Raw genomic sequence first — 72,089 nt, 5'->3', positions numbered from 1 at the left:
GGCGAGAAGGGACCATCTATGTCAAATCCTTGCACTCGAAGGCCTCATTTGGGCGATCCAAGGCCGCCCTGCTGCTCCATGCTCATCGACACTCCAAGATTTTCATCGAAGGGCTTCACTTGACATCAAAGATAAGTTTTTCTTTCCTTTCTTTAGGGTTCTTGAAATTCTTATGTATTTAAGCTCTTGGATTGTAGATCTTCTAATTATAGAGTAGATTTCCATTATTCTAGGATGTAGGAAGTAATTGTAATGTGTGGATGTTGTAAATTCTATTGAATTGCCAATTTTCTTATTTGATGATGCTTGTATGGCACTTGGCCTGTTTGATGAAATGCTAGCAAGTAGGCTTCCCTTATGATCATGAATTTATTTATCTAGATTGAATTTCTATATGCATAGATCTCAATTTTGAGTTAGATACATTGTTGTGTGTCTATATCTGGGACTGAGTATGAACCTGAATTTTCATTGGATAGATGCATAAATTATTATCTCTTTTGAGTGTACGCTTCGATATAGCTCGGCATGACCTTAGGATACTTGTTTAACATTGAGTATCTAAGGTAACTATCCTTCTATATGGAATGTAATCTCCTAAGGGAGAATAATTCTATGTATGAATAAGTCTATCACTTAACTTAATAGACTTTCCCTAATCATATGCTATGCAAATGACCTATGTAATCTAGAGACATACACCCAGGGAGGCCTTGTGACAAGAGGTACTTTACTAAAAACTCGGGCTCTCTAAGTTACTTCTTCACTTGATAGCATACTTAGTTACTGGCAGAGGAAGTATTTCGATACACCACTACAGGGTGGTGTTCGGTAGTAGTTTAGACTGTCCTACAATCATACAAATGAAGAATTAAGAAAAGGTGCATTCATAGCGCAACATTCACCATTACAATGAAACCCTCGGCCGAAAACATTTTTTGAACTAAGGACTTCCTCAGTTATCTTTCTTTTATGTTTTCACATCTTAGTTTAAAAACCAAAGCAACAGTTATTGATTGCTGTCTAGCTAAATTTGAAGTGTAAAACCAATTAGTATTTAACCCTCAGTCCTCGTGTGATTGACTTTTATAAATTTTATTACTTGACGATAATCATACGCTTGCAATCACACATCAACTTACTTTTGCTGTGATATTTGGGATCCTTGGAAAAAGCTATAATAGCTTGACTGTCACAGTATGTTGTAACAGGACTCCCATTGTCCTCAATAATTCTTAGATGCTTCAGGAACCTTCTCAACCAAACAGCTTCTTGTATAGCCGTTACACAAGCCACATACTCAATTTCCATTATCGACAATGCTACACAAGCCTACTTTTTGTCGTTTCATGATATGGCGCCACCATTCAGTAAGAAGGTATAGCCATATGTAGATTTTTTATCATCAAGGTATCTTGCCCAATTTGTATTTGTATAGTCCTTTAGGCTCATATTTGATCCTTGAAAATATAGATAATAATCCGCTATCCCTTTGAGTTATCTGAATATTTTCTTCACTACTTCTAGTGTCTCGATCCTAGGTAGACTGGAAATGACCAACTAAGCTAAAAACATAGCTTATATCAGGACGAGTATATAACGTAGTGTACATCAAACTACCAATGACATTGGCATATGATTTTTTTCTTTATTTCGGCTATTTCTTTAGGAATCTTAGGATACATAATTTTTCTTAGAACAATACCTCTTGCTATAGGTGTTTACTCAATGTTGCAATCTGACATATTGAAGTGTTATAATATCTTAGTGATATAAGCCTCTTGAGACGAATACAAAAGTCTTTTCGATCGATCTTTAATAATCTTTACTCCTAAGATGTACTCAGTTTCTCTCATATCTATTATGTCAAATTGTGATGAAAGTCATGATTTGACTTCTATGATAAACTTCATATCATTTCCAACTATTAGCATATCATCAAAATATAATGATAAGATGACCAACTTTTTTTTCTCCTTTCTTAGGTAAACACAATGATCCTTATTGATCATTTTGAAACCATAAGATAAAATAACTTGATTAAATTTTATGTTTAATTATTTTGACACTTGCTTTAGCCCATATATAGACTTTTTAAGTCTACATACTTTATTTTCTTGACCTTCAGCAATATAACCTTCTGGTTGTACCATATAGATTTCCTCATCAAGATTACTATTAAAGAAAGTCATTTTTACATCCATTTGATGTAATTCCAGGTCATAATGTGCTACTATAGCTAAGATGGCACATATTGACATAAATTTCACAACAGGAGAAAATGTCTCCTTAAAATTAATACCCTCCATTTGGGTATACCATTTTACAACTAGTCGAGGTTTGTATCGATTAATTATCCATCTGCTTTCCTCTTATTTTGAGAATCTACTTATTCTCAATAGCCCTTTGGCTTAGAGGAAGATCAACTAAATACCAAATTTGATTCTTTCTCATAGACTTCATTTATTCATCCATTGTAATTTTTCATTTTTTTCTAACTGAGCATCTCAATTCTTCCTCAACTATTTGAGATTCCTCATCGTCAATTGGGAGAATCATTAATACCTCATTCTCAATGTTAAACCTTCTCCGAGGAATAATCCAACGACTACTTATTCATAGATTTAACTATTGAGAAACTAATTTATTCATCGGTAAATCATTCCCACTAGGTTGACTAGATTCAGACATCTCTTATGATACATGATTTATTAATAAAGGAACATTATCCTCTTCCTCTATTATAAATAAAGGAATTGTCTTATCAACTTCACCTCTTGTTGGAAACTCAATTTCGAGAAAAGTAGCATTTCTTGAATTTATTTCAGAGATGGTTTCATCTTGTTACTCACCAATAAAGATATAACTATTAGAAATATCAAAATACCTTATAAAGATACACTTCTTACATCTGGATCACAATTTTTCATATTTGTGAGTCTTATCATGAACGTAAGCAGCTGACCCAAAGGTCTTAGATTACTCAAATATGATTTTCTATTTGTCCAACATTCATATGGAATAGATGGAATAGATTTAGAAGATACTCGGTTAAGTATATAGGTTGTAGCTAATTGTTGAAGCAATCTTGCCTCAAGATGGTCCGGGGTGACCATGGGTTTTAATGGTTTGGGTAAAGGGTTTAATTAGGTTTACCCTTGTATTTGATATGTGTATGTGAGTGTGCAGGTTTGTAGGATACACATATGACTCGGCTTGATGGCTTCAGATCCAGTGAAGGATGGAGCATCCGAGGGACCATGGACAAAGTAAGAAGGATAAGAGCAGAGGGAAGCGACTTCGAGGCATACGCAAAGGATGATATTGGGACAAGCCGCAGGCTTGAATGCATCAAAGGGATGAGAGCCAAAGGAGATAGGTTTGAAGGCAAGATATCAAGGCTGTGAGGAAGAGTCAAGTGAGTTGTAAGGGTGAGAGTCCAAGTGCTGAGAGACAATACTCAGGTACCAGTCGACTGGGCAGTTGAACAGAATACTTCTATTCATTCGACCAGTGTGGAGCAGTCGATTGGTACTTTCACCAGTCGACTGGTATCAAGCCATTGAGATGTAACAGTCGAATTTCTATAAAGGGCAGTCGATTGGAACATTCACCAGTCGACTAGTAGGCGATGTTTTCCAACCCATGACCTATATAAACAAGGCTTGGGAGCTTGGTTAAGGTTGACAAAATTAGTGGTGGTTAACCCTAATTAATAGTCAACAAATTCTCAAGTGTTCTTTGTGTTCTAAGAGGTCTTGGTTGATGTTATGGTGAGGTTTCTCCACCCACAAGAAGACTTAAGGTAGCCGGAGTTTATCGGGGGCTAATCCACCGCAGGATAGGGATCATCCACCTTACGGACAACCATGAAATAGGAGCAAGTTATCTCCGAACCATGTAAATGAGCGTGTTAGCGGTTTATCTTTCCTTTAGTGTTTAGATTGTTTGTTTTGTATTATTCCGTTGTGTAACTAACAAGTGTAGGGAGAACCACAAATTGGGGGTGTCATTTATTCAACCCCCCTTCTAACTGACCATCTGATCTCCAACAAGTGGTATCAAAGCAGGGTCGCACTTCGTTGGACTAAACACCGAGAAGAGCAATGTTCAAGGATGGCCGACTTGATAGTGTAGGACCGTTAGATTCGATAGAGGGGGGGTGAATATCGATTCGAAAATATAGAGTATAAACGCAGCGGAAAAGTAAAGTAGACACAAGGTTTTTTTTACTTCGTTTGGAGCCTGTGACGACTCCTACTCGAAGGCCCGTACTCCTTGAGTACTTTCGTTGGGCAATTCACTAGCAATTCGGATAATTACAATTTAAGTACAAAAAGATGCTAATGAAAAGAAAAACAAAGCTGTACCGACAGACAAGGTATTTAAAAGAGCGGGATCGTGTCGTCAGAGCTTTGTGAGCGTCGTTGGAGCGCAGAGCAGCAGAGCGAGTAATCTCAAAGTTCTCATATGTGAAAGGTTGATCTGAAGCTCCTGCCTGGGGCTTCTTTTATATGTTGCTCCGGGCGCCTGGATTCCTTCCGGGCGCCTGGAATGTGACGTAGCTGCTCAAACCGAGATGCTCCAGGTGGCGACGCGCGAGTTTGGATGAAGTTTGCCTCCCGGGCGTCCGGATCCCTTCTTCCCGCAGAATCCGTCCTGCAAGACAAACGTTAGTCCGGAGGCAAATTTACCCTGCAACACAGATTGTTAGCAAAAGCAAAGTGAGTATGAATTAGCAAAAAGGAGTATGACTTAGATTCCATCTTTCCGAGATCGGAATCTAGTCACGATCTCGACTTAGACATCCGAAATGGATCTAAGCCGGATCGACGCCTAATGTTCCCTTCCCGGGAACGCGTCCTCGCAGTCACTCCCCTCCAGTGACTTACCTTACTTACCTGCCAGACGTCCGGTCAGCTCTTCGACCCGTCTGGACTTCTTGCCAGCTATCCGGTCAGCCCGTCGACCTAGCTGGACTTCTTGCCAAGCGTCTGGTCAGCCCGTCGACTCGCTTGGACTTCTCGCCAGCTATCCGGTCAGCCCGTCGACCTAGCTGGACTTCGTGCCAGACATCCGGTCAGCCTGTCGACCTGTCTGGACTTCTCCTGCACACTCGATCAAAGTGTTAGACAATAACAAAATTAACTTAACCTATTTGTCATTCATCAAAACCTGGGTTAAATCGTTAGTGCTAACCGCACCAACAATCTCCCCCTTTTTGATGGAATGACAATGTAAAATACCAGAAAATAGGCGAATATTAATAAGGGAATTTTCTGGAATTTTAGGACATTTTTCGGAGCTCGTATGGACGAGTTAACGGGGACAAGAACGGGGCCCGGGAAAGTCTGTTTAGGCTACCCCATTTAGGCGAGGAAAAGTTATTTATTTTCTTTTCCTTTTTATTTGTTTTTCTTTTCTCTTTTATTCCTCTCCCCGACGCCGTTCCCTTCTTCTCCCCCGACGCCGAGCCGCACCCTCTCCTTGCCCTAACCGCCGGCGTGCCCTAACCGCTGGCCACTCGGCGGTTCTTCTCCTTCCTCTTCTCCTCTTCCTTTGCCAGCACAAACCACTCGTGGAGCATCTCAACGCTGCCGACTTCTGCCGAGCCTCTTCTCTCTCGGGTCTTTGTCGAGCCGCCTTCTCTACCCGACAGCGACGCCGCCGCACGGGACAGCGCCGGCGACTCTCGAGCCAACGCAGCCGAGGACCCGACTCTAGCCTCTGCCCCGACTCCAGCGATGCTGTCCTTGTGCCCTAGTTCACCACCGCCGGCCTTCTCCTAGCCTCCAGCCGCTGTGTCTAGCATTTGTTTGACATCAGTTCTTCCCGTTGTGCCCTAACCGAACTCCTTCCACTTCTGCCGACTCCTCCCTCTTCCTCATCTGATCCTTCAGATACTTTCACATCATCAGTTGCCGGAAGAGAGGATATCGAGTAGGTAAGCCTTATTGGGCATTTGGGATTTGATTACTTTGGTTTTTGCCTAATTTGGGAGTTTGGTATCAGAATTCTAATTTTTGTTAATGGGAAGTTCTGGACTTAGGTTAATGTTGGCTGTGGATTCAAGCATCACCATTTGTAGGGCGTTAATTGGGTTTCCAGCAGTTACTCGGTTCTGATAGCCTCTCCATTCAGTGGCTATTGGTTCCTACGACGACTGTGAATCTAGGTAAGGTGTAGGGCATTTTATATATGCTTTATAATATGGTTTTGATTCGATTGTTTAGATGGATGAATATGAGTAGGTTTGGGTTGTGTATATTGATTAGGGTTTTACCCTAATCTTAGGGTTAGGGAGTTGAAATTTAACCCTAATTAACCGTTGGATTTAATTTAGGTAGATTGAGATTGATGGGTTAGAGTTTATCTCTAAATTTATATTTAGGATTTATTTAGCTATTTATTGTATTCTAGCTAAATAAAAGTAAATGTATTTGTTTACACAGGGCTCTGATTCGAGACGAGTATCTCGGAGTTGGATTGGATCTTTCTATTTTCGGAGGCGGGTACTTTGACTTATGTCTTTTGATATGCATGATAATATGTTTAACATATAACAGTAATTGTGTTACCTGTTTATTTCGGTTGGTCACTACATGATTAGTACATGTTGTTTGTTTATTTATTCTGCACTACATATTATCTACCTGATCACATATGCCTTAGGTAGTGACCTAACCACATGCTCTGTTATATTCTGGATCTAGGGTTTATTTGATACCCTCTTCGATTTGTGTGCCTTCTATTTGATACGTCTTCTTGTGGTACACACTTTGTATCTATTTATATGGATCATGCCATGTTATTCATGAGATTGCCATGTTCAGTATCATGCATCATGATTGCATGCTGTGCGATTGTCGGCTCTACTTTGGTTGAGCTCATCGCCAGTTACATGTACTGCACACATCACCCATGGATTTGTATATCTGGCTGGTGTGTGGCGGTTCTGCTGTTTGGCTCCATTGGTCAGGCGACTCAGCGTGGTAGCCGGCAGTCAGTTCCGCTCTGTTTGGCTCCGTTGGCATTTAGGGTAGCAGCATGGTAGCCGGCAGATGGTGGACTTTGTTTGGCTCCGTTGGTCAGGAGACTCAGCGTGGTAGCCGGCAGAGATATCCTCCCCGTCATCGTGTACCGGGAGATGAGAGCATTGAGCTCCCCCATTTATGATTTGGGGTCACAGGACAGGAGTACTCCGACAGCATCCCGTTTACTCTGTCATTGCACAGGAGCATTGATTTCAGAGTATGGGGTTGACATATGCATTTATTGCATTTTTATTTACTTGTGATTGCTGCACTTATATGCTGCATTTGTTTGGATGCATTGATTGACATGCATACAGGATTATGACTCACTCGGTCTGACGACCTGTTACCTTTATACTTTGATCCGGTCAGTACAGTTATCTTCTGATTTCATTTCAGTTGCATTTACCCTCCTCATATTCAGGAGACTGTACGCATGATTAGTGTTGTCTGTTATTTGTTTTATTATGCATATCAGTTGTACCTGCTGAGTGTTGGACTCACCCCGCCTCCATTGTTGATATTTTCAGGTTGAGGCTGTCCGGAGCAGTTCCAGTCGCTGGCCCCCCATCTGCACGTAGAGCTAGTTCTCTACTAGGTTGTTATTTGCTTTATTTTGATTTTTCTTCCATCAGACTATGTTTTAGTTTTGTTTTGGATTTTATTTATGGATATTGTACGGATTGTTACCGTTTGATGGTCTTTTGGATGGTTTGGTTTTTATTCTACTATATGCCTGCCTGGACGGCAGAAGAGGTGAGTTCGTTGGATTTGAGCTTTACGAGTGTAGTGGAGTAGGGTGGATTTCGAGTCAGAGTCCTACTATTATTGATTACTATTATTAACTGCGTGGTTGTGACAGCCAGAGGCTGAATATCTTTATAAACTGCGTGGTGTTTGTTTTTATTTTTGTTATCATTCCAGCCGCCTGTGGTTGAAGTATATGTGATATGTAGAAAGTTTCATATTGTCCGCCGTACAGGGGAGATGCTGCCGAAATTTCTTCGGACAGAGACTCCTCTGGGGCGTGACAGACAACCTGGTTAAGTTAGTGAAAACATATGCAAGAAACAACATGCATTTATGTGGTTTTAAAGTTAGTTTGTATTTTCAAATTGGTTTAGCTAACTTAACCACCTAACCCTTCCCCTTTGGCATTCATAAAAAATAAGCAAGGGTAAACAATCATAGTGTAGAGTTACTGTAAAAAGTAATCAAATTTTGAAACATATCTAAGTTGGTTCAAAATTGAAAGATAAAAGTACAATTTTTAACACCAAGTTAAAAAATAGTCAAGTTGACTTGGGGGAGACAAGTTGAATTTTAAAAAGTATAAATTTAAAGTTAATTAAGTTTAACTTTTCAAGCGTGTAAACATTTTCAAATCAGGTTTTTCAAATTTACTTTTCAAGTTTAAGTGACATTTACTTTTCAAAAAGGTAAATTTTCAACTTCGATTTTTCAAAACAAAGCAAAAAATTAAACAAGTAAGAATAATTTTTCAAGAAGTAAAATTTTGCCAAAATAAATTTTTAAGGCTAATTTGATAAAAGCTAAGTTTGGAAAGTTTAAGTTTCAAGCATATGTTACAAAACTGAATAAGTTTAGATTTTGTAATAATTTTCAACTTTAAAATCAAGTTTAAAGATTAGGTGGGATTTTTAAACTTCCAATTTTTCAAACACTCAGTTAAATTTTAACCTTTTTGAAGACTGGTGTTCAAAAATAAGTTAGTTTTAAAATAGATGTATAAAAACATACAAAATTTTAATTAATTTCTCCCCCTGAACTTGACACTTAAAATTACACAACTGTCTAACCAATTAGGTACTAACTAACTATCAGAAGATAGTAGCTTTCACTTGGTTAGTCAGATTAAGTTGATTATAAGCAGTCAGTGTTTGACTTGACTGATGAACTTAATCTGATTAATGTCTGATTTATATTTAACGTCCAGACTTATGTTGATGCACTGAAATAAGCATCTTAAGTCCAGACAGTTGGCCTATGCATCTCACCCCTTTCTATGTTTGTCAAACACAAGCAAGGTAAACCTAAGGTGTTGGTGAGATGCTCAAACACTAGTCCTATGGGTACATGCTTTCTAAGGATTCAAAAACTAGTCTAAGGCCAAAACTATTTTTGAAAATCTAAAAATGGAAAGTTTTGAAAACAAACAGGTTTAACTTATAATTTGAAAACAATTTTTGAAAATATTTTTGAAAAATCCTAGTCTATCAAGCACATCCCTAATTTTCGACGTAAGTTGCTAAATTCACTTTCAGGGAGTGGTTTTGTGAAAATATCAGCTAAATTTGATTTGGACTCAATGTACTTGAGTTCAATATCACCTTTAGTAACATGATCCCTGATAAAGTGGTGCCTAATTTCAATATGTTTGGTTCTTGAATGATGCACAGGGTTCTTGGTTAAGTTAATTGAACTTATATTGTCAATTAATACTTTTACATTTGTGATGTTTAAGTTGAAATCTTTTAGAGTATGCATCATCCATAATAATTGTGCAACGTATTCACCTATAGCTATGTATTCTGACTCAGTTGTAGATAGAGCAACACAATGTTGCTTTCTACTAAACCAGCTGACAAGTGATGAACCTAATAATTGGCATCCACCACTTGTGCTTTTGCGGTCTAATTTACATCCAGCATAATCTGAGTCAGAATACCCTATTAGTTCAAAATTATTTGTCCTAGGATACCAAATTCCTACATTTATTGTTCCCTTAATATATCTAAAAATTCTTTTAACTTGTGTCAAATGGGACTCCTTAGCACAAGTTTGGTATCTAGCACACATACTAACTGCAAATAAAATATCAGGTCGGCTTGCAGTTAAGTACAGTAGGCTTCCTATTGCACTCCTATAATATTTTAAGTCAACTGGTTTTCCACTTGGGTCATTGTCTAGGATTGTGTTTACTGCCATAGGTGTTTTTATTTCTTTTGTATTTTCCATTCCGAATTTTTTAAGTAAGTCTTTAGTGTATTTATGTTGATAAATATAATTTCCTTCATTTGTTTGTTTGATTTGTAATCCTAAGAAATAAGTTAATTTTCCTACTAAGCTCATTTCAAATTCTTTTTCCATTAGATTAATAAATTCTTCTAAAAATTCTGAATTTGTTGAACCAAATATTATATCATCTACGTATATTTGTGCAATAAATATGTCTGTATTTAATGATTTAACAAACAAGGTTGGGTCAATTTGACCTTGGTTGAATCCTTTAGATGTTAAGTACGATGTTAGACTTTCATACCATGCCCTGGGTGCTTGTTTAAGTCCATATAATGCTTTCTTTAACTTAAAAACATAATCAGGGTGTTCTAGACTTTCAAACCCAGGAGGCTGACCTACATAAACTTCTTCTTTAATTAGTCCATTAAGAAAAGCAGACTTAACATCCATTTGGTATAGTTTAAATCCCTTGTGGGCTGCATAACTTAGTAACATTCTAATGGATTCTAATCTGGCTACTGGGGCATAGGTTTCATCATAGTCAAGTCCTTCAACCTGACTAAACCCTTTGGCAACTAGCCTAGCTTTATTTCTAGTGATTTCCCCAGTTTCACTTAACTTGTTTCTGAATACCCATTTTGTTTCTATTATTTTCTTATTCTTAGGTGGTGGTACTAGGTCCCAAACTTCATTATGCTCAAATTGGGCTAGTTCTTCTTGCATAGCTATAATCCAGTCTGGGTCTAGTAGGGATTCATCCACAGTTTTGGGTTCAATTTTTGAAATTAGAGAAATTTGACTTAGGTTTCTAAAGGATGATCTGGTTTGAACTCTCAAGTCTGGGTCACCAATTATTTGATCAGTTGGATGGTTAGGATTTACTCTTATAGTTCTAGGGGGTTCATTTTCTTGAGTGTGTTCATCTTCTTCATAGTCTAGGGATTGATTGGTTTCTTCAGAATTATTAATTTCAGTAGGTTGAAGTTGAGTTTGTCCTTGGGTTTCTTCAAATTTTACATTTGTGGTTTCCTCGATTTTTAGCGTTATTTTATTATATATTCTGTAACCCCTACTGTTTAGAGAATATCCTACAAAAATTCCATTTTCTACTTTAGAGGTGAATTTTCCTAAGTGTTCTCTAGTATTTAGGATGAATGCTGGACACCCAAATACTTTAAAATATTTTATGTTAGGTTGTTTGTTATAAAATATTTCAAAGAAGGTTTTATTATGTCTTTTATTTAATGTTGTTCTATTTTGCACATAGCAGGCTGTGCTAACAGCTTCTGCCCAGAAATATTTAGGTAGGTTATATTCATTTAACATGGTTCTAGAGGCTTCTAGTAAGGTTCTATTTTTTCTTTCTACAATTCCATTTTGTTGGGGGGTTTTAGGACATGAAAATTCGTGATGGTAGCCATTTTCAAGACAGAATTTGTTAAAATTATGATTTTTAAATTCTCCCCCATTGTCACTCCTAATTCTTTTAATTTTAATATCTTTTTCGTTTTCAATTTGTTTGCAGAAATTTATAAAGATTTCAAAAGTTTCATCTTTATGTTTTAAGAATTTTACCCAAGTAAATCTAGAATAATCATCTATAATTACTAAACAATATAAGTTTCCATTTATAGATTTGACTCCATGGGAGTCAAAAAGGTCTAAATGTAGAAGTTCTAATATTGAGTTAGTTTGTGGCTGATTTGTTTGTTTGTGAGTGGATTTAGTTTGTTTACCTTGTTGACAAGCATTACATATGGTTGAATCTAAGTTAGGTAATTTTGGTAAGCCTCTCACAAGTCCATTTAGTTTACTTATATTTCTAAAGTTGGTGTGAGACATCCTTCTATGCCATAACCAAGTTTCTTCTTTTTGTGTTAAATAGCACTTAATGGGAGAAGTGGTTAAGTTGATGGCATAGATGTTGTCTTTTCTAAAACCTTTTAGGCTTATGGTAGGATTGTCTAGATGTTTGATTAAACACTCTGTGGATAGAAATTTAACCTTATACCTAGTATCACACAATTGACTTATACTTAGAAGATTATATTTAAAATTTTCAACAAGTAAAACATTTGTAATTATAAAGTCTATTTTTAACTCAATATTACCTATACCAATTACCTTGAGTTTGCCGTTGTTTTCAAAGGCAACTGTTCCTAAGCTTTTGTAAGTGAGTTGAGTGAACTTGGTGTGATCTCCAGTCATATGTTTGGAGCAACCACTGTCCAAAATCCACTTGGTTTCCTACAGTAAGTGGGATTTAACGTTAGTCTTTTTATTTTTGAGCAGACACTATTTAAGTTTAAGTTTTAAAATTAAAGTTTTAAGTTTAAAATTTTGAAATTAATTTTTAAGTTTAAAGTTAAAATTTTGAAATTAATTTTTAAGTTTAAAATTAAAATTTTGAAATTAATTTAAAGTTTAAAATTAAAATTTTGAAATTAATTTTTAAGTTTAAAATTAAAGTTTTGAAATTAATTTTTAAGTTTAAAATTTAAAATTTTGAAATTAATTTAAAGTTTAAAATTAAAATTTTGAAATTAATTTTTAAGTTTAAAATTAAAGTTTTAGCCTTATTCATCTCACCCGATCTATATTATCAATTAGGGAATCCTATGATTTTGCGAGATGAAATTGGATTTTTAATTATGGAGTTTTGGTTTAACTTGTGTTAGATTTAGATTTAGCTTTGGTCTCCATAAATAGGCATTCTTCGGATAAACTTCTAAGCTTGGTGAGTCACATGGACGTCATTAGTAGTAACCAACCTTTCGAGGTTTTCAGAATAGTCCTATCCACGGAGCTTAGTACTAAATCTTGGTCTAACTGGTTAGGATTCATTTAAGGGTAGCTTCGGTCAGTTCCACTTGGCCAAATGCACCAGATCGAAACCATATCTTTCTAGACATGCGATGCCCAAGCTTCCCTAACGTACTATCATCCAAAAACTTTACCAGTACCATGATTCAAGTTAAACTTGGTCTCTTTTTAACTAATCCTAATTACCCTACCGGGTTAGCTAATTTTGGGTTACCCTGTCGGGTAAGTTAGTTTTGGAGGTGCCAGCTATTCTGGAGCCTCCCCCTGAATTATTGGCCATTAACTTAAATTTTGGTTTTAGGTTTGTGTCGATTCCTTTTATAGTTATGGTTAACTTGGTGATAATTTTGTTGATTTTTAAAGTGTTTAAATTTTGATTTAGGTTTGTATTTTGGATTTTGGTTTGGTTTATTTGATTTTATATAATGTATTTTTTCTTTAGGTATATAATATTGATTAAGTCCTATTTGCATGGTTAAGCACGCTTTCGGAACCCAAGCTAGATTGGTTGATTTGTATTGGGTTATTAATGATTTGAAGGTTTTATTTGAATTCGACTTATATCATAGTCCGGTTTTATTATAGCATGCTTTTTTATTATTTAGTATTAAGTCTAGATTTTTTGATCTTGTTGTGAATTTTTCTAACATTTATTTTAAATTGTTAATCTCATTTTTTAATGATAAATTCTCCTCCTCAAGTGTTAGATCTTGAGTTGGATTTGTATTTTCTTTTTGTTCCTTGAGGTTTTGATTTTCCTCAAGAAGTGATTTGTTTTCATTTTCTAGTTTAATTAATTTACTATTTAAACAGGAAATAATTCTAAAATTTTTTTTGTTTAAATTAAAATATACCTCATTCGGGCCTTCGGAAACGAGTACGGACTCGTGGCTTGTTTCGGGTTCAGACCCGTCTTCATCTTCCGACTCGTCTTCTGTTTCAGCTTCGCGAGCCATCAGTGCAAGGTGACTTTGATGTTTCTGCTCTTCTTCCTCTGATTCGTCCGAGGAGTCGTCCCACGTTGCTTTGAGGGCCTTCTTTTTGTTTGGCTTCGGTTTGTCGAACTTCAGTTTTGGGCATTCGTTCTTGTAGTGTCCCTTTTTATTGCAGCCGTAGCAGGTCACGTTCTTTTGTTCTGAGGGAGAACTAATCTTTTGAAGGTCCTTTTTGCTGAAGCTCCTTTTTCTCCTGGTGAACATTCTTCTTACCAAGTTCACCAGGTGTTCTTCGTCTTCGGAGTCTTGGTCGGAATCTTCTTCATATTCAGGCTTACTCTTCTTTTCTTTGGAGGAACCTGCAAATAAAGCTATACCTTTCTCGGCTCCAGCATTAGTTTGTTCATGTAATTCTAATTCACAGAAGAGCTCGTCTAATTTTAACTTTGAAAGATTTTAGAAATTTTGTAGGCATCTACAATTGATGCCCACAAACTATTACGTGGAAAAGCATTTAATGCGTACCTTATTAAGTCTCTATTTTCCATCTGGTGGCCTATCGCATGAAGCCCTTTGAGGATGTCCTTGATCCTCGCGTGAAGCTGATTTGTCGTTTCACCTTCCTGTATTTTTATATTAAAAATTTTATTTAAAAGCAGGTCTCGTTTTGTTACCTTGGCGTCGCTCGTTCCCTCATGTAGCTCGATCAATTTGTCCCACAGCTCTTTAGCGTTTTTATGTGGACCGACTCTGTTCAGTTCTTCTCTTGTTAGTCTGCACTGTAGAGTGTTGATCACTTTATTTTCTGTTGACGCCTTTTTCTTCAAATCTGTTGTCCAGTCTTCAGGATCTAGTATATTCCCTGAGGTGTCTGCTGGAATTTTGTAGGGTCTCGTAATGCTCATCCACTGGTCGAAGTCTGTTTTGAGGTAAACCTCCATGCACTTCTTCCAGTACGGAAAATCGTCCCCGTTGAAGAGTGGAGGTCGTACTGTGCTGAAGCCTTCTTGTTGAGACATCCTGTGCACAAGTAAATAACCAAAAAATATCCCAAGACTTGGTCTTGGATTAGTAGTGTGGGCAAAAAAAAATAGTAGAAAAATCTAGATTGGTGTTGCACCAATTTAGATTTAATTGCAACAAAAAATATTAAAAAAATGATAAACCAGTTTGGAATTAAGTGTAAGACTGAAGACCGGAAAGAAAAAAAAAGAAAAAAAATTTCACCCCCAGTTTGATTGGTGGTTGCACCAAATCATAGCGGTACCTGCTCTGATACCACTTGTAGGACCGTTAGATTCGATAGAGGGGGGGTGAATATCGATTCGAAAATATAGAGTATAAGCGCAGCGGAAAAGTAAAGTAGACACAAGGTTTTTTTACTTCGTTCGGAGCCTGTGACGACTCCTACTCGAAGGCCCGTACTCCTTGAGTACTTTCGTTGGGCAATTCACTAGCAATTCGGATAATTACAATGTAAGTAGAAAAAGATGCTAATGAAAAGAAAAACAAAGCTGTACCGACAGACAAGGTATTTAAAAGAGCGAGATCGTGTCGTCGGAGCTTTGTGAGCGTCGTTGGAGCGCAGAGCAGCAGAGCGAGTAATCTCAAAGTTCTCAGATGTGAAAGGTTGATCTGAAGCTCCTGCCTGGGGCTTCTTTTATATGTTGCTCCGGGCGCCTGGATTCCTTCCGGGCGCCTGGAATGTGACGTAGCTGCTCAAACCGAGATGCTCCACATGGCGACGCGCGAGTTTGGATGAAGTTTGCCTCTCGGGCGCCCGGATCCCTTCCGGGCGCTCGGACCTCCGGGCGCCCAGACCCTATTTTCCCGCAGAATCCGTCCTGCAAGACAAACGTTAGTCCGGAGGCAAATTTACCCTGCAACACAGATTGTTAGCAAAAGCAAAGTGAGTATGAATTAGCAAAAAGGAGTATGACTTAGATTCCGTCTTTCCGAGACCGGAATCTAGTCATGATCTCGACTTAGACATCCGAAATGGATCTAAGCCGGATCGACACCTAATGTTCCCTTCCCGGGAACGCGTCCTCGCAGTCACTCCCCTCCAGTGACTTACCTTACTTACCTGCCAGACGTCCGGTCAGCCCTTCGACCCGTCTGGACTTCTTGCCAGCTATCCGGTCAGCCCGTCGACCTAGCTGGACTTCTTGCCAAGCGTCTGGTCAGCCCGTCGACCTAGCTGGACTTCTTGCCAAGCGTCTGGTCAGCCCGTCGACCCGCTTGGACTTCTCGCCAGCTATCCGATCAGCCCGTCGACCTAGCTGGACTTCGTGCCAGACATCCGGTCAGTCCGTCGACCTGTCTGGACTTCTCCTGCACACTCGATCAAAGTGTCAGACAACAACAAAACTAACTTAACCTATTTGTCATTCATCAAAACCTGGGTTAAATCGTTAGTGTTAACCGCACCAACAGATAGCTCCGCCAAAATATGAAGGAGGTAGCTTATGAGACATCACCTTTTGGATGGTGAAAATGAAGAACTTCTTTTAGACTGATTGGGACACCATGATGGTTGTCGAGGAACCATTCGAAGTCCCAAGAGACAAGTAAGGTAAGAAATTCTAACCACGCTATTAGACAGAAGAGCAAGCCTCATGATCAAAGGTAAACTCAAAGGTAATATCAATTTTAATTGATATTTTACCTAATGATGTGGTGAGTCATGTAGGTGAATATGAGAATGCCCTTGATTTGTGGAGCAAAGTGAAGAAGGTTTTAGGAGAAGAACTTATGCCTACACAAGAAGAAAAATATGAAGAAAGGGATAAAGTGGTACAAATGGAGGTGGAGCAATTGAAAGTTGACTCATGTTCAACATTCGAAGAGGAGAAGGATGAATAAATGTCATCCACAAGTGTGGATAAGGAAACATCATCAAAGGTTGAAGAAGAAGCCAAGACAGATGAAGTCTTGGAAGTCAACCTAGTGAGCACCTCCACCGAAGAGAAGTCAAAGGACCATATCATTTGCTTCAAGTGCAATGAGAAGGGGCACTACAAGAGTAGGTGTCCTATGGGTAAGAAGAAGGTAACTCCTAAACTCAATTCAATTCCTTTAAAATCTAATTTGAGTTGTAGGAAGAAGGAGAAGAAACACATTAGATACTTCACATGTGGTGAAATGGATCACTACCACACCAAATGCCCTAAGAAGAGGGAGCTCAAGAAGTTGGAACATTTGAAGAAATAGAAAAAGAAGTGGAGGAAGAATGGAGGTTTATGTCAAGGGGGAGCTCCAAAGGTAAAGGGTAAGGTAAACCCTAGTTTAAATTTAAAATCAAAATTAAATTCCTCCATGCATACTAGAAATAATGCTAATTATCTGCCCATGCATAATTTTAATTTTACATATCATAATAGAAATAGGGTCAATGTAGATAACCCTAGGAGACATATGCATGATAAACCTAGACAAGTTAGATTCTCATTACCTAAGGAGAAGAAGGTAATGGAGAACCAAGGCATTAATCCCAAGAAGGGGAGACACATGCCTAGGAAGGGTAGGTCTAGGAATGTCTAAGGTGGGCATGTTGACTCTAGGTTTAGGAACCTAGAAAAGGAAAAATCAAGTTTTGAAGGCAAATCTTGATAGTTTGGAGAAAATCCTAGAGAGATTCAATGTTGGATCTAAGGGATTAGATATGGTGTTGGGTAGTCAAAGATCCAACAATGATAGACCGGGTTTGGGATACCGATTTAATGTCTCCAAGACTAAGGGAAAGTCTTATACTAGGGTTGCATATGACTATAGTAAGGAGAAGTCAATAAATGATAAGGGAAAGCTACTTAAAGGTGAGGAGAAGCTAACCAAGGACAAGGTGTCTAAGGTTAAAAAGGTTAAGTTTGTATGCCAAATATCACCTGAGGTGCAGCGATGTGGCTTAGTAATTGTGGATGAGTCACCTAGAGAGCTGACTAAGGCTAAGATCCCTAAGCTTAGGAGCTCAAAAATCCTTTGGGGACCATGGTAGATGGGCTATCAAATGTGTCAAATGGTTAGGAGACGGACTTGAGTCTCTAATCTAATGGGTTGGCACAATTGGGATGTTTTTCATGCAAGAAATATGACATTGGGGTCATATTGCATGAAAATTATTTTTTGATGTATAGATGCCATATAGACCAATGTAGGGATACATTGTGGTTTGGTATGGGCAGATACATCAAGAGGAAAATAAAACTAGGACTTTAGGTTAAGGTTCAAGTAAACCATTTAGCTAGTTTTAGATTTTGTGTCAATCTTGGGATCCGAGATATATACATTTTAAAATATATTTTTCCCAAGTAGACATAGGTAAAACATACATTTCTATAAAATTTAGAGATTTTTGGATGTTTGTAAAATTTTTGGTGTATTTTTGAAGTTGGGTCAGAAATATTGTTTGGGCTAAAAATAAGGTGCTAGTTGACTGATACAATTACCAGCAGACTGGTAACACTGTTCATCGAACATAGAATAGTTTTGTTGGATTGTTTCGATGAGGCTAGTTGACTGGTGCTTATAGCAGTCAACTAATACAAGTCTAAAACTATTTTTCAGGATTGAGTTTGACCGGGATAATTTGTATTGGTGTATGAGATCCTTGGAAGATAAATACACGAGTTTAGGGTCAGTTTAGATAATCAAGTTTCAACAATTGGGATATTATTGGAAGCTTTTTGATATTAGGCAAAAGGAGAGAAGTAAGGTTTAAGTCGGAAAACCTTAAATACCTTTGCAGTAGAGAAATTCCTAGCTTAATGGGGAGCTTAGGTATAAGGGGAGCCTTGTGATAGGTTCCATTGCATCTTTGCATATTTCTTGGTGGTGTAAGTCCAAGTGTGTAGCCTTGGCAACATAAGTCCAACTGTGTTATTAGCATGTGTTATTGCTATTTGTTTTTCCTAACTTAAACATATTGTCAAACATCAAAAAGAGGGAGATTATTAGAGCAATCTTACCTCAAGATGGTCTGGGGTGACCATGGGTTTTGATGGTTTGGGCAAAGGGTTTAAGTTAGGTTTACCCTTGTATTTGATATGTGTATGTAAGTGTGTAGGTTTGCAGGATACACATATGACTCAGCTGATGGCTTTGGGTCTGGTGAAGGATGGAGCATCCAAGAGACCGTGGACAAGGCAGTAAGGACAAGAGCTGAGGGAAGTGACTTCAAGGCATACGCGAAGGATGTCATTGGGACAAATCCCGAGCTTGAATGCATCCTAGGGACGAGAGACAAAGGAAGTAGGATTGAAGGCAAGAGGTTAAGGCTGCGAGGAAGAATCAAGTGAGTCGTAAGGGTGAGGGTCCAAGTGCTGAGAGACTGTACTCAGGGTACTAGTCGACTGATACTTTCAGCAGTCAATTGAGAGCGAACAAAATCCTTCTATTCGCTCGGCCAATGTGGAGCAGTCGACTGGTACTTTCACCAGTCGACTGGTATCGAGCTATTGGGATGTAACGGTTAAATTTTCACAGAGGTCAGTCGACTGGCACTTTCACCAGTCGATTGGTAGGCGGGGTTTTCCTATCCGTGACCAATATAACCAAGACTTAGGAGCTTGGTTAAGATTGATGAAATTAGTGGTGGTTAACCTTAATTAGTAGTCAACAATTTCTCAAGTGTTCTGTGTGTTCCAAGAGGTCTTGGTTGGTGTTGTGATGATGTTTCTCCATCCACAAAGAGACTTGAGGTAGCCAGAATTTATCGAGGGCTAATCCATCGAAGGATAGGGATCGCCCACCTTACAGACAATAGTGGAGTAAAAGCAAGTTATCTCCAAATCACAAATTGGGGGTGCCATTTATTCAACCCCCTTCTAACTGGCCATCCGATCTCCAACACTAATAATGCATCTTCCCGATAGGAAATTGGCAAATTATCTTGAGCTATCATAAGCCTAACCATATTTAGAAGAGTTCAATTTCTTCTTTCAGTAACCCCATTTTACTGTGTAGTTTTAGGGATAGTTAGCTGTTTAATAATCCTTTTATCATTACACATTATCTTGAACTAATCAGACAAATATTCACCCCTATAGTCAGTGCATAAGATTTTAATCTTACGTTCCAATTGATTCTCAACTTTGTTCAAATAATGTTTAAAGTAATCTAATGCTTCAAATTTATGAGAAATCTTACACATGACCAAAACATATGAAGTCATCAATAAATGTAATGAAATAGGAACCTCTATGTCCAGTCTTCATATTCATCATACCACAAATATTAGAATGAATTAATTACAATGGTGATTCAACTCTAATAGCCTTACCAAATGGTTTCCTAATTATTTTTACACAAGACAATGCTCACATATAGACAAGTCTATTTTAGCATGAGTGTCTAATAGACCCTCTTTAGCTAATCTATTCATTTGTTCTTGTCCAATATTTCCTAGTCTAGCATGCCAAACTTCATCATTAATATTAGTATCACTAGTAAGAGTAATGTTTGAAAAACAACCATTAATACCATAATTAATATCCGATTTAACATCAAGAACCATGAAACCATTTGTTACATAACCATGCACACCCAATTAACATAGAGTTAATTCAAAGTTCAACACATTGACTGAAAATTTTATACAATAACCAAATCAACGGAAACCAAATTTTGTCTATTCTCAGGAGCATAAAGGACATCATGTAGAAATAAAGTACGCCCACCATGTAGGTTGAGTTTCCAAGTGCCAACTCTTTTGACTTCAACCCTTGCATTATTTCCCACATATATCTATTTGTTGCCAGTTGGTACCTGATGGTACTCCACGTATATAGCTCGATCGGGAGTTACATAGTTTGTTGTGTTAGCGTTGATTGATGCTAGAGGGGGGGTGAATAGCTCATCACGCATCGTTTGCTTTCTTCGTGATGATGATATGCAGTGGAAAGAACTCGAAACAAGACTCACAACGCTAACACGTAGATTTACTTAGTATCCACCTCAAGAAGAGGTGACTAATCCAAGGATCCACACACGACGCACTCTCCACTAAGAAAAACACTCATTCTCAGTAATTACCGAAGGAGAAGAAGCCTTGTGCAATCTCTCAATACAATAAGAAGAAAAGAAGAAACAAATACAAAGAAAATCTTACAAGATTTTACACAAATGAAACCCTAGCTAGCTTCTTCTTCTTGTGTGGAATGCCTCTTGACCTTTGAAGTGCAGTAACACTTTGCTCCAAGAAGCTTCAAGAACTGGCGAGAATTTGTGAGAATTGTGAGAGAAGAGAGTGTGGAGAGGTGCTGAATTACTGCGAGGAAGATAGCTTTAAAGTCAACGCTTCCTTCGCAATGGTCACATCCCAATTGATTGACCGATCGATTGGAGAGTCTTGAATCGATCGGTCGATCGATTCAGAGCGCCTCTGTGCTCTGCTGAAGAAGGCCTGAATTGATCACCCGATCGATTCAACCTTCATCGCATCGCGCATGATTTCCAGCTGCCAATCATCGGCCAATCGATTGGTGGTGCCCAATGGATCGATTGATCGATTGAGAAGGCTTCTGTGCGCGCGATATACGCTCCCAATCAATCACCCGATCGATTGGGCTGTTGTTTATCACAACACTGTGCCCAATCGATCAGCTGATCGATTGGGCTTGGTCCAATTTGATCGCTTAATCAAATTGACCAACCTTAGCTTGCCCGAGTCAAGTCTAGGGCTCCTAAACCCGCCCCCAGGGCTATGGTGCAGCGGCAGGGCATCCAGGTTGTCACCTAGGCACCTGCGGTTCGAGCCTCAGCTATGAAAAATTTGTAGGAATTTTTACTCCAAATGGGGTACGCAACTAAAAGATGCTGGGATCCTGGGCTGCCCGCTGCGAGCGCTTCCCGATTTACCCTGGTGGTCGGTGGGAAACTTCCGTGGAGCCAGACCGGTCACCCTTGGCTCGACGTTACCCAGTTTGGTTAATCATTTTTTTTAGGGCTCCCAAATCCAATATCTGGTCAATCGTGACCTATTGGGACTCCTCGTGCCTAGCATCCGGTCAACCTTGACCTGCTCAGACTTCTTCACCAAGTGTTCGGTCAACCCTTTGACCCACTTGGACTTTTCTCCTCGTGCCAAGTGTCCGTTCAACCTTGACCCACTTGGACTTGCCATCTCGTGCCGAGTGTCTGGTCCTCTATGACCCACTTGGACTTCCACCAGATGTCCGGTCACCATTGACCCATCTAGATTTCCTCTTGCCAAGTATTGTTAGAATGTATACAAAAAGCCTAGCTTTTTGTATAAACTTTTATTTTGAAATGAGAATAACATTAGTCAAATATCTACATTTAGTAAAATGAAGTTGTCCATTTAATTTATATTGTAGATAACATGGTGTGTGGTATCACACAGAAGATCATGTTATCAGTTCCTTATAAATTATAAATAGTAGCTCACAACCAAGATGGATTGGGACAAACCATTGGAATGGTTGTAGTGTAATTTGGTACTAGTTTATCTTGACTATAAAATTACACTAGTACACTATGTGTGTATTGAGCAGGATCATTTGAGGTTGTTCCTTTTATACTGACTGCATAAAAGAACATAACATCTGTTATTATGGATGTGCGTACTCTTAATCCTGATATAATAACAAGCACATGTACTTAGTATTTATTTCTTTAATTTATCAACAGGTGAGATTTATTTCATTAAATCAATAGGCCCGATAAGTTGAGAAATAATATTATTTATATGGTGTGTTGTTGATTATAGAAGGAAGTTGTGTCCTAGTTATCTAGGTTGATGATGTCCCCTTGAGGAGCTCATAAGGATTGTCATGTGAATCCTGCAGGTGGACTTAGTCCGACATGACAATAAAGTTGAGTGGTACTACTCTTGGAGCTAGATGTTAATTAAGTGAGTTGTCAGTAACTCATTTAATTAATGGACATTTGATATCTTAAACACAGGGAGATTAATGCACTCATGATAAGAAGGAGCCCATAATGTAATATGAGATTGGTGCGGTAGTTCAATAATAACTCTTTAGTGGTATGAGTTATTATTGATAAACTTGAGTTGGGTGTTCGAGTCGAACACAGGAATCTCAAGTTCATCAGGAGGCCAAAACCAATTCCTCCTTTCGGTCCCTGTTGTAGCCTCTATAAAGCCTCTCGTTTGATTTTGCTTCTTACCCAAATGAGGGGTCGGCCATATCCTTGCTTGGTGCCCAAGAAAGGGGCCGGCCAAGCCCTCTTGGTGCCCAAGATGTGGGTCGGCCAAGCCATGCTTGGTGCCCAAGCATGAGGTCGACCATACAAGAAGAGAAGAGGAAGTTTTGTTGAAAATAAATTTTTGTTAAAATCTTTCCTTTTATAACTTTCTACAATGGATTAAAAGATAGATTTTAATTTTGTTAAAATCTTTCCTTTTTTGTAGTTATCTACAATGGTTAAAAGAGAGATTTTAATTTTGTTGAAATATTTCCTTTTTTGTAGTTATCTACAATGGTTAAAAGAGAGATTTTAATTTTGTTAAAATCTTTCTTTTTTTGTAACCAACCATTATAGGAATAAAAGGAAGATTTTGTTTAAAACAAAATTTTTTTATAATCTTTCCTTTTATAGCTATTTACAATGGTTTAAAAGAGAGATTTTAATTTTGTTAAAATCTTTTCTTTTTTGTAACCATCTACAATAGCAAATAAAAGGAAATTTTATTAAAAAATTTCCTTATTAACCGCTAGCAAAGATTATAAAAGAGGAGGAGGGGATGCTCTCTAATAATACAACTAAGGTTCTCTCTCATTTATCTTCTTTGGTGGCCGGCCCTTCTTCTCCCTTTCTCTCTTGAGGCTGGCGGCACCTCTCTTCAACCTTGGTTGCCGGTTGTTTGGTGGAGAAGAAGAAGAAGGAGGAGGTATCTTCTCTTTGCCTTTCTTGGTGGCCGAAAGCTTGGGAGCAAAGGAAGAAGTTCGGGTGTTTCTGTCTTGGAAGATCGTTGCCCACACGACGTCCAAGAAGAGGAGAGGAATACAGCAGAAGATCAAGAAGTCTTTAAGATACAAAGAAAGGTATAACTAGTTAATTGTTTCCGCGGTGAACTAGTTTAGTTTTTCTTTGTATGGATCTGAAATACCAACACAAGAGGCTAGCGATTTTGTGTTTCTATTATGGTCTCTATAGTTAAACCTAAGGTTACTATAAGAAGTTTAAATATTCAATTTCTTTGAAAGGCTTTGTCTAGGAAGTGGTGGATGATCCCATACCCAAGAAGGTCGAGTGTCTCGCCATGTTTAACTTGGAAGCCAATCTTTGAAATAGATATTTAATCAACTTCTGTAATATAGTTTAACTTCTAAAAAATACATGGGTTGAACTTGGAGTAAAAATGTTAAGTTCCATTTCCAATCCAAGTTTAACTTATGAAGAACAACTTAGATTAATAATGTTAAGTTTCGTTTGCAATCTAAGTTTAACTTCTGTAGAGCACATGAGCTGCTAGGAAAAGTTTTGTTCTTGTACAAATTTTTGAACAGGGGAAACAGAACGGAATTCCGAGTAGCACCCAACAAGTATCTGGTAAATCCTTTGACATACTTGGGCTTCCCAACACCAGGTGTCCAGTCAACCTTGATCCACTTGGATCTCTAAGTGCCTGGCTTCACACACCAGGTCTTTCCATCTACCTAGCTTCACTCACTAGGACTTTTCATCTTCCTGGCTTCACTCACCAGGACTTTCCATCTGTCTGGCTTCACTCACCAAGACTTTCCATCTGCCTGGCTTTACTCACCAAGACTTTCCATCTGCCTAACTTCACTTATCAGGACTTTCACCTAGCTTTACTTACTAGGATTTTCCCACTGCCCAGCTTCACTCACCGCGATTTTCACCTGTCTAGCTTCACTTACTGGGTCTTTCACCTAGCTTCACTCACCAGGATTTTTCAACTACCTAGCTTCACTCACTAGGTCTTTCACCTAACTTCAGTCATCAGGATTTTCCAACTACCTAGCTTCACTCACTAGGTCTTTCACCTGGCTTCACTCACCAGGATTTTCACCTAGTTTAACTCACTAGGATTTTCACAGTCAAGTATCCGATCAACCCTTTGACCTACTTGATTCTTCTTCACATCAGATTGGTCAAACCTTAACCAAAGGGGAATTGCTCCAATAATCTCCCCAATAAGACGATTGCTCCTGTAATCTCCATATATTGTCAAACATCGAAACTCAAACATTAATACTCAAGCTTGAGCCAACTCAAACTTAGTCAACTTGGTCAACCTGACCTAAGGGATATTGCACCAACACATTGCTCCTGAATCTATAATCCACAAAGGATAAGAATCAACCAATAACAATAAATTAGCAACATAATTCTCATGAAAAGAAGTTAAACATGGATCTACCTTTTTCGGCTCAGTACAATCTCGAGCAAAGTGACCCTTCTTGCCACAGTTATAGCAAGTCAGCTTACTTTTAGGTTTCTTTCCATACTTCTTTCCTTTTTTCTTGATTAGGCCTTGCCCAACAGTAGCACCAGCTTCTTTTCCCTTTTATTTTTCTTTCTTTACCCATCTTTTCTTATTCTTGGATCCAAAACCTTCAACTACAAAAGCTTAACCAGATATCCTTGCGGATTCTATTCTCTCCGCCTCTAGTTCAACATGTCATGAGACATCAGTGAAAGTTTTGATACTTTCACTATGAGTCAGATTATGTTTCATCATTTTACAAGAATCAAGAAGAGAACGGATAACTTCTTGAACTTATTGTTCATCAGCCAACTCATGACCAACAATCTTCAGCTCTTGAATCAGTTTAGCTATTTCCCTCAGATGTTGGGCCATGATAACATTTTGATACTTTTTATAGCTGTCAAACTTTATTGTCAAGCGACGAAGCTTGTTTAAACTAACTCCACTGTACTTCTCTCTAAGAGCTACCTAGATAGTATGAGTTAATGGAAATAGCTCATACTCATAGAATATGTCATCTATCATTAAACTAATCGATATACCCTTAGTAGTAGAGTTATTTTTCTTCCATGCCTTATAGGTATCAAGATCACATTTATGTTGTGTCATAGAACCATCTGCAGGTTTTTCCATAAACTGATGAATAGTCTCTAGAACTTCTTGTTCCTTAAGAACATATTATATTTTGAGGTGTCATATTTTATAGTTATCCTCATTAAGTTTCTCTCCCTTATTGAGTTCAGCTATGATGTTTTCAATTATCATGATCTAACATAAATATACACATTATTTAGTAATTCAGTGTAATTCATATGCATGCAATTTATGATTGACTCAATGTTAATTTGAATTGATTTACAAAATCAATTGATAACTATGTTTCCCAATTAAATCAACATTAATCAATTCTATTACACACATCCCAACAAATGAACAAATCATTAAAGTAAACATAAACTAATCATTAAATTAAACATGAACTAATCTTTAAATTAAACATGAACCAATCATTTTTAAGTTTGGTAACACATAACATAACTTTTCATAAAATAACTCTATTCGTACATAATGACAGAAATTATTACATGACTCATAAAATAAATAGACTAATACGTACGAATAATAATAATAACAGAACTCTAATAAACAAGATAGATCAACATCACTCCCACTAAGACAAACACTAGTATAGTGGTTAATTCAATCCCTTTCAATCTGGACTCATTTGAGACAATCTCAAGTAAACTAACTTTATGATTTTCAATTTGGTCTATCATCAAACTTTCTTCAGAATCCTGCCTAAATTCTTCAGGATCTTCCTCTAGATCCTCCTCTAGCTCTTCAGGATCCTCCTCAGATTATTTAGGATCCTCCTCTATATAGTCATGGTAAAGTAGCTCCACACACAATTCTGCATATGAGATGTGCTCTTCAAAATGCTCTCATATATGGTGTGCTACCATCTTTGGATACCCTGACAATGATTGAATCAAAGCCCATATCTTAAAATTATCCAGGATTGGAACTCTTCCTGTTCAATTTTTTAGAACAACCGATTAAGTCGTTCAATATGTCCTTTGACTCCAAAAAATAGTCTCCTGAATCTCCTCCCATAGCTCATGCCATCGCATATCACGACGAGTCATTGTGCATATTATCCATGGAATTTGGAATTAAAAAATAATAATATCAGTACAAAACTAACAAACCAATAACAAAACCAGTTCATTTCAATTCACACATATGCATAGAAAAATATACAAAATTCATAAGCAAATAAGAAAAACTAATTTTCTTTATTTGAGGAGCTCTAGTGGATTGACACACTAGATAGGTCGATTGGGAAACTAAACCTTAAACTTTGTCCATTGTCCTCATTAGAACTAATCTAATTGGACAGAGATTTTCTATATCTATATCATGTTATTGTTAATCTAAGCTCATTTAGGTCAATCTAAGACTTATTAATCAAACTCAGGTACATTTAATCAAACCAATATCCATTGGATTAAATCGGACTCATTAAAAAAATCTAATCTATTTGATCAAATTTGAAAAAATCTAGCCTAATAAATTAAATCATCTCAAAATAATTCTAGTTTGAATCAGAATAGTTTAGTTAAACCAATTAATGATTTAAATCAGATCAGGATCTAATTAAATAAAAAATAATCTAATTAAATCAACTAATAATTTAAAATAAATTTGAATCTGATTAGACTAGATCGACTCAAATCAATTAAACCAGACTGATTCATTACACAATCTAACCTTAAATAAAAGTTTTAATCATTAAATCCAGCTTTAATCGATTATAGTTTACTTGTGTTTTTCTTTGTTTTTTTATGCCATTCTAATTAATCTTATATATATATATATATATATATATATATATATATATATATATAGAGAGAGAGAGAGAGAGAGAGAGAGAGATTTGATATGCTAAGGGACACTTTGTGCGCGACCGTGAGCGAAATCCGACGCGGGTTATCTGTGTTAGGATGTATACTAAAAGCCTAGCTTTTGGTATAAACATTTATCTAGAAATAAGAATCACATTGGTCAAATGTCTACATTTATGATAAATATAGTTGTTCAATTAATTTATATTGTAGATAACATGGTGTGTGGAGTCACACACAGAGGATCATGTTATCAGTACCTTATAAATTATAAACAGTAGCTCACGACCAAGATGGAAAGGAACAAACCATTAGAAGGTCGTAGTGTAATTAGATATTAGTTTATCTTAACTATATAATTACACTAGTACACTTAGAGTGTATTGAGTAGGACCATTAGAGGTCGGTTCTTTTTATACTGACTTTATAAAGGAACAAAGACCTCAGTTATTATGGAAGTGTGTGCTCTTAATCCTAATATAATAATAAACACATATATTTGATATTTATTTCTTTAATTTATCAATGGGTGAGATTTAGTTTGATAAATCAATAAGCCCGATAAGTTGGGAAATGATGTTACTTATAGTGTGCATTGTTGATTATAGAAGAAAACTGTGTCCTAGTAATCTAGGTTGAGAATGACCCCAAGAGGAGCTCATAAGGATTGTCATGTTAAACCCTGCAGGTGGACTTAGTCCGACATGATGATAAGGTTGAGTGGTACTACTCTTGGACTAAGATATTAATTAAGTGAGTTGTCAGTAACTCATTTAATTAGTGGACATTCATTATCTTAAACACAGGGAGACTAACACACTCATAATAAGAAGGAGCCCAAAATGTAATTTGGGATTGGTGCGGTAGTTCAATAATAGTTCTTTAGTGGAATGAATTATTATTGATGAAATTAAGTTGTGTGTTCAGGGCGAACACGGGAAGCTTAATTTCATCAGGAGACCAAAACCAATTCCTCCTCTCGGTCCCTATCGTAGCCTCTTGTATATAGAGATTTATACCCACCACATACCCACTTCTTACCCAACCTATAGAGGCCGGCCAAGCCAAGCTTGAAGCTCAAGCTTAGGGCCGGCCAAGCCTAAAGGTTGAGCCTTAAGGTGGCCGGCCAATTGCTTGGAGCCCAAGCTTAGGTGGTCGGTCACATCATATTAAAAAGGGATTTTTATTAAAATTATTTCTTATATGGATATCATGGTTTTAAAAGAGAGTTTGAAATTTAAATTTTTCTTTTTATAGTTTTCTACAAAAGATTAAGAAAAGATTTGAAATCTTTCCTTATTTGTAGATTGAAAGGTAGATTTTAATTTTGAGAAAACTTTCTTTTTAAACCATGTTCATAATTTAAAAGAGAGTTTAAAAATTAAATATTTCTTTTATAAAGCTTCTACAAAAGATTAAGAAAAGGTTTGATATCTTTCCTTATTTGTAGATTAAAAGATATTTTAATTTTTAGAGATAACTTTCTTTTTATCCACATGTTTAAAAGAAAAATTTTAATTTATAAAATTTCTTTTTTACAAACCACCATGAAGGGAAAAATTATTGGAGAAATTTTTTTATAAATTTCCGGAGACAAATTAAGAAGTTTTAATTAATTAAAACTCTCCTTGTTTATAGCTTTGTTGTGGCCGACCATGTATATTGAGAAAAGAAAATTATTTTTAATTAAATAAATTTTCCTTTTCTTGGTAAAAGAATTAAGGAAGTTTTTTATTTAAATTTCCTTATTTGCCAAGACCAAGGATTATAAAAGAAGGGGTAGAGGTGCCTTCATGGGAAACGACTCTATTCTATTTCCTCCTCTCTCTTCCTTGGTGTGGCCGGCCATCATCCCCTTCTCTTTTCTCTTTTCTCTTCTCTCCATCTTGTGGCCGAACCTCATCTCATCCTTGGAGTCCTTGTGGTGGCCGGATCTTGCTTGGAGAAGAAGGAGAGAAAAGGAGGCGATATTTCTAGCATCCCTTGGAGCTTGGTGGTGACCGAATCTCTTCATCCTTAGAGGAGCTTTTGGTGGCTGAACCTTTTTATCCTTGGAGGAGCTTTTGGTGGACGAAACTAGGAAGGAAGAAGAAGGGCTTGGGTGGTTCTCATCTCGGTAGATCGTTGCCCACACAACGTCCGGGATAAGAAGAGGAATACGGTAGAAGATCAAGAGGTTATTTGCTTATAAAGAAAGGTATAACTAGTAATTATTTTTCGCATCATAGTAGTTTTCTTTGTATAGTTATTTTTGGAAATACCAAACACAAGAGGCATATGATTCTAGAGTTTTCGGATTTGTTTTGAAGTTGTGTTTCTTTTCTTTTATTTTTTGAATTTGTGATTCGATTGTTCTTTTTGGTTAAACCTAGAGTTATTTAAGGAAATTAAATATTAGTTTTCCTTAAAAGGCTTTGTCTAGGCGGTGGTGGTTGCTCCCATATCTAAGAAGGTCATGTGCCTCGCCATGCAGTCCTAGAAGCCAATTTTAGAAATTAATATTTAATGAAATTAATAACATAGGTGGATTTGAATCAATAGTGTTAAGTTCCGCTTGCGATTCAAATCTAAACCATTAAGAACAGATAAGTTAAATTTAGAATCAATGATGTAAGTTCCGTCTGCGATTCCTAATTTAACTTCTAAAGAACACAATAGGTTATTTAAGGAAAGCTTCGACACTTGTACAAAAATTTTTTGTACAGTGGAACCGGTACGTTTTCCTAGGACTAACCAACAATCTGACGTGGCCAAAACCTAATTTTTTTAATCTCTCTCATCTGCATGCAACTATAAAATTTTTTAATCTCTCTCTCATCTGATTGCATGCAACAATCACTGCGCTGCTAATTTTTAAAGGTGATGTAGCTGCTACAACGTTATAGCAGCTACTACACAATAGCTGCTACATGTTCTAGCAGTTTTTGTATAGTAGCTGCTATAATGTGTAGCAGTGTTATTGTGTAACTACTATGTTGTAGCAGCTACTGCACCGTTATAACAGTTTCTGCACCGTTGTAGCAGCTTCTGCACCGTTGTAGCAGTTACTACACCGTTGTAACAGCTACTGCACCGCTGTAGCAGCTATTGCACCGCTGTAGCAGCTACTACACCGCTGTAGCTCTGCATCGTTATAGCAGCTTCTGCACCGTTGTAGTAGCTTCTGCATCGTTGTAGCAGCTTCTGCACCATTGTAGCAGCTTCTGCACCATTGTAACAGCTTCTGCACCTTTGTAGCGGCTTCTACACCGTTGTAGCAGCTACTGCACCATTGTAGCAGCTATTGCATAGTAACTGCTACAAGTTGTAGCAGCTACTGCATAGTAGCTGCTACTGTATAGTAATTGCTATAAGTTGTAGCAGCTACTGCATAGTAACTGCTACAAGTTGTATCATCACTATTACAATAATTTTTTGCATGTAATAATAGGAGAGAGAAGATAGAATATCATTTTAATTTAAAAAAAAAAAGAGAAAAGTTGTTGCATGTAGATGAGAGAGAGATTAAAAAATTTTATAGTTGTTGCATGCAGATGAGAGAGAAAAGTTGTTGCATGCAGACGAGAGAGTGATTAAAAAAATTAGGTTTTGGCCGCATCAGATAACCCACGTCGAATTTTGCTCACGATCGTGCACAAAGTGTCACTCAACATATCATATATATAATTTCACTTTGATTTTCTAAATTCAAAACTTATCCTTATCTTACCTGTGCATCCCACATCCACACACGCCCATGATTATGTCAACGCAGTGTTTCTTCTGCCCCACGTAGTGGTATGGTTGCCGGCTACCACCAACCATTGGCGTTGTTTCTAGTGCTAGTCGACCACTTATGCCAATGGCTATCCTCCCGACTTGATCGTCGATATTTACGATCATTTTTACATGACAAACACGTGGTCGGCAAGGACTAATTTTCAGCCTAAAGAAGCTGTCGCCGGTGCTTTCCAGTGTTGTACGCCAATTGTTGTTGATTCAAAGTGGTTGGAAGCAAACAACACAACCTTAAGATGTAGTCCTTGGTGCATGATTCAGTTGCTGGTGTTGGATCGAATGAGTGCGATAGAGGGGGGGGGGGGGGTTAAATATCGCGCTTTTAAAACTTTTCTTTTACTTTAGAAAACAGAGTCGTGCAGCGGAAAGTAAAAGAAACTCGTTCGGTTACTTGGTTCGGAGCTTAGGTCGACTCCTACTCCAAGACCCGTGATCCTTGATCGCACTGATGGGCAATCCACTAAGATTCTTCTTCCCAAAAACCTCGGAAAGAAGCAATACGTACAGTATGCAATAATATAAGATAGTAACAAGGCTACTATCTTATATAAGTTTAAGTGCAATACAAAAGTAAGGTATACCGACAGTATGTGACAGTTGAAGCTTGGTCGGCACTTGCCTGCGTGTAGAAGAGTTGTAGAGCAGTAGCAGAACAGCAGCAGCTAGCACAGAGATTGACTTCGAACTTAAATAGTGTTACTCAACCCTGGACCTCGAGCTCTCTTTTATAAAAGTCGTCAACGTTCGGTCGACTGATCCCTGGGTTCGATCGACCGAACCCGCTCCCTTCCTTCTGTGATGAGATTCGCTGAGATCTGATCTTCGAGCATTAACTGATCTTTAATGGTTCGGTCGACTGATAACCTTGTTCGGTAGATCGAATAGTGAACTTCCCTTCTCGCCGAGATTCAAACTTAATGATCCATTAATGCTTTTACTGTTCGGTCGACTGAACCTTATTTTCGGTTGACCGGTCATGCTGTGATACCATGTTTGTGAGCCTGATCTGTTTTGCCAAATTTGCCTGTTCGGTCGACTGATAAAATACCTTTTTCGGTCGACTGAACCTCCTATTCAGTCGACCAAACCCTTGGTCAAATGAAGGTTTCTGAGTGTTGGTCGTATGGCCGCTGACAGAGCCTTATTCTGAGTTCTAAGTCAAAAGTTATGACCATTTAAAATTCAAGGGGACATATGATTCTGCAACACAAAGTTAGTTCAATATAATAATAATATTCCTGTAAAACAAAGTTAGCACAGTTATAATACATGAGTAGTAATATGCATGAGTATAACAGTTAGGACTGTCTTGATCTTAACTTGGAAACCTTCCCGGGTTCTTTAGTTGGATCAGCGACCTTAGGTTGTTTCCTTCAGGAACCCGACCTCACTGTCGCTCCTCCAGTTATTTACCTCAACCTACCTGCTAAACGTTGGATTCTCCAGACCTATTTGGACTTTACTGTCTGGTCGTGACTAGGGCTTTACCGATTGAGTAAATAGCCTGCACACTTAGCTAAATCATCAGATCATAACAAGACTTAATTTGAACCTTTGACAACATCAAAACTCAGGTTTGATTCTGGTGCACCTTGCACCAACAATCTCCCTTTTTTTGATATTTGGCAACTAAGGTTCACAGTTAAGTTTAAAATATATAGAGTTAAATAAACAAACATTTAACTCTCCTCTTGAGTTCAATAACTCCCCCTAAATTTACTATCTCTCCCCCTTTGACACACATCAAAAATAGGGGTAATATCATCCAACATTTCAAGAAAAATTAAGAGTTTGAGTTAGAAAAATCATTTGATTTTTTTTTAAATCAAGGTTCTTTAAGTATAAGTCAGAAGTTATGTGATTGAAAATAATAGTACAAAAAAGTTTTTTAAAAAAAATCATAAAATATCTAAGCGTTGAATTATTTTAATAGAATTAAGTTAAAATATTTTTAGAACAACTTAAAAAATTTTATGAATAAGTGTAAGTTAAAAAAAATTTATGATTGATTAGAAAAATTTTCAATGGAAAACTTTGGAAGTTAAAAAATTTTCTAAGAGAAAATAGTGAATTAAGATTTGAAATTAGTCTTTATAAATTTTAGAAAAAAGATCTAAGTCAAAATGTCACGCCCCCAGAAGAGTCCCTGTCCGAGAAAATTTCGGCAGCATCTCCCCTGTACGGCGGACAATCAAAATTTTCTACAAGCACTAAATACTCAGCCACAGGCGGCTGGAATAATAACAGTAATGAAAATCAATCACCACGCAGTTTATATATATATATTCAGCCTCTGGCTGACACAACCACGCAGTAATAATACTCTGACTCGAAATCAACCCTACTCAACTACACTCGTAAAGCCCAAATCCGATTTTTTTCTTACCTCTTCTGCCGTTCAGGCAGGCATGTAGTAGAGTAAATCCAAATCATACGAAAAGTTCATCCAACGGAAAGATTCCATACAATATCCATATGTAAGTCCAAAACAAAACAAAAATAAAGTCTGATAGCGAAGAGCTAAAATGAAACAACTCAAAAACCAGCAGCGGAGTAGCACTACGTGCAGTGGGGACTAGCGACTGGAACTCCCTCCTGACAGCATCAACCTGAAAATAACAACAATGGAGGCGGGGTGAGTCCAACACTCAGCAGGTACAGTTGATATGCAAAGTAAAGAAACAACACCTAGCACTAATCATGCGTACTCCGATAAGAAAGATAAGAATGCATCTGAAATAAACAGAGAATACTGTACTAACCAGTCCTGAGTATAAGGTCAAACATGGGATAAGGAAATCCAGATGCATGTCAAACATAGGTATCCAAACAATATGCAGCATATAAATGCAAGAAACACAAACACAGCAATAAATGCATCATGCATATGATGCCAATGATGCGCCCTGGTCACCCCGACGCCAGTCGATCATCTCATACCAAAGTGAGGCCGAGTGGGTAGGGCAATGGTGCACTCTGTCGTCACTACTCCCGATGAGTGACCGAGTGGACGGGATCTTGTCGAGTACACCTATCCTCCTACCCCAAATCATAGATGGGGAGCGCAATGCTCTCAACTCCCGGTACGCAAACACGGGGAGGAATCCCTGCCGGATAACACGTTGTGTCACACTACCCATGAGCGGACCAACGGTGCCTAACAGAGTCCCTGCTGCAACACACTCAGCCTGAATCGACCACTAACCCATGAGTGGTGGTGTGTGCAGATCCATGTAACTGGCGATGTGCTCAACAATAATGGAGCGGACTATCGCACAGCATGCAATCATGCAAATGATGCATGGCAATAACCATATAAACATCCTGACCTAATCCATATATATAGAAAAGTGCACCCTAGGTCAACGAATCATATCGAATCAAAGGTACACAGAATGTATAAAAACCTAGGTCCTGAACATGGTCAAGCATGGCATATCACTACCCCTATAAGCATGTACAAACAGGTAAAATATACCTGAGATGCAAAACCAACAAATCAATCAAGCATGTAAGATTTGGGTAGTGATTAACCGAAATGATAAGAAACACAATTAATGCAACATGTTAATTTAATTACTAAGCATATCAAATGACATAAGTCAAAAGTACCGCCTCAAATAGAAAGGTCCAATCTGACTCCGAGATACTCGTCTCGCGTCAAAGTCCTGTAATACCAAACATATACGAATTATTTAGCTAAATTCCTATAAATAGCTAAATAAATTCTTTAACCCTAAATTAGGGCAAAAACCCTAATTCCAAAAACACATAAACCTATTTCAAATTCATCATCATAATAATCCAATTCCAACCTAATTCAATGTATTTACCAAATCTAACAATCATCTACATCATGCATCAAATCCCTACTCCTTACCTCAATTCGTATGTATCACTGTTGATCCAAAATCAAAGACGTTGGTTGCTGAAACAAGATCAGAGCCGCTGCTGGGGATCACAAAGTTACTGCCCAAACAACACATGTTATGATAATACACTGCATCAACATCTCAAGATTGCAAGATGAATCAAATTGAAGCCCAACATTTCATACCTAAATCTCAACTCTGTATCAGCAGTCCCTTCCCAACCAAACCACACCAATCCGTGACCTCCAAATCACACAGAACTCGGCTGATCCTGATGGCCGGCGGCAGTGTGGTACCAAGACAACGACACCAGGAAAACTAGGGCAGAGGAGAAGAGATGAAAGTGAGGCTCGGCAGATTCAGGGCAAGGAGCTTGGTCGGCTGTGGCCCAAATCTAGGGCAGAGGGCGCCCGAGAAGAACCGGCTGGAAAAATCTCAGAATGGAGGAAGAGGAGAGATGGCCGGGAATGCTCGGCGTCGGTGGAGACACTAGGGCACAGACGCACCTGCGGTGGATCGGCAGTGGCGTCGGCGTCGGCGTCGCAGGAAGGGAAGGAGAATTGGTTTCGGCGTCGGCAGAGAAGAGGAAATCTTCTGTGGGTGTCGGCGCCGTCGACAAGGAGACTAGGGCACAGCCGACGGCTTGACCAGCAGTGGCTCGCGCTCGCCGGCGCTTGGGCAAACTCCGGGGAGGAAGAAACCGCCGGACCGACGGTTAGGGCACGGCGTCGGGAAGAAGAAGAAGGGAAGAGTTGCGGGGATGGCTTGGGTTCGGCGAGGTGAGGAATAAGAAGAGGAAATAAGGAAATAAAAAGAAACAAAAGAAAAGGAAATGTAAATATAAACATTTCCTCGCTTTAACGAGGTAGACTAAACAGGCTTTTTCGGGCCCCGTTTTTATCCCAGTTAACTCGTCCGTACGAACTCCGAAAAATCCCCGAAAAATGTCCAAAAATTCCGGAAAATTCCCTTATTCATATTCGCCTATTTCCGGTATTTTACACAAAATTTTGAAGAAGAAACTTTGATGTAAAGTTTAAGTTTTGAAAGGTTGAAGCAAAATTTCTAATTAAGAACATTTATACTTTTTCAAGAAAATAAGTACATAATTTTTGAAATATTTTGGAAAGAGAATTTTGAAATATATTTTAAAATCCATAAGTCTAAAAGAAATATTTAACAAATAAGATTTGAAAACATGAATTTTGAAAAATTTTAGGAAAGATTGGTTTTGAAATGATATTGATGCTCCTCCTTAATTAAATAATAACCTAAAGTCCAAGCGAGATATTAAAAATATATGTTAGACGAACGTTTTGGAATAATTTAGTTAATTAATCTCAATTTCTAAGTTATCAAACTAAATAATCCTATACTTGTGTAGGCTGATTTAAATTATTTTAGTAATTAGGTTAAGTTAATATTTGTTTACGGTTAAAGTTTAAAGTTAATAATTAAGTTTGATTTAGTTAATCAAATATTATTTACATAATATGATTATTGAATTATTTAAGTTAAACTTAATTAAGGTTAGTTTTGAATTGATTAAGATTAATTAATTTATGATTAAATTTAAATTAATAAAATACGATGATTAGTTTAAATTGTTAATCAATTTTAGATTAATTGATTAAGTTGAGAATTAAATTTGGATTAGTTTGAATTTTGTGTTAATTAGATTTGTTAAGGTAACTTCAAATTAATTAATGATTTAATTATTGTTTGAATTAAATAAATTAGGTTTGAGATTAAAACTTTAATGATTTATTTAGTTTCTAATTTGTTGTATAATTTAAAATTATTTAATAGAATTAATTAATTATTTACTAGATTGTTGGGGTTGCAAGGTGATTTTTAAGTTAACTATTTAAAACAATTTAATTAGTTTTGATTAACTTAAACATAATTAATATAGGGTTAGTAATTAATTTATTAATTAAGAATAATTGATTCATTTATTTATTAAATTAGATTAATTCATCAAGTTGATTAACTATAATTATTAATTTCAGTTTTAAATAATTTGATTAATTAAGAGGTAATTAATTGAATTAAATTAGTTTTGAGTTAGATTGATTTTGTTTACATTATTATAATTGTTAGATAATTTATTACTTATAAAAAAATAATTATCATTTTAAGTTAGAATTTAATTTTGAGATGATTAAGTGTTAATTTAATTTAAATTTGAATTAAGTTTTAAACTTTAGTATTGAATTTAGGTCTAGATTAATTAAATTTTATGTTGTGAAAGTTTTTTTTTTACTTTAAGTTTTAAGTTTATATTTTTAAATTTTAGTTTAAGTTTTAATTAATTTATTAACCTTGAATTTAGTTAAGTTTTAATTTATATTTATTATTATTATAAATTTATTTTGTTTATTTATTAATTTATGTTTTAGTTTAGAAATTTCAAGATTAATTGTTAAATAAAATAAACTAATTAATTAGTGATTTCAAGTTCAATTAATTGATCAATCATTTAGTTTTGGATTTAGAGTTGGATTTAGTTTTCCTTTAAGTTTACGATTTTAAGTTTTAATTATAATTTTAAAAATTAAGTTTGAGTTTAATTGAGTGTTAATTTAATTTTTAGTTTTAATTAGAATTAAGTTTTAAACTTTTACTTGAGGTTAAAATTAAGTTTTAGTATTTCATTTACGTTTTATTTATAATGTTTAATTACTTTAAGTTTTAGTTTAAATTTATTTTTAAGTTTTAAGTTAAGTTAAATATTTTAAAAAAAATTGTTGAACCCATGTTAGATTCAAACTTAGCTTTGGGTTAATAAAGCAAGCTTCCTAAGGATAAGTTTTTAGTTCAGTGGCGAGACATATGACCTTCTTGTGTATCAACGGTGGACCACTTGCTGAATACTTTCCAAAATAGTCTTGCCCAAAAAATTCAATACTAAGTTTTGATCTAACTATCCCATGTTCGACTGGGATAGTTTTGGTCAGATCCACTATGTCTAGTGCACCAAGTAGAATACACAAGATTCAGTTTTGACATACCTTCGACAAAGCTTCCTTGACGTACTATCATCCCAATCCATTCCGATGCTATGTTATAGGGTTTGGTAAACCTTTTTAACTAACCGTTCTAAGCAAAAACTAAACCTAACCCTAAGCATGTAAAGTTGGCTAATCAAGTTGGTTGAACTATTTTTCTATTTGCTCCCCCCGAGTCATAGCTTAGGTATGGTCTATCTACGTAGTGAATTTGACTCTTAGGGATCAAATAAAAATTTGGTTTAATTGGTTTGGTTAAATATTTTATTGGAACCCATACTTGGACTTGACTTCTAATATTTTAACTGATTAAAGACAAGTATGGTTTGTTTGTTTTATTTGATTTATAGTCGAGTCCCGATTTGTTGTATACAGCTCGTTGTGACCCAAGTACCATATTTAAACACTTGGATCCCAGTTTGAACTTTTCCAACATTTTCTTGAGTCGCTCGACTTGTCCTTTCAAGTTGGAATTTTCTTCCTCAAGTTTTGTAACTTGAGTTGAAGTTCCAACTTGAACATGATTAGTCGAGTCACTCAAGTTAACTTGCTCCTTAAAGCGGTCTATTTCCTTAAGTAGCAAGTTATTTTGTTTTTCAGATTTTGTTAATTTTTTAAACAAGCATTTAATTACTTTCAACATTTCAGACTTCGAATTGAAAGTTACCTTATCGGATCCTTCAGGAACGGATGCAAATCCGTGGCTTGTCTTAGACTCGTCGTCGGACTCTGACTCGTACTCATCTTCAGACTCGAATTTGGACTCTTCTGTCCTTGCCATAAATGCTATATGACTCAAGTGCTTTGGTTCTGGTTTTTTTTCAGGGCTTAGCTTCCTTGTTTGGTCCTGCATACAAAGCTAACCCTTTCTTGGTTTGACTCAAGTTAGTCTGCTCATGTAATGTTAATTCACAAAATAATTCATCTAATTTAATAGTAAAAGGATCCTTCGCAACTTTATAGACATCTATAATAGATGCCCATAAGGAGTTTCGAGGGAATGAGTTAAGTGTATACCTGATGATATCACGATTCTCGAGTTGATGGCCGATGATATGTATGTTGGTGCAACCTTAGGTCAAGGTTGACCTGACTCGAGTTGTGTTTTGATGTTTGACGATGTTTGACTAGAAGAGAGTTGTATTCTTGATGTCTGACAAGAATAGGTGTTTGGGAGATTGTAGGTGCAACCTTAGGTCAAGGTTGACCTGGTTGACCTGATTCGGGAAAAGTCCAAGTATGGAAACTTGACACTGGAGAAACTTGGCACGGGGAAAAGTCCAAGCAGGTAGCTTGGCACGCGGAAAGTCCAAACAGGGAGTTTGGCACGGGGAAAAGTCCTGGTGAGTGAAGCTAGGCAGTCGGAGAAGTCCTGGTGAGTGAAGCCAGGCAGTCGGGAAATCCTGGTGAGTGAAGCCAGGTGAAAATCCTAGTGAGTGAAGCTAGGTGAAAGGGAAAACCCTGGTGAGTGAAGCCAGGTAAAAGTCCTAGTGAGTGAAGCTAGGCAGTTTGAAAGTCCTGATGAGTTAAGCCGGGCAAGGGAAAATCCAGATGGATCAAGGGTGATCGGACATCTGGTGTTGGGAAGTCCAAGTAGATCAAGGGAGTGATCGGATACTTGGCACGAAGAGGAAAGTCCAAGTGGGTCAAAGGGATTGACCGGACACTTGGTGGGGAGTCTTAGCAGGTCAAGGGAGTGACCGGATGCTAAGCATGATGTACCAATAGGTCAAGGTTGACCGGATATTGGTTTGGAAGGTTTGGGACTTGGTTTGGGCAAAAACCAAGCTCTGGATCGGTCTGCAGACCGATCCAAGAAACGCTTGTGTATTTGATCGGTCTCCTGACCGATCGATAACAAACGTAACGCACGATCGATTCGTGATCTTCACCGATCGGTCCGGAGACCGATCAAGATCGATCCGGTCCGCAAGGCCACTAATCATATCGATCTGCCGACCGATCGGTGACGATCTTGAGGAGTGCGAGGAACGCGACTCAATAAGCCTCGATCGGTCACGGACCGATCAAAGCCATACCGATCGGTCCCCACAACCGAGCGAGCACCATCGAGCTAGCCGAGTTCGAGAAAGCGCCGATCGATCCGTGGACCGATCAGGCACTAATCTGACGCAACGGCTATATTCCTTCGTGTTTTTCTTCGCAGTATAAAAGAAGCTGGGCTGTCGCCATCGCCTCCTTAGAACTTCGTTCTTGTGCACTAGAGCTCGCTCTTACCGCTATCGAGCTTTGCCGAGCTCCTCGCAGCTGAAGCTTCGTGAGCTTCTCGATGGATTCTCGTCAGCTGCTGCTTCATCACTCCAGTCAACAAGAAAGGCAAGCAAGTGTTTCATATTGTCTTTTGCTTTCTTGTATCTGTTGTACTCCCATCTTGCTTGTGCAAGAAACATTGTGGCGAGGTTTCTCCACCCAGAAGGAGTATATTGTATTAGCCGGTTCTCCGGGAACTCATCCACCGACGGATTGGTAGGCTTCGTCCACCTTACGGACACGCCGAGGAGTAGGAGTTCATCTCCGAACCTCGTTACATCGGTTTGTTTGAGGTTTGTCTTCTTTTCCTTCGTTTCTACGTGTTATTTTCCGCTGCGCTAACACGTTTTGTAGAAACGCGACGATTTGGGGTCGGCTATTCACACCCCCCCTCTCTAGCCTCCGTACGAAGGATCCTAACAAGTGGTATCAGAGCAAGGTTTCTCTTCGTCGGATTAACACCCGGAGGAGCACAAGCTAGAGAATGGATCGACTCGGAGAAGACATCACGTTTCCACCCTTCTACGAGTGCTGCGACTTCGCGTATTGGAAGGTAAGAAAGAGGTATTTTCTTATGACTAACCTTGAAAATTGGAGTTGTGTTCAATTAGGTTTCAAGCCTCCGATGGATAAGAAAGGAGAAACCCTAGAGAAGAAGGAATGGACCAAGGAGCAAATTCACCAATCAATCATCAATGATGAGGTAACGAAAATCATTGAATTTTCTTTACCTAATGATATTTTGTGTAAGATAGGAGGATACAATAATGCCAAGGAGTTGTGGAACAACTTGGCCAAACTCCATGAGGAGAGCCCCACTTCAAGCCATGAAGAGGAGCCTAGTGAGCCAAGTAGCTCACATCGTGGAGGTGAGGAATTAGAAGTTGAGGGCTACTCAACATCTAAAGAAGAAGAGAATGTGAGTTCTTCTTCAAGATCGGAGCACGAAGAAGAAGCTTCTACCTCCGGGAGGGATGAAGAAGAGAGCATACATCCATCCTCAACCCTAGGTAACTCAAACACTTTAAGTTCAAGTAAATTGCATATGTGTTTTGAGTGTAGGGAATTTGGACATTACAAGAGTAAATGTTCAAAGAAGACTAAGAAGACTCCACCGGCGCCAAAGATCAAGGAAGTCGGAGTTCCAAAACGCAAGGGTAAGGAGCACGTGGTGTGCTTCCAATGCAAGCAACGGGGACACTATAGGAGTCAATGTCCAAGGGGGAGGCAATCTCACAAGGACAAAATGTTGGTGCGGTTAGCACTAACGATTTAACCCAGGTTTTGATGAATGACAAATAGGTTAAGTTAGTTTTGTTGTTGTCTGACACTTTGATCGAGTGTGCAGGAGAAGTCCAGACAGGTCGACGGGCTGACCGGATGTCTGGCACGAAGTCCAGCTAGGTCGACGGGCTGACCAGATAGCTGGCGAGAAGTCCAAGCGGGTCGACGGGCTGACCGGACGCTTGGCGAGAAGTCCAGCTAGGTCGACGGGCTGACCGGATAGCTGGCGAGAAGTCCAAGCGGGTCGACGGGCTGACCGGACGCTTGGCGAGAAGTCCAGACGGGTCGACGGGCTGACCGGACGTCTGGCAGGTAAGTGAGGTAAGTCACTGGAGGGGAGTGACTGCGAGGACGCGTTCCCGGGAAGGGAACATTAGGCGTCGATCCGGCTTAGATCCATTTCGGATGTCTAAGTCGAGATCGTGACTAGATTCCGGTCTCGGAAAGACGGAATCTAAGTCATACTCTTTTTTTATCTGTTGAACTTTAACTGTGCTAACAATCTGTTTTACAGGATGTATATTTGCCTGACTAACTTTGTTTTACGTGAAAAGGGAGTTTTCGAACAGGTGGTCCGGCGCCCTGAAGGATCCGGCGCCCAATTCTATCCACCGAGTCGCCGCCACGTGGAGCATCATGGTTTGTCACATTCCGTGCGCCGGAAGGATCCAGCGCTCGAGATATAAAAGAAACCCGCATGGAGCTTGTAAATACAATCAATCAAGTGAGAACTCTTCACTGGTCTTGCCGCCGACGCTGGCGACGCCAACAAAGTCGACACTACGCTCGCCTTTTCCTTTTCTCGATTTGTTTTTCGCCATTAGCATTCCCTGTACGGTTCTTTTGTAATTATTATTCCGAATTGCTAGTGATTGCCCAACGAAAATGGTCAAGGACCACGGGCCTTCGAGTAGGAGTCGTCACAGGCTCCGAACGAAGTAAAACCACTGTGTCTATTTTACTTTTCCGCTGCGTTTAAACTCTTGTTTTTTCGAATCGATATTCACCCCCCCTCTATCGAATCTAACGGTCCTACAAGTGGTATCAGAGCAGGTACCGCTCTGATTTGGTGCAACCACCAATCAGACAGGGGGTGAATTGTTTTTGTTTTTTTTTCAATAATTAATTTTAAAACTGGTGTTTCGTTAACTTAATATTTCTCTAATCAATTTAAATTAGTGCAACACGAATCTAGATTTTTTTTATTTTTCTCTTCCCGCACTACTAATCCAAGACCAAGTCTTGGGATATTTTTTTTTGGTTATTTACCTGTGCACAGAATGTCCCAACAAGAAGGATTCAGCACAGTGCGACCTCCACTCTTCAACGGGGACGACTTCCCTTACTGGAAGAAGCGCATGGAGGTCTACCTCAAAACAGACTTCGACCAGTGGATGAGCATTACGAAACCTTACAAAATTCCAGTGGACAACGCCGGGAATCTAGTGGATCCTGAAGACTGGACAGCAGATCTCAAGAAAAAAGCATCAACAGAAAATAAAGCGATCAACACTCTACAGTGCGGATTGACAAGAGAAGAACTGAACAGAGTCGGTCCACACAAAAACGCTAAAGAGCTATGGGACAAGCTGATCGAACTGCACGAGGGAACGAGCGACGCTAAGGTAACAAAACGAGACCTGCTTCTAAATAGAATTTTTAATATAAAAATGCAGGAAGGAGAAACAGCGAATCAACTACACGCGAGGATCAAGGACATCCTCAACGGGCTTCATGCGATAGGCCACCAAATGGAGAACAGAGACTTAATAAGGTACGCTTTAAACGTCTTTCCACGTAATAGTTTGTGGGCATCAATAGTGGATGCCTACAAAATTTCTAAGAATCTTTCCAACTTAAAATTAGACGAGCTGTTTTGTGAATTAGAATTACATGAACAAACTAATGCTGGAGCCAAGAAAGGTATAGCTCTATTTGCAGGTTCCTCCAAAGAAAAGAAAAGCAAGCCTGAACTTGAAGAAGACTCCGATCAAGATTCTGAAGACGAAGAACACCTAGTGAACTTGGTAAGAAAAATGTTCACCAGGAGAAAGAGGAGCTTCAGCAAAAAGGATCTTCAAAAGATCAGTTCTCCCTCAGAACAAAAGAACGTGACTTGCTACGGCTGCAACAAAAAGAGACATTACAAAAACGAATGTCCAAAACTAAAGTTCGAAAAACCAAAGCCAACCAAAAAGAAGGCACTCAAAGCAACGTGGGACGACTCCTCGGACGAATCGGAGGAAGAAGAGCAGAAACATCAAAGCCACCTCGCACTGATGGCCCGCGAAGCCGAAACAGAAAATGAGTCGGAAGATGAAGACCGGTCTGAACCCGAAACAAGCCACGAGTCCGTACTCGTTTCCGAAGGCCCGAATGAGGTATACTTTAATTTAAACAAAATTTTTTTTAGAATTATTTCCTGTTTAAATAGTAAATTAACTAAATTAGAAAATGAAAACAAATCACTTCTTGAGGAAAATCAAAACCTCAAGGAACAATTAAAAAATTCGAATCCAACTCAAGATCTAACACTTGAAGAGGAAAATCTATCATTAAAAAATGATGTTAAAGATTTAAAAGAAATGCTAGAAAAATTTACAACAAGATCAAAAAATCTAGACTTAATCCTAAATAATCAAAAAGCATGTTATAATAAAACCGGACTAGGATATAAGTCGAATTCAAATAAAACCTTCAAATCATTAATAACCCAATACAAGTCAACCAATTTAGCTTGGGTTCCGAAAGCGTGTCTGACCACGCAAGTAGGACTTAATCAATATTATATACCTAAAGAAAAAATACATTATATAAAATTAAATAAACCAAACCAAAATCCAAAATACAAACCTAAATCAAATTCAAAATCTAAACAGTTTAAGAAACAACAAAATTATCACCAAGTTAACTATAACTATAAAAAGAATCGACACAAGCCTAAAATTAAAACTTAAATTAATGGCCAATAATTCAGGGGGAGGCTCCAGAATAGTTGGCACCTCCAAAACTAACCTACCCGACAGGGTAAACCAAAACAAATTAACCCGGCAGGGTAATTAGGATTAGTTAAAAAGAGATACCAAGTTTAACTTGAATCATGGTACTGGTGAAATTTTTGGATGATAGTACGTTAGGGAAGCTTGGGCATCGCATGTCTAGAAAGATATGGTTTCGATCTGGTGCATTTGGCCAAGTGGAACTGACCGAAGCTACCCTTAAACGAATCCTAACCAGTTAGACCAAGATTTAGTACTAAGTTCCGTGGATAGGACTATTCGGAAAACCTCGAAAGGTTGGTTACTTCTAATGATGTCCTTGTGACTCACCAAGCTTAGAAGTTTATCCGAAGAATGCCTATTTGTGGAAATCAAAGCTAAGTCTGAATCTAACACAAGTTAAACCAAAAGTCTGTAATCAAACCAATTTCATCTCACGAAATCATAGGATTCCCTGATTGAAAATATAGATCGGGTGAGATGAATAAGGTTTTAATTTTAAACTTAAAAATTAATTTCAAAATTTTAATTTTAACTTTAAAAATTAATTTCAAAATTTTTAATTTTAACTTAAAAATTAATTTCAAAATTTTAATTTTAACTTTAAAAATTATTTTCAAAATTTTAATTTTAAACTTAAAAATTAATTTCAAACTTTAAAAATTATTTTCAAAATTTTAATTTTAAACTTAAAAATTAATTTCAAAATTTTTTTTAACTTAAAAATTAATTTCAAAATTTTAATTTTAACTTTAAAAATTAATTTCAAAATTTTAATTTTAAACTTAAAAATTAATTTCAAAATTTTAATTTTAACTTTAAAAATTAATTTCAAAATTTTTAATTTTAACTTAAAAATTAATTTCAAAATTTTAATTTTAACTTTAAAAATTATTTTCAAAATTTTAATTTCAAACTTTAAAAATTATTTTCAAAATTTTAATTTTAAACTTAAAAATTAATTTCAAAATTTTAATTTCAAACTTAAAAAATATTTTCAAAATTTTAATTTTAACTTAAAAATTAATTTCAAAATTTTAATTTTAACTTAAAAATTAATTTCAAAATTTTAATTTTAACTTTAAAAATTAATTTCAAAATTTTTAATTTTAAACTTAAAAATTAATTTCAAAATTTTAACTTAAAAATTAATTTCAAAATTTTAATTTTAACTTTAAAAATTAATTTCAAAATTTTAATTTTAACTTAAAAATTAATTTCAAAATTTTAATTTTAACTTTAAAAATTAATTTCAAAATTTTAATTTTAAACTTAAAAATTAATTTCAAAATTTTAATTTTAACTTTAAAAATTAATTTCAAAATTTAAATTTTAACTTTAAAAATTAATTTCAAAATTTTTAATTTTAACTTAAAAATTAATTTTAAAATTTTAACTTAAAAATTAATTTCAAAATCTTAATTTAAACTTAAATTAATACATGCTCAAAAGACTAACTTTAAATCCTACTTACTGTAGGAAACCAAGTGGATTTTGGACAGTGGTTGTTTCAAACATATGACTGGAGATCACACCAAGTTCACTCAACTTACTTACAAAAGCCTAGGAATAGTTGCCTTTGGAAACAACGGCAAACTCAAGGTAATTGGTATAGGTAATATTGAATTAAAATTAGACTTTATAATTACAAATGTCTTACTTGTTGAAAACTTTAAATATAATCTTCTAAGTATAAGTCAATTGTGTGATACTAGGTATAAGGTCAAATTTCTATCTATAGAATGTTCAATCAAACATCTAGATAATCCTACCATAAGCCTAAAAGGTTTTAGAAAAGACAACATCTATGTCATCAACTTAACCATTTCTTCCATTAAGTGTTATTTAACACAAAAAGAAGAAACTTGGTTATGGCATAGGAGGATGTCTCACACCAACTTTAGAAATATAAGTAAACTAAATGGACTTGTAAAAGGATTACCAAAGTTACCTAACTTAGATTCAACCATATGTAATGCTTGTCAACAAGGCAAACAAACTAAATCAACCCACAAACAAACAAATCAACCACAAACTACCTCAATCTTAGAACTCCTACATTTAGACCTTTTTGACTCCCATGGAGTCAAATCTATAAATGGAAACTTATATTGCTTATTAATTATAGACGATTATTCTAGGTTTACTTGGGTCAAATTCTTAAAACATAAAGATGAAACTTTTGAAATTTTTTCAAATTTTTGCAAACAGATTGAAAACGAAAAAGATATTAAAATTAAAAGAATTAGGAGTGACAACGGGGGAGAATTTAAAAATCACCACTTTAAAAGTTTTTGTCTAGAAAACGGTTACCATCATAAGTTCTCATGCCCTAAAACCCCCCAACAAAATGGAATTGTAGAAAGAAAAAATAGAACCTTACTTGAAGCTTCTAGAACAATGTTAAATGAGTATAACCTACCTAAATACTTTTGGGCAGAAGCCGTTAGTACAGCCTGCTATGTCCAGAACAGAACAACAATAAATAAAACTCATAACAAAACGTTCTTCGAACTGTTTTATAATAAACAACCAAATATAAAATATTTTAAGGTATTTGGGTGCCCAGTTTTCATCTTAAATATAAGAGAACACTTAGGAAAATTCACCTCTAAAATTGAAAATGGAATTTTTGTAGGATATTCCCTAAATAGTAGAGGCTACAGAATTTACAATAAGGTTACCTTAAAAATTGAAGAAACTACTAATGTAAAGTTTGAAGAAACTAAACAAGACATAGGATCTACACAAACACCTGAGTTTGTTCCAGAAACCAACCAAACTCTAAGTCATGAAGAAGAGGAACAACATCAAGAGAATCAACCTCCTAGAACAATAAGGGTTAACCCAAATCATCTAATTGATCAAATAATCGGTGACCCAGACTTAAGAGTTCAAACCAGATCATCCTTTAGAAACCTAAGTCAAATTTCATTAATCTCAAAAATTGAACCCAAAACTGTGGATGAATCCCTACTAGACCCAGATTGGATAATAGCTATGCAAGAAGAACTAGCCCAATTTGAGCGTAATGAGGTCTGGGACCTAGTTCCACCACCTAAGAATAAGAAAATAATAGAAACAAAATGGGTATTTAGAAACAAACTAAGTGAATGGATTTAGTCAAGTTGAAGGACTTGACTATGATGAAACATATGCCCCAGTAGCCAGATTAGAATCCATTAGAATGTTACTAAGTTATGCAGCCCATAAAGGGTTCAAACTATACCAAATGGATGTTAAGTCTGCCTTTCTTAATGGACTAATAAAAGAAGAAGTTTATGTAGGTCAACCTCCTGGGTTTGAAAGTCTAGAACACCCTGATTATGTATTTAAGTTAAAGAAAGCATTATATGGACTTAAACAAGCACCCAGGGCATGGTATGAAAGGCTAACATCCTACCTAACATCTAAAGGATTCAAACAAGGTCAAATTGACCCAACCTTGTTTGTTAAATCATTAAATTCAAACATATTTATTGCACAAATTTATGTAGATGATATAATATTTGGTTCAACAAATTCAGATTTTTTAGAGGAATTTATTAATCTAATGGAAAAAGAATTTGAAATGAGCCTAGTAGGAAAATTAACATATTTCTTAGGATTACAAATCAAACAAACAAATGAGGGAAATTACATTTATCAACACAAATACACTAAAGAATTACTTAAAAAATTCAGAATGGAAAATACAAAAGAAATAAAAACACCTATGGCAGTAAACACAATCTTAGATAATGACCCAAATGGAAAATCAGTTGACCTAAAATATTATAGGAGTGCAATAGGTAGCCTACTATACTTAACTGCAAGCCGACCTGATATTTTATTTGCAGTTAGTATGTGTGCATGATACCAAACTTGTGCTAAGGAATCCCACTTGACACAAGTTAAAAGAATTTTTAGATATCTTAAAGGAACAATAAATGTAGGAATTTGGTATCCTAGAACCAATAATTTTGAACTAATAGGGTATTCTGACTCAGATTATGCTGGATGTAAATTGGACCGCAAGAGCACAAGTGGAGGATGCCAATTATTAGGTTCATCACTTGTTAGCTGGTTTAGTAGAAAGCAACATTGTGTTGCTCTATCTACAACTGAGTCAGAATACATAGCCATAGGTGAATGTGTTGCACAATTACTATGGATGATGCATACTCTAAAAGATTTCAACTTAAACATTACAAATGTAAAAGTATTAATTGACAATATAAGTTCAATTAACTTAACCAAGAACCCTGTGCATCATTCAAGAACCAAACATATTGAAGTTAGGCACCACTTTATCAGGGATCATGTTACTAAAGGTGATATTGAACTCAAATACATTGAGTCCAAATCAAATTTAGCTGACATTTTCACAAAACCACTCCCTGAAAGTGAGTTTAGCAACTTACGCCGAAAATTAGGAATGTGCTCAATAGACTAGAAATTTTAAGTTTCAAAATTGCTTTCAAAAATCACTCTTTCAAATTATAAGTCAAATTTGGTTGTTTTCAAAACTTTCCATTTTTAGATTTTCAAAAACAGTTTTGGCCTTAGACTAGTTTTGAATCCTTAGAAAGAATGTACCCATAAGACTAGTTTTTGAGCATCTCACCAACACCTTAGGTTTACCTTGCTTGTGTTTGACAAACATAGAAAGGGGTGAGATGCATATGTCAACTGTCTGGACTTAAGATGCTTATTTCAGTGCATCAACATAAGTCTGGACGTTAAATACAATTCAGACATTAATCAGATTAAAGTTCATCAGTCAAGTCAAACACTGACTGGTTATAATTAACTTAATCTGACTAACCAAGTGAAAGCTACTATCTTCTGATAGTCAGTTAGTAGCTAATTGGTTAGACAGCTGGTTAGAGTAAGTATCAAGTTCAGGGGGAGAATAAACTCAAATTTTGTATGTTTGAAAAATGCCTTTTAAAACCTAACCTATGTTTGAACATTGATTTACAAAAAAAGTTAAATTTAACTAAGTATTTGAAAAATGTGAAAGTTTAATACCACCTAATTTTCAAACCTGATTTGAAAAATTAACTATTTCCAAAATTAGCCTTAAAAATTAATTTTGACAAAAATTTTATTTCTTGAAAAGTTTAAATTTTGCTTTGTTTTAAATCGAAGTTGAAAAATTTACCTTTTTGAAAATTAAATGTTACTTAAACATAAAAAGTAAATTTGAAAAACCTGTCTTGAAAATTTCTACACGCTTGAAAAGTTAAACTTGATTAACTTTAACTTTTCAAAACTCAACTTGTCTACCCCAAGTCAACTTGACTATTTTTTAACTTGGTGTTAAAAATTGCACTTTTATCTTTCAAATTTTGAACCAAACTTAGCTATCTTTCAAAATTTGATTACCTGTTACAGTAACTCTTCACTATGGTTATTTACCTTTGTTCATTTTTTTGATGAATGCCAAAGGGGGAGGAGGGTTAGGTGGTTAAGTTAGCTAAACCAATTTGAAAATACAAACTAACTTTAAAACCACATAAATGCATGTTGTTTCTTGCATATATTTTCACTAACTTAACCAGGTTGTCATTCCATCAAAAAGGGAGAGATTGTTGGTGCGGTTAGCACTAACGATTTAACCCAGGTTTTGATGAATGACAAATAGGTTAAGTTAGTTTTGTTGTTGTTTGACACTTTGATCGAGTGTGCAGGGGAAGTCCAGACAGGTCGACGGGCTGACCGGATGTCTGGCACGAAGTCCAGCTAGGTCGACGAGCTGACCAGATAGCTGGCGAGAAGTCCAAGCGGGTCGACGGGCTGACCGGACGCTTGGCGAGAAGTCCAGCTAGGTCGACGGGCTGACCGGATAGCTGGCGAGAAGTCCAAGCGGGTCGACGGGCTGACCGGACGCTTGGCAAGAAGTCCAGACGGGTCGACGGGCTGACCGGACGTCTGGCAGGTAAGTGAGGTAAGTCACTGGAGGGGAGTGACTGTGAGGACGCGTTCCCGGGAAGGGGACATTAGGCGTCGATCCGGCTTAGATCCATTTCGGATGTCTAAGTCGAGATCGTGACTAGATTCCGGTCTCGGAAAGACGGAATCTAAGTCATACTCTTTTTTCCATCTGTTGAACTTTAATCGTGCTAACAATCTGTTTTACGGATGTATATTTGCCTCGGACTAACTTTGTTTTGCGGGAAAGGGAGTTTTCGAACAAGGTGGTCCGGCGCGGAGGTCCGGCGCCGGGCCGGGCAATTCTATCCACCAGTCGTCGCCACGTGGAGCATCATGGTTTGTGCAGCTACGTCACATTCCAGGCGCCCGGAAGGGATCCAGGCGCCTGGAACAGCATATAAAAGAAACCCCAGACAGGAGCTTCAGAAATACAATCAATCAAGCTGAGAACTCTTCTACTGCTGGTCTTGCTGCTCGACGCTCAGTGCGACGCCAACAAAGCTCCGACACTACGCTTCGTCTTTTCCCTTTTGTCAGTATTTGTTTTTCAGTTTCATTAGCATTCCCTGTATGGTTCTTTTGTAATTATTATTCCGAATTGCTAGTGATTGCCCAACGAAAGTGGTCAAGGACCACGGGCCTTCGAGTAGGAGTCGTCACAGGCTCCGAACGAAGTAAAACCACTGTGTCTATTTTACTTTTCCGCTGCGTTTAAACTCTTATTTTTTCGAATCGATATTCACCCCCCCCCCCCTCTATCGAATCTAACGGTCCTACACAAAAGACCAAGCACGTGTAAAGGGGGAGCGAAGGCAAACCCTAAGGTATCCTCTAAGGTTTATTCTTGCACTTCTAATAAGATACATGCTAGTAGTCTTATTGCAATTGTCAAGAATGATAAGCATGATAATCATAGAAATCAACATGTGTGCTTAGGTGCTAAACATCTTAGCTTAGATAAGAACAATACTAGGAAGGCCAACCCTAGGATTAACTCATCTAAGGCTAAGAAGAACCTAGGTAGAAACCCCAAGACAACTAGACATATGCCTAGGAATACCTCAAAGAAGAATGATAAATTAAAGCTTGAGGTATTAGAGAAAGAAAATCAAGTCTTGAGGTCAAGACTTGACTCTCTAGAAAAGGCTCTTAAGGTTTTGACTCTAGGGTTTAAGGGTCAAAAACCAATGTCCAAGGACAAGAAAGGTTTGAGTCACAAACCTAAGTCCCAAGTGGTCAAGCCCACTTATCACAATGTTTCATTCGATTATGGAACAAAATCTAGGGCTAGGAAGACCAACACCAAGGTCACAAGGGGAGTCACCCTTAGAGTTGATCTTGATGAGTCCCAAATGACCAAGGCTTTAAAGCCTAAGAGGGTCATTAGGAGGGTTGCTAGGGAAGTTATCCCTAGTGAATATTTAGTGAACCCAATAAGCTCAAATAGGTATTGGGTACCTAGGAGCATCTTCTCTACCCCATAGATGGGTTAGAGAGTGTCAACTCCGATTAGAAGGGTAGTTAACCCAACTTTGAGGAAATTGACACTCAAGGAGCATTTTCAAGGTTTTTGGGAACCTTTGAAAATGAAATGGAATAATCATTAATATTTACTCCTTGGAAGAGTAAAATGTGCCATCATGGAAAATGATGATGTTAATTTCAATTGGCACAATTTGGGAAAATCTAGAGAACTCTTGAGGAAAAATGAAACATGCCAAGATTTGAGGATAAATTTGATCTTTAAGTGGCATGAATGAATCTAGAGTTCAAGAAGTGTCAAAATTAGGATTTTGGCATATTAGGGCAATCAAGGGTTAAAGCTTAAGTATTAGCTAAGGCTAAGGATACTTAGATAGGTAATCTAGGTATGTCTCATTCATGCTAAATCTTGCCATGATTGTTTGCCCTCACATGTCATGACATCATATTTAAGTTTATCTTTTGAAATGTCATGATAATGCTTAGGTTAGTTTTATGTCATGTTTATTTAAGTTTCAAACTTTATGCCATGACATCATGACATTGACACATGCTTCTATTTATGATATTATTTCATGTCATGTCATCATCTCTTGCATTAATGATCAATTTAAATTGATTTAAAGATAGAAACACAATTTGATATTGAGATCAAATTGATGTTTAGAAAATGCATGAGAATCTAGCCTAAGATAACCTAAACCCATATCTCACATCAAAATTGACTTGGATGTGTTTGATACACCTTAGATGTGTGTGAGATATTAGGATCATGAGTTAGGATCAAGGTGCATAGTTCTTGTACCTAGATGAGACTAATTCAAGAAGGGGGATCATAGGGAAAGCTTATGTACAAGTCATGTACATTTAGCCCTAAGATTGTGGTCCTAAATTAAAGGGTTAAAAATCATTTCAAAATTGATTTGAAAAACCTTGATGAAGTCATTCTAGTGATAGCAGTCATCATTGAACATTGTGATACAAAGTTTACTTAACTTTGAACTATTTCAAAGTCTTTTGAATTTTGTATCAAGATTGAAAAATGGAATCTATTTTCATAGAAAACTATTTTTCCTTGATAGTATATGTTATGAGGAATGTATCCTCAAAATTTCACAATTTTTAGAATTTTCTGGAATTTGTTGTGAGTTTCTGAATTTCGGGAGAAGAAAATCAGAACTCGAGTCTGTCCAAGGCTGGATCGGTCACTGGACCGATCCAGGGAAGGTTGGATCGGTCTGGGGACCGATCCAGAGAGATTCTGATCGGTCTGGTGACCGATCAGGCGTGCTGAATTTGCTGAATTTCGACTGTGGTCTGAAATTTCAGCTGTGGGAGTTGAGTTTCGGGTTCCTAAAGGTTTGAAACTCTCCAAGACATTGTTGGTGCAATAGTCAAGGGGGAGTTGATCTTTAGGGGGAGTTTTACCTATTAGTCAAGGGGGAGTCGACTTTTAGGGGGAGTTTTTACTCCTTAAGACTTTTGAGGATTAGTGATATGGGATTGTCACTAAGTTGAGTAATTAAGGGTTTCAATGAAAGGTATGGGATTTTCATTAGGAAGAAACTCTTGACCTTGATTCCCTCTTTTTGATGTGTGTCAAAAAGGGGGAGAGATGTCCCAAGGGGAAGAGTGTAGGTTTTGGAAGAATGTTCAAGGAAGAACATTGGACAACCTAAGTTAGGTTATCGGGTTAACCTAACTTGATTTTGGATTTTGTCAAACATCAAAAAGGGGGAGATTGTTGGTGCAACCTTAGGTCAAGGTTGACCTGGTTGACCTGACTCGAGTTGACCTGACTCGAGTTGTGTTTTGATGTTTGACGATGTTTGACGAGAAGAGAGTTGTATTCTTGATGTCTGACAAGAATAGGTGTTTGGGAGATTGTAGGTGCAACCTTAGGTCAAGGTTGACCTGGTTGACCTGATTCGGGAAAAGTCCAAGTATGGAAACTTGGCACTGGAAAAGTCCAAGTACGGAAACTTGGCACGGGGAAAAGTCCAAGCAGGTAGCTTGGCACGCGGAAAGTCCAAACAGGGAGTTTGGCACGGGGAAAAGTCCTGGTGAGTGAAGCCAGGCAGTCGGAGAAGTCCTGGTGAGTGAAGCCAGGCAGTCGGGAAATCCTGGTGAGTGAAGCCAGGTGAAAATCCTAGTGAGTGAAGCTAGGTGAAAGGGAAAAACCTGGTGAGTGAAGCCAGGTAAAAGTCCTAGTGAGTGAAGCTAGGCAGTTTGAAAGTCCTGATGAGTTAAGCCGGGCAAGGGAAAATCCAGATGGATCAAGGGTGATCGGACATCTGGTGTTGGGAAGTCCAAGTAGATCAAGGGAGTGATCGGATACTTGGCACGAAGAGGAAAGTCCAAGTGGGTTAAAGGGATTGACCGGACACTTGGTGGGGAGTCTTAGCAGGTCAAGGGAGTGACCGGATGCTAAGCATGATGTACCAATAGGTCAAGGTTGACCGGATATTGGTTTGGAAGGTTTGGGATTTGGTTTGGGCAAAAACCAAGCTCTGGATCGGTCTGCAGACCGATCCAGTAATATGCTTGTGTATTTGATCGGTCTCCTGACCGATCAGATAACAAACAGAAGGCACGCATCGATTCTGTGAGCTTACTGATCAGTCTGGAGACCGATCAGGTGATGATCTTGAGGAGTGCGAGGAACCGCACTCAATAAGCCCTGATCGGTCAGCGGACCGATCAGGCCATACCCTGATCGGTCCCCACAACCGAGCAGAGCACGATCAGTAGCTAGCTGAGTTCGGGAGAAAGCGCTGATCGATCTGTGGACCGATCAGGGCACTAGCCGTTGCGACGCAACGGCTATATTCCTTCGTGTTTTTCTTCGCAGGTATAAAAGAAGCTACAGGGCTTCGTTGCTGCTACTTCTTCCTCCTTAGAACTTCTGTTCTTGTGCACTAGAGCTTCTGCTCTTACCTGCTATCAGAGCTTTGCTGAGCTCCTCGCAGCTGAAGCTTCGCGTGAGCTTCTCAACTGGATTCTCGTCAGCTGCTGCTGGTGTGAAGCTGCTGCTTCATCACTCCAGTCAACAAGAAAGGCAAGCAAGTGTTTCATATTGTCTTTTGCTTTCTTGTATCTGTTGTACTCCCATCTTGCTTGTGCAAGAAACATTGTGGCGAGGTTTCTCCACCCAGAAGGAGTATATTGTATTAGCCGGTTCTCCGGGGACTCATCCACCGACGGATTGGCAGGCTTCGTCCACCTTACGGACACGCCGAGGAGTAGGAGTTCATCTCCGAACCTCGTTACATCGGTTTGTTTGAGGTTTGTCTTCTTTTCCTTCGTTTCTACGTGTTATTTTTCGCTGCGCTAACACGTTTTGTAGAAACGCGATGATTTGGGGTCGTCTATTCACACCCCCCCTCTCTAGCCTCCGTACGAAGGATCCTAACAATGTAGTCCATTGAGGATGTCCTTAATCCTCATGTGTAGTTGGCTTGCCGACTTTCCATCTAGCATTTTAATATTTAGCAATGAATTTAATAAAAGATCATGCTTTATTACCTTTGTCTCGTTTGTCCCTTCATGTAGTTTGACTAACTTATCCCACAACTCTTTTGCATTCTCGAAGAGGCCGACTCATTTTAATTCTTCTTTTGATAATCCACATTGTAAAGTATTGAGTGCCTTTGAATCAATTTGTACTTTCCTCTTTATTTCTTCTGTCCATTCCTCTAGGTTGTTGACTGGTGATGTGTAGCCACATCTGGTAATGAACCATTGATCAATGTCTGTTTTGAGAAAAACTTCCATCCTCTTTTTCCAGTATGGAAAATCGCTTCGATCGAATAGCGGAGGACTCACGGTCGAATATCCCTCAGATTGTGCCATTTGTTCTTGCACCAAAAGTTGAGAAACAAAAAGAATTTTCAAGACTCTCGTCTTGGGATTAGTAGTGCTGGAAAAAGAAATAAGAAATAAGAAAAAGAAAGAAAATTCTAAAAGAAAAAGAAAAGGAATAAGTGAAAAGAAAAAGTTTTAAAAGTGCTTTGAAAAACGGTTAAGTAATTTCAAAACTACGAGGCTCTGATATCAATTGTTGGATCGGATGAGTGCGATAGAGGGGGGGTGAATATCACGCTTTTAAAACTTTTCTTTTACTTTAAAAAATAGAGTCGTGCAACAGAAAGTAAAAGAAACTCGTTCGGTTGCTTGGTTCGGAGCCTAGGTCGACTCCTACTCCAAGGTCCGCGATCCTTGATCGCACCGATGGGCAATCCACTAAGATTCTTCTTCCCGAAAATCTCGGAAAGAAGCAATGCGTACAGTATGTAATAATATAAGATATAACAAGCCTTCTATCTTATATGAGTTTAAGTGCAATACAAAAGTAAGGTATATCGACAGTATGTGAAAGTTGAAGCTTGGTCGACACTTGCTTGCATGTAGAAGAGTTGTAGAGCAATAGCACGAACAGCAGCAGCTAGCATAGAGATTGACTTCGAACCTGAACAGTGTTACTCAGCCCTGGACCTCGAGCTCTCTTTTATAAGAACTGTCGACATTCGTCGACCGATCCCTAGGTTCGGTCGACCGAACCCGCTCCCTTCCTTCTGTGATGAGATTCCCTGAGATCTGATCTTCGAGCATTAACTGATTATTAATGGTTCGATCGACCGATAACCTTGTTCGGTCGACAGAATGGTGAACTTCCTTTCTCGCCGAGATTCGCATTTAATGCTCCATTAATGCGTTTACTGTTCGGTCGACTGAACCTCATTTTTGGTTGACCGATTATGCTGTGATACCATGTTTGTGAGCCTGATCTATTTTGCCAAATTTGCCTGTTCGGTCGACCGAACCTTTATTTGGTCGATTGATAAAATGCCTTTTTCGGTCGACTGAACCTCCTGTTCAGTCGATCGGACCCTTGGTCAAATGAAGGTTTCTGAGTGCTAATCGCATGGCCGCTGACAGAGCCTGATTCTGAGTTCCAAGTCAAAAGTTATGACCATTTAAAATTCAAGGGGTCATATGATTCTGCAACACAAAGTTAGTTCGATATAATAATAATATTCCTGTAAAACAAAGTTAGCACAGTTATAATACATAAGTAGTAATATGCATGAGTATAACAGTTAGGACTGTCTTGATTTTAACTTAGAAACCTTCCCGGTTTCTTCAGTTGGATCAGCGATCTTAGGTTGTTTCCTTTAGAAACTCGATCTCACTGTCGCTCCTCCAGTTATTTATCTCAACCTACCTGCTAAACGTTGAGTCCTCCAGACTTGTTTGAACTTTACTGTCTGGCCGTGACTAGGGCTTTCCCGATTTAGTAAATAGCCTGCACACTTAGTCAAATCATCTGATCATAACAAGACTTAACTTGAACCTTTGACAACATCAAAACTCAGCTGGTTTGATTCTGGTGCATCTTGCACCAACAGCTGGTTCTCGTGGTAATCATTTGCGAGCCATTTGCCGGCTCGAAGGAAATCGCTAGCACGAAGTCATGATTTTCAAACGAAGTGATATAAATTATTCTCATATAGATTATTCTCATGCATTTAGAATCTAATATGGTTTGTTATCATTGATGAATTCTAAAGCATTAAATAAGAATTGGATAAAATCTGTAAAAACTTATAGTGATCTCTCAAAGCGAAGCAATCTCTACCAGATCAAGAACAATTTTCATACTTATCATCGGCAAGAAGATTACAACGAATCTCCTTGACAGACCCACAAACCAAATTTCGTAGACTTTCAAATGTTCCTTTATCCTCTACGTCCTTTCTCAATCACCTAGGATAAATAACTTGGATGCTTATATAATGGGACTCCATCAAGGGTAGTATGATAATTTACCCCAAATTAAATCCGAGCAATGTTCGCATCACGAGCAACCTTACGTTTGGACATTCTCATTACCAATAGACCGTACTGAATCAAAGATCACTCGTGTGAAAGCACAATCTGTACGTATCGAATGTGGAACTGATCAAAATAAAATTAATGAAGAATTTTTAACCGTCGAGGTGAAACGATCCACTATTGATGGTTGGTGCAAAAGGGAGGCGCTCCTATAAAAGAAAGAAGGTCGTGATCTCGAACAGAAGATAAGCAATAATAGGATAGATTGTGGAATAATTTCCAACAAATTTGACAATGCAATTTTAGATTTACGTTGATAAGTCCAAAATTACAAATTAATTAATATTATTCAATACAAATCCTGCAGCTCATCCAGTTATATCCAAGGGTGGAGCTATCGAGATCAGATTACTTGGTTCATTAAAAAAAATAGATCAGGAGATAGATCATTCGTAATTATAATTAGATCATAGTTGCGATCAGATTGGTTGCGGGTGTTGAGCGAGGGGCGGTATCAAGTTGTCCGTTCCAACCTAAATTATAATTTAATGGGGGCGATGAACACAGAAAGAAATTGTAACCAATTACGATCAAATTAATATCATGATCCAATCACAATTATAAATAATCTATCTCTTGATTTTTTTTTATTGGACCAGGAGATCTGCTCACTACCGTACGGTCTATCCGGACAGAAGCTGGGGTCGACATCAACACCGACGAGCAGCTGCCGAATTTTTAATGAGAAAAAGAAAAAATATTTGAGAAAGAGAGGAAATAGCACGATAGGAAACTACTCTACATTTTCGCTCCGTCATTCGTCGTACCTACTTCGTATATTAATCACTCAACGGCCACACCGGCCGATTCGTTGCCTTTGCCCCGCCGCCTTTGTCGCTGTTATCGAACGCCGCTGGGGCGAGGTTGAGCGCTGTGGCGGCGTGCCTGTCGAGCGCAGCAGGCGGAGGAGCTTGTACCAGCACCAGACGCCGCGCGTGTCCATGCCGTGCACCAGAACGAGGCGGGGCTTCGCCTTTTTCGCTTGGGGGTTCGATTGATAGTTCTTGTCTTTTTCTCTTCGTTTTTTTTTTCTCAACCATTTAAAAATTAATTAATTTATTTATTACGACAAAATGTTATTCCAGCGCAATAATTATTACTCCAAGCATAATACATGCAATTGAAATATCGCTCATGATATCAGCACTTTTTCTTCAGTAAAGGAATTGCAAATGGTCCGTCTACCAAACCTTCGTAAATGGCCTTGTAAGTTGCCTCCGTCGGGTGGAACCCCTCCCACGAAGCATATTTCTCCGGGTCTCTGCAACAATGCCCGTTGCCTCCGCAACAAGCAGCAAAAGGTTTGCTGATTCCTGCACAAACCATACGCATTTACGTGAACCAACTCGATCAGGTCGGACCTCGGTCCGGCTCACTTAACCATGCATATATACACATACCGAACCGGGGTTGGTCGGAGAACATCCGCATCCCGGCCCCGAAATAATCAGCATACGCGATGGTCACGTTGGGGTATGTCCTCGCGAGCCGGCTCAACTGAACCGTCAAGCGGACGTTGTGGTACTCGGAGAACCGGTTCAGCCACAGCAGACAGCCGTTGCTGTCGTAGTCGCTGGGGTCGTCCCGGCGATACTGCCAGAGCCACGCCGGGATACAGCCGATGGGCAGGTTTCCGGGGACCACCAACGTTTTTGCGCCCATTCCGATCAACCTCTGTCCGTCGTCAGATTATTAATTAGTGCAGCAATTTATCTATCTAAGTGATTAGTGTAGAAATTAAATTAATTAATTATCATTATAATTATACTTAAGAGAGAGTGGAATTACAGTGATAGTGGAGGAGATGGCGTGAATTACACGGGGGACGATCCTTATGAGTTTGCGATATGGAAGATGCTGATGGAGAGCTGCGTTGTAGTCATTCCCTCCGATCTCCCCCATCATGAACAGTGCGCTCTCCAAGAAGTTGGGATCTGCAAATTATTACATTAATATTATTGTCAAACAAGAAGATGAGGCATATAAGCATATTATTAGAGATACAATTAATCATTTACGTAAAATTGTTCACGATTGGGAATTTCAGCAAAAGGATATGTTTGGTGAAATGCTTTTGTTTTTAAGTAATGAGGAGTTAATTAAATTATTGGGCTAAATAAAAAGGAACAAAAAAATTTTAAAAAAAAAGACATTTTTTTTATTAGAATAGTCAATAGCATTTTTTTTTATTTATTATCAAAATATTACTTCATCAAGTCTCAATCTATTTTATGTTACCGAAAATACTTTTGATTTTGATTATATCATAACAGCTGTGATCATAAAGCTAATACGACTGCATAGCCGTATAGTCGTAGCAGTTATAATCACCTAACTGATATAATGTATTGTTTGTTTGTGTTGTAGTAATTACGCTACTACAGTAGAATGTTAATTAATATTGTTCAGAGATGACTTGTATAATTGTATAGTAGATAAATCCTATAATATAATATTTAGGGATGAATTCGATAGTTAATTTGACATTCAACATGAATATAGAAGGATATGAAGAGAATTTTTATATCCAATTATAGTAAATGAGTATTCAGGTATAGGTATTTCGAGTATGGGTATGAAGACAGATGTGGTAAAACCTACCCATATCCTATGTTCACCGGATCGAAAGAGTGCGAAACAAAAAAGAGCTGACAAGTACATTGAAATAATTTTTTTTTAAAAAAAATGAGAATGGTAGGAAGTAATAAGATGATAGATAGGATATGGATACCCAAAACTCCGATGAGTATGGAGATAAGTATGAAAGTTAAATATCCGATGAGTATAAGGATGGGTATGAATATAAATATAATAAATAGGGATGAATACGGAGGATATAAAATCTTACCTAAATTCTATCCATTATCATCCCAAATAATATTAATTAATATTGATCAGAAATAAATTATAAATGTTAAAGTAATAATGATTCATAACTGCTATAATATAATCTAATCAGTGTTAGCAAACAAAAAGTGCTTAGATTATAAAAATAGTAAATCAGTTATCATAACCACCCCTAATTGTAACAAGGATTCTCTAGATCACAATTAATAAGATAATCTAATCAGTGTTGAGCAAACAAAAAGTGCTTAGATTATAAAAATAGTAAATACATTATCATAATCACCCCTTAATTACAATAAGGATCCTCTGGATCGTAAATTACTATACAGAATCTGTGCTCTCCTAACTGACCCATAGATATGGTCAAATATTTAAATTTTTGTAGTTCTGAAGTTGTTATTATTATGTATCATAATTAACATGGCCATGTTATAACAACATCACTTAATTACAATAATAACATAAAAAATAAAGAGTATTTTAAAAATAAAAATATATTGAGATGGATAAAATAATATTTTAATAATAATAACAATGTTCTTTTCACTATTCTAATAAATAAATAAAAAAGATTCTTTTTTTTATTTTATTATTAGATAAAAATAGATGCTCTTTTAAATTTCCTAAAATGAAAACGGTGAGAGGGACTAAACTTTAGTGCATTAATTATACATTTGTCTTTTTTGATATTCTAATATTTTTTTACTAGTCTCAGATTCCTCATTAGTCAATCCCAAGGAAGTTTAATAGGTAAATATTTACAATTATCAACTAAAATAAATTTTAAATAAGATTTATTTTGATCAATAATTTTAATTTTTTACTAATTAAATTAGATTTGGATAGTAATTATTAATTTTTTTATTGGTATTTAACGATAATTTTTAATTTTTTATAGGCAAAGTTAAATTTGATTGATAATTTTTTATTTTTTATTTTTTATTAGACAAAGTAGATTCGATAGTAAGTTTTAATTTTTGACGGTAGTTAGATTTAACATGTAATTTTTTTATTTATTTAATGACCAAATTAAGTTTGATAAATAATTTTGAAATTTTTACTAGTCAAAATAACTCATAATTTTAGTTTTTATTACCAAAGTTGCACTTTATTATTTTTTTAATAAAACTTGGCTAGTAATTTTTAATTTTTATTGATTAAAATTTAATTCATGACCAAATATCTGTGTATAAAATATATTTAATATTGCACTAGATTATTTCATTCTAAAATTTATTTTTTCCTATTTAATTTTTCTCTTCATCATCACGAAATTTCTACTATTATTCTCTTCATCATCACGAAATTTCTACTATTAAGAGTCTTCGAGAGAAATCTATTATATGTAATCTTATCTTACTGACTACTTTTCTTTTTTTACTTAATTCTATAATTTTTAGGTCATATGATAATAATTTTATCGTTATACTCAAATTCATCTTAACCGAAATTAATTAAAATTATCAATAAAAAAATTAAAATTAACAATTAAAATATATATTAATAGTATTATAATAATTTAGCATTTATGGTCAAATTTAGATAGTATTTTTAATATTTTATTGGTAAATTACTTTAGTTAATTAATTAAAAATATTTATTAGATAAATATATTATTTTTAATAAATTATGTTTGCATAATGATAAATTTGATACTGTAACCTTAGTTGTCACGGGGAAGAGAGAGAAGGAGGAGGAGGAGGATCAACTACGTATTTGAAGGATCTATTTTGCAACTTCTTCAACCCAAAACATTCCGAGCTAAAGAAAACTCATACAGAAATTAATCTCTAAAGCAAATTAAAATCCAAATTAAATATTACCTTGAAACGAAGGATCGGACTGGAGGAGTTGCTGGAACCAGCTAATTTGGGCGTGCAGGGTGTTCTTCCTCAACCACCCAGTGGTATCCACCCCGAACCTACCCAACTCGTTCACGCTCAACGCCGTCGCTCCGGCGAAGGCAAAGTTTGCACCTTTGGAGAAGTCTCCTCCGGCGAGGTAGGGCTGCACCAACGGCAGCCCAACGCGGTGCGCTGCAATATCAACCAACTAATCATGCAAATTGAGATTCACATGGTCGTCGATGCCCAAGGTCATCAGTCATCGACTCACCTATAAAGTCTATGATGAGTCGGCCGTTAGAGAAGCGACCAGTGGGGCGCTGGAAGTAGGTATTCCCCCACCGTGGCCGGCTGACCGTGGTGTTGAAGAAGGCGTGGGCGAAGTTGCCTGTGTCCTGCAGGGAGTCGCCGAAACTGAATATGGCAGAGAAGCAGCTGTGCCGCCTTGCATGGACCTGCACCTGCAGCAGCAGCAGCCCCAAGAGGACTATGAAGAAGCAGGACAAGGCAGAGGCAGTCGCCATATTCAGCCGTAAATTAACGACTCCACTCTATTGATGTTAGACGCCTGATATAAATAAATAAATAAATATATATATATATATATATATATATTTATATTTACACGATTTTGATATACTGCACGACGCTACAGTACTGTGCGCGTCGCGCAGTATATCATATTCCTTTATTTTTTTTTTAATTTTGAATTAAAAAATTAATCAAAAAATATTTTTTAAAATTTTATTTATAGGATTCAGGCTTCCAATTAAGTTATAATTTTTAAATTATTTTTTTAAAGATTTTATATCTAGGATTCGATTATAGTATTTAGTTAAAAGAAAAATTAAAAATGAAATAAATTTAAGTATTTATGGAGTATTATAATGTGTTGAGGGGATATATTAATGTATTAGAGATTTATATAAGGAAATATTGATTTTTTTATTTCAAAATTTCTTTGTTTTTTTAAATTTTTTCTAAAATTATATATATATATATATATATAAAATAATGATTTAGGAACGAAAATTTGGGACGAATATTTTTCATCTTAAAATTGTAACAAGTTTGACGATAAAAACAAAATTCGATCCAAATTAGCAACAAAATATTTTCGTCGTAAATTCCCAACGAAAACTATTTTTGTCACAAACTTCGTCCTAGATTCTAGGACGAATCCAAGATTCGTTCCATATTAAAAAATTTTAAAAAATATTAAAAAAATTATAAGGGACGAATCCATGGATTCGTCCCAGAATCGATTTTTTAAAAAAAAAAATAATCGGAAGTTTTAAATATGGACCTAGAGATAGTAAAATTTTATGATACAAGTTTTTATGTGTTCGTATCATTCTCTTGATCGTAAAAATATCCTCATCTATAATTTTGACCTAATATTTTGAGTGTGGTGATTTTTTAACTCGAATTTGACATAATTCGGATTAAAAAATCACCACACTAAATACATTAGGTTAAAATTATGGATGAAGATATATTTATGATCGGTACAAAATTAGGAATCCATATAAACTTGTTTCATGAAATTCCGACATCTTTAGGTCCATATTTAGTGTCTCCGATTAATTTTTCTTTTATTTTTTTTAATTCTGGGACGAATCTAAGATTCGTCTCAAATTTTTAAAAAAAAAAAAGAAAAATCTTTCGGAAGCCCTAAATATGGACCTAGAGATCTCGAAATTTCATGAAATAAATTTCTATGGGTTCCTAATTTTCTCGTGATCTTAAAAAATATCTTCATCCATAATTTTAACATAATATATTGAGTGTGGTGATTTTTTTAACATGAATATGACCTAATTCATTGTAAAAAATTACCACACTCAATATATTATATTAAAATTATAGATGAAGATATTTTTAAGATTATGAGAAAATTAGGAACCCATATAAACTTATTCCATGAAATTCCGACATCTCTAGGTCCATATTTATGGTTTCCGATTGATTTTTTTTTTTTTTTTTTTTAAATCTGGGATGAATACTGAATTCGTCCCCAAATCTGGGATGAATACAAAAATTCATTCCAAAATCTGAGACAAATCCAGGAATTCATCCCAAAATCTGGGACGAATCCAGGATTCGTCCCAGAATAAAAAATAATAATTGAGAAAATAAAAATGAATCGAAGGCTCTAAATATAGACCTAGAGATCTCAGAATTTCATGAAATAAGTTTCTATGCATTCGTATTTTTCTCCTCATCATAAAAATATCATAATTCTTAATTTTAAAATAATATATTGAGTGTGGTGATTTTTTTTTTAACCTGAATTAGGTCAAATTCGGGTTAAAAAATTACCACACTAAATATGTTAGGTTAAATTCCTGGATGAGGATATATTTACGAACGGTACAAAATTAGAAATCCATAAAAACTTATTTCATGAAATTCTGACATCTCTAGATCGATATTTAAAGGAATTGATGGGTAAGTTTTGTTAGCTTATTTAAAGCAATTTGTCATATTTTTTTTACATTTGTGATACTAGTTTTTTTACAAGCATATTTATCTTAAATATGCAAATTTACCAAACTTATAGTTCACTGAGTTTTTTTATATACTGTCTCATTTATAATTTTATTTATTTTATCAGTTAATACACTGTATTTGTTCCTAGCTACAGGTCATTAAAGGTGACTTCTCATATTTTTTCCCCTCTACTTTTATAAGCTTTACGTAAAAATGGTAAATTTTTAAATGTTCTTTATTATGCATCAAATTTGCAATTTACTTTATCTTATATTGGAATTTTTAGCATATATTTCGACGTGGTGGACGTAGACGGAGATCACAGGATTCGACGTGGTAGACGTGGTACCTGCCAGTGTACCTGTGCCACCTCCTGATCAGGCAGGACCATCTCATGTACCTTCTCCACCGGCTTCAAATTCTCCACCGCCAGTACCATCGCCCGTGCAGTTGCCAGTGCCCACAGATCTTCCTGACTCTACAAGAAACACATTTGCTGAGTTTAGGAATGATAGAGCTTTTTTAGTCTCCATCGGAGATTCGTAAGTACTATAAAATATTTTATATTTTTATCTATCTTAATTATTTAACATTGTTTGTTTGTAATTTAATGTAGATTTGAAAATCCTGTACAAGTTGTTCATGAAATTAATAGAATCGTGAATAACCATTGGGGAGGAGAATCGATGACATATTCAAGCACTCCATCGGCCACAAAACAACTATGGTACAGCGAGATCAAGGTATATTTTCTTGAGTTTAATTCAAATTTAAAGTGAATATATAATACATTATTTTTCTCCATTTCAGCGGTTAAATAATTGGGACCTGAATGATGAAATGGAGATCCACAAAATATTTAAAAAGAAATGTGGCGATCACATCATACATGTATTAATTCACACCAAGAGTCGGGGAAAAAAGCCAAACTTCATCACCGAAGAAAATTGGGAGAGGATCACCAACTTTTGGGCAATGGAAGAAAGTAAGCAAAGGAGTAACCTGAATAGAATGAATCAATCTCACAATTCTGGTAACTCATCTACTATATATGCAGGAGGCTCCATTAACATAGATGAGCATAGACGGAGATTGATAATTTTTTAACTCTTATAATACTTTTTTATCTATATCAAATTATTTCATTATTTGTAATCATGTTTTTTCAGACCAAGGAGATGGGGAAGGAGCCCTCTTTCATTGGTACTTTTACCCACACTTTTAGGAAAAAAGATAAGACTTGGAGTGGGGCGAGAGCAAAAATAGTAAAGGTTGGCATTATTATTATTTGATCTTAATATATGATTTAGATTTTAGTAGTTAAGTACCTTCGCGGTCTTAATATTATATGTGTTTCTATTATATCTAATCAATATCTTATGTCTTTTAAAAAATAGGAAAAATATGATAAACTCGAGCTAGCTCAAACATGCTCACAAGCTAGTGGTGTCGATAGTTAGGGGTCTAAGGACTCTGTTGGCAATAATTTGAGTTTATGGTTGGAGGCCAGTGGAGGACCAAAAGGGGGAAGAATATTAGGGATGAGTTCCTTAAGCAGAACCCAAAGAATAGTTGGAACATCTTCCTCCTCGCCAGCACTTACGACCCAAGTAAATAACTTGACTAAAGAGGTTAGCAATCTGAAGGAAATATTATCGCAAAGAGACCTAGAAAGGGTGCAAATGGAGCAAGATATGAGAGAGTTGTGCCGACAATAAGATTTTATCATGCAACACCTTCAGTTGAGCTCCGCTCTAAGTCAGATTCCTCTGCTTGACGATGATGATGATGGTCGCGATGATAAATATGAAGGTGGTGATGGTTGTTCATGATTTTAATTATGTATGATGATTATTTGTCTCATAATTAGTATTTTAAACATTAATCCATAGGTTGTTAACTTTTCTAATTTTTATTTTAATTAATATTGTTAATTTGTTTTTAATAGGGTAGGTGAGGCAAAATATATGTCGGAGAAAAAAGTAAGTATTAAGTAACACACCCTTAGTTGAACGTGTTATACTTTTAATTTTATTTATTTATTTTTTTATCAGTTGCATTTGAAAAGTTAAATAAGGTTATCATTCTTTTTATAAATTTGTTGAAATTTGCTACTACAGCATTATTAGTTCAAATTTTGAATTATGATTAGAGTTTTCCTAGCAACCAAGTAACCATGAGTACTAAAAGACTAGTATCAACTAATTGACCTTAACTAGTTTGTGTTTTTTTTATTTGAGACATTTTCGTATGATAGAAATTTTAAGAATACATCTCATGCTCTACATGTCATATGAAATTAGGATATTTGTAGCTATTGTTTGATATGGTGAAATAGGTTGTATCATAACAATTTGATGTGGTAAAATAGGTTGTATCATATTTAGGATACTTATAGTTAGCTTCAAGGTACTTCTTATAATTTAATTTACCATTGCTATGAAATGGATGGTTCATACTTGTTGGCGCAATATTCCCTAGGTCAAGGTTGACCTGATTGACTGAGCTTGAATTGGTTCAAGCTCGAGTCTTGATGTTTGAGTTTCGATGTTTGACAATACATGGAGACAAGGCATGGAGATTGCAGGTGAAATTGTTCATGTGATGAGATTGTGAAGGAGAGTCAAGTAGGTCAAGGTTGACTGGATACTTGACTGAAAAATCCTAGTGAGTGAAGCTAGGTGAAAGACCTGGTGAGTGAAGCCAGGCAGAAGGAAAATCCTAGTGAGTGAAGCTAGGTGAAAGTCCCGGTGAGTGAAGCCGGGCAGCTGGAAAATCCTGGTGAGTGAAGTTAGGTGAAAGACCTAGTGAGTGAAGCTAGGCAGTATGGGAAATCCTGGTGAGTGAAGCCATGTGAAAGACCTAGTGAGTGAAGCTAGGCAGAAAGGATAGTCCTGGTGAGTGAAGCCAAGCAAATGAGAAGTCCTAGTGAGTGAAGCTAGGCAGAAGGAAAATCCTAGTGAGTGAAACTAGGTGAAAGTCCTGGTGAGTGAAGCCAGGCACAGGAAATCCAGATAGATCAAGTTTGATCAGACATCTGGTGTTAGGAAGTCTAAGTAGGTCAAAGGGATTGACCGAATACTTGGCACGGGAAATCCAGGTGGATCAAGGTTCATCAGACACCTGGTGGAGATAAGTCCAAGTGGGTTAAGGATGACCAGACACTTGGCACGAGGAGAAAAGTCCAAGTGGGTCAAAGGGATTGACTGGACACTTGGTGAGGGAGTTCTAGCAGGTCAAGGGTGACCAGATGCAAAACATGATGTACCAACAGGTCATGATTGACCGGATGTTGGTTTAGGGAACTTTGGACTTGGTTTTGGGCAAAAACCTTGAGCTGGATCGATCAACCGATCGATTGGCTCATCCCTAATCGATCGGCTGATCAATTGGGTGAGTCCCCGCGACAAGCCTCCTCCCAATCGATCAGTGGATCGATTGGGAAGAAGTGTCGTGCGAACAGAAAGCCTCCCAATCGTTCGACCGATCGATTGAGAGCCTCCAATCGATCGGGCGATCTATTGGAAGCTGTGACTTCACGTGATAAGCTCTGGATCGATTGGCTGATCGATCCAGGCTATTCCCAAGAGCACAGAGGCGTTCTGGATCGATCGACCGACCAATCCAAAGCCTCCCCGATCGATTGGGAGCAATCCAATCAATCGGGATCCGACCGTTGGCGCTGGATAAAATCGTTGGCGTGCGATTCCTTCGCTATCGCTCACACTGGTCACTCCCGATCTACACAGCGATCTTCGAGGGTTCTTCTCCAGAGCTCACCGCCAGTTCTTGAAGCTTCTTGGAGCAGCGTTTCCAAGGTAAAGAGGCATCCCAAGCAAGAGGAAGAAGCTAGCTAGGGTTTATTGTACACAATCTTGTAAGATTTACTTGTACTTGCTTCTTCTTCTCTTCTTGTTTGTTGTGTGAGTTTGTAAAGGCTTCTCCGCCTTCGGTAGTTACCGTAAAGGAGTGTTTGCATAGTGGAGAGTACTCGTGTGTGTGGATTCTTGGATTAGTCACCTCATCTTGAGGTGGATACCAAGTAAATCCTTTTTGTTAGCGTTGTATGTTTTGTTTCTTGTATTTCTACTGCATATTATTGAAGAAACAAGCAACGAAGAGCACGAGGAGCACGACGAGCTATTCACCCCCCTCTAGCTACATATTTGGTCTCAACAAGTGGTATCAGAGAAAGGTCGCTCTTCACCGGAATCATCGCCGGAAGGGGCAACAAAGCTAGAGGGTGAAGAAGTTGAAGCAAATTCATCAAAGTCAAAGAATTCAAGAAGCTCAACTTTAAGATGGAATTCCAAGATGGCCTTGGATTTGACACAAGGGTGCCTCCATCATATGTATCTACAAGCTTTGATTCATGGAGATCAAAAATCAAAAATTTCTTGATGATGGAGATAGAGCAATGGTTTGCTCTAATGGAAGGCTTCGAGGCTCCAAGAAATTCAAAGGGCAAAATCCTCAAGAAGAGCAAATGGAGCCAAGAACAAATTCAAAGGTGCATGTGAGGCGAATAACAAGGTAACCAAATTATTGGTTAATTTATTGCCAAGCACCATTCTTTGCAAAATTAGAGAATTTGAAGATGCAAAGGAATTGTGGAGCAAGTTGGCCAAACTTCATGAAGAACCCTCCATTGTAACAAATCAAGATAAATCCAAAGAGGGAAACTCATTGGAGCAAGATCAAGAGAAGAAGGATTCCGAAGTTGAGAGATGCTCAACTTCCGAAGAAGAAGAAGTCCAAGAAGCCTCATCTTCAAAGGAATGCAACGAAAAGGGCAAAGAGGGTGCATACTCTTTGTTTCTTGTAGAAGATGAAGATGAAGAAGCCTCCACCTCTAGGATTGAGGGGGAGCAATTTTCGATGACACCGGATCAAGAAGAAGGAGAAGTCTCTACATCCGGGTCAAGAGAAGAAGAGGATGAAGAAGCTTCCATCTCCACAAGTCGAGTCGAATCTATTGGAGGAGCATTATTATCGGATCAAGAGGAAGCCTCTACCTCCGGATCAAAAGGAGAAGATGCCATCCCTACACATGAAGGTATAAATGTTTCAAATAAAAATAAAAATCATATCATATGTTTTGAGTGTAGGGAGCATGGGCATTATAAGAGCAAATGCCCTAAATTGGCCAAGAAAAAGAGACAAGTGGCACCAAAGGGTAAGGAGAAGCCCAAAGAGACCGCTCCCTCAACAAAGAAGAGCAAGGAGCACATTGTGTGCTTTTTGTGCAACCAAAAGGGACATTATAGAAGTCAATGTCCCAAGGGGAAGAAAGCGGTCAAGGCTCAAGGAGGAAGCATGAGTAAAGGGGGAGCCTCTAAGGTAAAACGAAATGTATCATTTATTGAGCCTATCCCTTTAAATAATGGTAAAAAGTATGCTAATTCTAATTTTTATCATTTTAATGCTATTTACCATAAACATAGGAAGCATGATAGCATTAAGGGAAACCATATGGCTCTTCATGCTAAAACTACCACACCTAGGATTAGGAAGGTAGATAAGAATTTAGGTAATAACTCTAAGGATTTTAGTTATAAGCCTAGAAATAAAAATGCTCATGGACTTAATGATAAATCAAAAACTAAGGATTTATGGAAAGAAAATCAAGTCTTGATGTCAAGACTTGATAAAATGGAAAAGACCCTAAAAAGGATGGAAAATATCCTAAAAGGGGAAAATGAGCAAAACCTAGGTTTAGGACAACAAAAGCCATCCAATGGCCATAGAGGTTTGGGATACAAACTTAAGGCTAAGAAGGATGTAATTTCTTACCATAGGGTTCCATATAGCTATGGAACCGAGTATAGGTCTAAGGGTCAAGTCAAAAATACAAGGGAAGTTATCCCTAGGAGTATTTTTGCAACTAAGGTGACTAAAACTTCTAAGAAGTCTAATAAAGTCACTAAAAAGGTCACAAGGGAAGAAATCCCTAGGGTTTACCTAGAAAAGGTGACCAAGGCTTCTAAGAAGCCAAACAAAGTCACTAGGAAGGTATCTAGGGAGGTTATCCCTAGCGAGTACCTAGAGCATCCAAGGAGCACCAATAGGTTTTGGGTTCCTAGGAGCATTTTCTCTACCCCATAGATGGGTTAGAGAGTGTCAACTCAAATTGAAAAGGTAGTTAACCTAATCATGATGAAGTTGACACTCAAGGAGCATTTTCAAGGTTATTATTAACCTTTGAAAATGAAAAGGATTATCATTTACTCTTAATTGGAGTAATATGTGCTATGAGTTGACACTCAAGGAGAAGTTTTGATGTATTTTCAATGACACAACAAAATATGAGTAAAAGAAATGCCAATTTGGGATTTTGGCATTTTCATAGAAAGTTAAGGGCAACTTAGGCCTTATTTTTAAATGGTTACTCTTGGAAAAGTAGATTGTGTCAAAATTTAAGGAATATAGTTAATTTCAATTGACACAATAAATTAAGAGTAAAAGAAATGTCAAGTTGGGAGTTTGACATTTTATTAGGGACTTAAGGGCAATCTAGGACTTAAATTTTAAGTTAGCCAAGGTTTTAGGATACTTAGATAGGTAATCTAGGTATTTTATTTATGCTAAAACTTGCCATGATTGTTTGCCTATTATATGTCATGACATCATATTTATTTACTTTGGCATTCATACCTTATTATGAAAAATACAAAAATACCATGTCATGTCATACATACATCATATAGTCATAGGAAATTTTCTTTTGAAAATTATTTTTCTTTAATGTATGCCATAAAATTATCATGCATTAGTTTATT

The 72,089-nt window shown here is 37.1% G+C and overlaps 1 protein-coding gene and 1 long non-coding RNA gene across 2 annotated transcripts; both read right to left on the bottom strand.

Annotated features, from left to right (window-relative positions):
- Nucleotides 1-35,021: 35,021 nt before the first annotated feature.
- Nucleotides 35,022-35,664, bottom strand: LOC121990282. The gene is made up of 3 exons (XR_006114534.1): nucleotides 35,451-35,664; nucleotides 35,274-35,362; nucleotides 35,022-35,061 (listed from the first exon to the last, which is right to left on the bottom strand). It is a non-coding gene; the product is annotated as an uncharacterized LOC121990282 (long non-coding RNA).
- Nucleotides 35,665-59,181: 23,517 nt separating this feature from the next.
- LOC121990281 (GDSL esterase/lipase At1g28570-like) lies at nucleotides 59,182-63,359 on the bottom strand. The gene is made up of 5 exons (XM_042544447.1): nucleotides 63,089-63,359; nucleotides 62,797-63,009; nucleotides 59,915-60,060; nucleotides 59,527-59,800; nucleotides 59,182-59,439 (listed from the first exon to the last, which is right to left on the bottom strand). Exons 1-5 carry the CDS (start codon nucleotides 63,339-63,341, stop codon nucleotides 59,267-59,269), a joined length of 1,059 nt encoding a protein of 352 aa, XP_042400381.1. The 5' UTR covers nucleotides 63,342-63,359; the 3' UTR covers nucleotides 59,182-59,266.
- Nucleotides 63,360-72,089: the final 8,730 nt, after the last annotated feature.

The sequence above is a fragment of the Zingiber officinale genome, chromosome 6B, assembly GCF_018446385.1.
Source record: "Zingiber officinale cultivar Zhangliang chromosome 6B, Zo_v1.1, whole genome shotgun sequence".
Taxonomy (NCBI): domain Eukaryota; kingdom Viridiplantae; phylum Streptophyta; class Magnoliopsida; order Zingiberales; family Zingiberaceae; genus Zingiber; species Zingiber officinale.
This window is presented reverse-complemented; position numbering and strand designations above follow the sequence as displayed.

Excerpts from the sequence above, each read along its gene's own strand:
- LOC121990281 (XM_042544447.1), bottom strand. The coding sequence starts at position 63,341 with ATGGCGACTGCCTCTGCCTTGTCCTGCTTCTTCATAGTCCTCTTGGGG. Across the intron at positions 63,010-63,088 it reads ACTCATCATAGACTTTATAG|CGCACCGCGTTGGGCTGCCG; the intron begins GTGAGTCGATGA and ends TTGATATTGCAG. Across the intron at positions 59,801-59,914 it reads CCATCTCCTCCACTATCACT|AGGTTGATCGGAATGGGCGC; the intron begins GTAATTCCACTC and ends GACGACGGACAG.